The sequence below is a fragment of the Lissotriton helveticus genome, chromosome 1_1, assembly GCF_964261635.1.
Source record: "Lissotriton helveticus chromosome 1_1, aLisHel1.1, whole genome shotgun sequence".
NCBI lineage: Eukaryota > Metazoa > Chordata > Amphibia > Caudata > Salamandridae > Lissotriton > Lissotriton helveticus.
This window is the reverse complement of record NC_136057.1, coordinates 1,114,168,358-1,114,240,446: the sequence shown is the minus strand read 5'-3', so window position 1 is coordinate 1,114,240,446 and position 72,089 is coordinate 1,114,168,358. Positions and strand designations below refer to the sequence as shown.

At 46.2% G+C, this 72,089-nt stretch overlaps 1 protein-coding gene across 1 annotated transcript; it reads left to right on the top strand.

Annotated features, from left to right (window-relative positions):
• Positions 1-39,468: 39,468 nt before the first annotated feature.
• AVPR1A (arginine vasopressin receptor 1A) lies at positions 39,469-56,988 on the top strand. The gene is made up of 2 exons (XM_078656472.1): positions 39,469-40,542; positions 55,819-56,988. Exons 1-2 carry the CDS (start codon positions 39,582-39,584, stop codon positions 56,109-56,111), a joined length of 1,254 nt encoding a protein of 417 aa, XP_078512598.1. The 5' UTR covers positions 39,469-39,581; the 3' UTR covers positions 56,112-56,988.
• Positions 56,989-72,089: the final 15,101 nt, after the last annotated feature.

Here is a 72,089-nt window from a genome sequence, read left to right as displayed (position 1 = left end):
AACTGCAGGAATATAAGATGGCAATTCAAATAATAAACAGTACTCCTACCAGGAACTTGGAGCCCCAATATTAGCTGGCGGAAACTTTAGATGAATCGTCCTTTTCCTAAGGAAACAAGTGCAGACAACAAGTGTAGTTTGAGAACTAATATCCTTAGTAATCCACAAGTAACAAAACAATAAGACAGCCAACACACGTGTAGTAGTGAGAAAAATGTTCTCACTACTGTTTCAAGAGACAAAATATCCTCCTGACTCAAAAAATAGCAAAATGCTTAATTTTGAAGAAAATTTTTTGGAATGTACTCACCCAGCATTATGTGGGAAGTAACCTCACCTCACCCGGCACCCACTCGGGAAAATGAGGCCCCGCTCTGTTAAAAATAAGAGACATAGCTGTAGTGTGTGGCTTTACTTTGTGAACAAACTCCAAGGTAAAGTCTTGCTATGTGTAGAATGTATTTCCTGTATTAAACATAACTCAGTTGTCTCAAAAGAGAAGAATGGCTCACCCTTTATCAAAACAAGGCCAGGTATGAGTCGGTCAGATAAGAAGTAGTATGATCTTTAAGCTCTAAGCAAAAGCCTTATGATGGTCAAACTCAGATAACCTTAAGAACAAAGTGCAGAGGCAGTTTAAAGAATGGCAAAGCATAGGGGGAACGAGCAAACCTACCTATCCGTCGGTACCTCTGGCCGGCGTCCAAGAGGGAGTGGAGGTAACGGACAAGAAGGAAGCGCGCCCTTTTATACCTATGTTAATTGGCCAACCGCGCCAATTCGCGTATTTAACGAGCAATCCCGCCACACATCAGCGATATATCCAGATTTCTCTTCATTAAAGAACAGAAATGGATATTTTCGCTTAAAAGTGACAGCAGGGGTCTTAATGATGATATTGCATGGATAGCACTCTAAGTATTCCCACTTATGGATAAATCTGTGCAATATTCTACAGACATATATGTCAGTCTTTGAAACATTCTAATACGTAATATTGTACGATTTGATTTAAGAATAGACATAACTGTATATTTGTTCTTGACAATTTTTTGTAAGTAGGTCCGATCATGCATCGCTTGCACCTTGCCTTAAGGTATACAGTGCACTTTGCTCATCATTTTACTTACAAATGGTAGGTAGGAGAATTGTGTGGCTTTCTACCTTTCTTCCATTTGTTTCCATGTTTCCATAACCTTTTTTCCATGTTTCCATTTACTTGTGCGCTATTGATTCACCGCGCTAAATATAAGATATGTATCTAAAGCGCTATGCAAGACTTGTCTTCTGGAGGTGAATAAGTGCTGTTTTCCGCCCTCGCACGTTAATCTGCACAGCGCATGCGCGAGCCGAATACTCTATCCGCGCTTGGCTCTGCGCCTGCGCGTAGAAGTAGTTCACTGTCTGCTACTGCGCATGCATCGGAAACATCACAGGTTCCGAGCAGGCGCATCGTAGACATAACACGGGCTATTTCACGAGCTGATTGCTCGTTAAATACGCGAATTGGCGCGGTTGGCCAATTAACATAGGTATAAAAAGGCGCGCTTCCTTCCTGTCCGTTACCTCCACTCCCTCTTGGACGCCGGCCAGAGGTACCGACGGATAGGTAGGTTTGCTCGTTCCCCCTATGCTTTGCCATTCTTTAAACTGCCTCTGCACTTTGTTCTTAAGGTTATCTGAGTTTGACCATCATAAGGCTTTTGCTTAGAGCTTAAAGATCATACTACTTCTTATCTGACCGACTCATACCTGGCCTTGTTTTGATAAAGGGTGAGCCATCCTTCTCTTTTGAGACAACTGAGTTATGCTTAATACAGGAAATAAATTCTACACATAGCAAGACTTTACCTTGGAGTTTGTTCACAAAGTAAAGCCACACACCACAGCTATGTCTCCTATTTTTAACAGAGCGGGCCTCATTTTCCCGAGTGGGTGCCGGGTGAGGTGAGGTTACTTCCCACATAATGCTGGGTGAGTACATTTCAAAAAAAATTCCTCAAAATTAAGCATTGTGCTATTTTTTGAGTCAGGAGGATATTTTGTCTCTTGAAACAGTAGTGAGAACATTTTTCTCACTACTACACGTGTGTTGGCTGTCTTGTTGATTTGTTACTTGTGGATTACTAAGGATATTAGTTCTCAAACTACACTTGTTGTCTACACTTGTTTCCTTAGGAAAAGGACGATTCATCTAAAGTTTCCTCCAGCTAATATTGGGGCTCCAAGTTCCTGGTAGGAGTACTGTTTATTATTTGAATTGCCATCTTATATTCTTGCAGTTGCCTCTTTTTGACACCATGGTCCTGACGAAAGCTGGGTAATATCCTTGACAGCTGAAACATGTTGACCACACTGCACAGCGCCATATTATAGTTATATTTTCAAACTTTACAGCGCTTGTTTTAATCATGACACTAGAACAGTGCCCAATAAATATATTTTCTGTTCTGGGAGTTATTTTTAAATACTTTTTTCACGTATTTTTTCACTGAGCACTGCACACTCATCAGTACCACTCTGAAATACACTGTGGCTAGAAGGCTATCATGATTTTCCTGTCTCTACACCATCAATAGATGTGTTGGGTGAGATTTGGAATATACCATCCATATCCCACATGACGAATTATCCGCCACAATGGTGGGCTGATGGGAATTTTTTCAGCCTAGTGTAATTTCATTTCCACACAACTTTATTTCATGACAGCACACACTTTCTCTGACTAGGTGCCTCCTTTTGTATTTATTGGTATGTCTAGGGTTGTGAGGTACTATGGTCAATAAACTAACCCACTCAGACCCCCCTACAAGTTGGTATTTTGGTTTCTTAGAGTATATTCTAAAGTCATCTTTTAGTTGAGAGTTTCTATGAAAACCATACCTAAAACCTATTTTATCTTTTCTCTGTGACTCCGGAGGCCATGAGGACGTCAGTAATAGTGATTCCCATGAACACGTCACGAATACAGAAAAAAAAGCATTCAATGGCCACCAACACATCCAAACATAATATGTAAAAACATATTCTTAACATATTCCTACACTTATTACTATACACATACTTCTTTCAAAGCATGTTTAAACTCATATTTTTGTACTAAGTTTTCTTTCAAAACCATCTTTCAGACCTATTTTCAATGTCTGCAGTTATTCTGGATTTTTCAACAACAACTGAACAACTACTGAACAATTTTATACCAAATAAGCAAAAGGCACTTCCCTGAACCAACATCTACCTCCCTGCCAAATTTGGTGTAACTCTGTTCAGCGGTTCAGGCTGTAGGTGTGGGTAAAGGTTCCTATGGGAATTAACATTACAAACACTAACTGATTTCACACCCCATAAGCTGGGTCCCCACTTCACGGATTCACAAATCACCCCCAAACTTTCCATAACAATACAACCCACCTTGTCACCTGTTGGGGAAAATTTCAAACAATGCCAAAGTTATAGCCAAGTCAAAAAAATGTATTTTCCTATGGAAACTAGGTCCTAACTACAACTACTTACTGGTGACCGCTAGTAGGTAATTATATATACTGGTGGTTGCCAGTAGTTAGTTATAGTTAGGACCTAGTTTCCATCGGAAAAGCCAGGGCCAAAAAAAGCATTTTTTTAAAAAAATTCAGCAAGATTCGCGCTAGGTGCACAAATCCAGCTGAACTTCTTTTTAAAAACAATGCGCTGTCTTCTGCGCTTCTTTTTTCTTAAGGTCCTGGGGGCAATTCTTCATTATTATGCACCCGCAGCCCTAGGGACCGCCACCTCCTGGAGCATGGTTAACAATAGGCAGGGAGCACATGGCCCCTCTGCTGCCCCCGAGGCCACCACCTCCTGGGGCTTTTGTTTATTATGGGTGGGGCCCTTGCAGGTTCCCCCCCCCAAGCCCCAGGGACCCCCACCTCCCCTGGGCTTTTGTTAATTATGGGTGGGGGCCCTTGAGGGCCCCCCAAACCCGGGGACCACCACCTCCCTAGGGCTTCAATTTTTAACAAGAGTGGGGGGGCTCCTGCACCCCCGCAATGCCTCGGGAACCAAAACCTCCCCAGGGTTTTAAACACCCATCTTGGCCGGCTCCAGCAATACCCCGGTGTGCCCAACCCCAGGACATTGCAGTTTGCTATGGCAGGGGTTGCTCTCGCGTCCATGAAGCAAAGCAGAATTGCTTTTGGGCAAAGGGAGCTGCATGTCAGCAGCTCCCTTTGTCCAAAAGCAATGCCGGCTCCCGCCTGCAGGAGGCAAAGAGCCAGCAGGGACAGTGGGGGTATTGGGGCTCCCCTGTGGTCCCCAACATGAGGCTAGGCCCTGGGAGTGTGGTGCCAGGGCCAAAAGTGGCCCAGGTAATGGGACCACGTGGCCACTCTCTCATAAAATTAAAAAAATTAAAAAGAGGGAAAGCCTGGGGGGAAGGCCCTCCTTTTTTTTTAATGTCTCAGACCCTGGGGATGGTGTCCAGAGGGCCCAAAAATTATTAAGAAGCCGCCCCTTCTAAAAAAAAGAAAACAGGAAAGAGAAGCCTGCATCTCACTGGAGGCCCTGCCCCCTCTCTCCACCACTCTGCAAATGCACCTCCTGATGCATTCTGGGCTGGGGGATCAAGTTGCCTTGAATCCTAAGGGTCCTTATGGGCCAATTAGCCCACCAGGTACCTCCAGTTATGTTATGTTATGCTATGTTACCAGGTGTTTTGTAAAGCGCTCAGCTACTCAAGCAGAGTGTCCCGGCGCTATCAGACCAAGCAAAAAAAGCACAGAGCAAGGAATTCAAAGGAATCATTGGCCAAACAGCCATGTTTTGAGATCCTTTCTGAATGACAGCAGATTATCTGTCTTCCTCAAAGACAAAGGCAGTGCGTTCCAGGATTTGAGCGCCAGATGTCTAAAGGAGCGACCCCCGATGCGAGCGCGCCTAATTGCCGGAACTGTCGCCAGCGACAGTGATGCCGAACGTAATGCTCTAGGCGGATGATGGAAACCAATTCTATTCCTAAAATAGCGAGCGCCGGTACCATGAAGGGCTTTAAAAGCCATGGTAAGGGTTTTGAAGGAAATGCGCTTGCGGACAGGCAGCCAATGGAGAGATTTCAGGAGCACTGCAGCGTTAGATCTCTGGCTGAGGCCAAAAATCGCGCGGGAGGCAGAATTTTTTACCAAATTAAGGCACGAAAGAAGATATTCGGGGAGGCCCAGATATAACACATTTGCGTAATCAAGCCTCAAGGCAATCAGGGCGTGAACCGCCGTCCTCCTATGGGCCAGGGATAAAAATGGAAGAAATGTTCTCAAAAATGTTAAAAGACCAAAACACTGTCCAACCAGGCTCAGGATCTGTGGTTTAAAGGTAAGAGAATTCTCAACCTTCACTCCTAGATTTTTGGCGGCCGAGGTGGCAGCGGAGGGTGGAAACATGGCCGCCGGCCACCAACACTTCCAGCAGGGGGCCGGAGAGCAGCCGAAAAAGAGAACCTCCGATTTGTCTGAGTTACACTTTAGATGGTTGAGTTGGAACCATGAAAAGAGGGCCCCCAAACAGCTCTTAATGCTCTCACCATCGACATCACTGTGCTTTTCACAAGTGAAGAGAAGCTGGGTGTCATCAGCGTAAGAAGCAATCTGGGCGCCATAGGACTCAGCCAGCGCCGCCAAAGGGGACATGTAGATGTTAAAGAGAGTAGGGCTCAGGATAGATCCCTGAGGAACTCCCACTTCCAAAGGCGGCACTAAGGCTGAGTACGGAGGGGCCCAGACTGTCTGTTGGCGGTCAGCAAGGAAAGACTCAAACCATCTGAGCACCGACCCCCTCAAACCAATCTCTGAGAGTCTTAAAAGGACCACTGCGCCTCTACCGGCCTGGTCGCCCCCACGCTCCTCCTGCCTCCCGCTCCTGTGCCTACCTGCTCCTGTGCCTGCCGCCGCAGCCGCCGACGCCGCCTGCTCCCTCCTCCCTCCTCCAGCGCCCCAGCCGCCGCAGGGCCGCCCGCACTCGATTTTCCCGCCGCTGCCAGCCTGCGGCCCCGCCCCCCCGCCAGCCGATTGGCTAACCAGCTCCCGCCTCCCCGCAGACCCTCCCTACCGGCTCCCTTCTTAAGGGGACCCAGACTCCAACTAGGGAGCGACCACTGCGCCTCTACCGGCCTTGTCGCCCCCACGCTCCTCCTGCCTCCCGCTCCTGTGCCTACCTGCTCCTGTGCCTGCCGCCGCAGCCGCCGACGCCGCCTGCTCCCTCCTCCAGCGCCCCGGCCGCCGCAGGGCCGCCCGCACTCGATTTTCCCGCCGCTGCCAGCCCGTGGCCCCGCCCCCCGCCAGCCGATTGGCTAACCCGCTCCCGCCTCCTGCAGACCCTCCCTACCGGCTCCCTTCTTATGACGCCCCCAGAGCGACCGCGCAGCGGACGCGCGCAGCGGGAGCACCGAATGAGCGCCGAAGGTGCGCCAAAGGTAAGCCCGTCTGCGCCCGTCCGCGCCTGGACCGCGCCCAGTGCCAGGACCCCTGTCTCCCGCAGTCACCAGCCCTCCCGCCGGACCTACGCCGCCACCGACCTCTACGCACTCAACGCCGGCAGACTCCCGGGCTGCTACCGAGCCACCCCGAGACGCACTCACGGACCCTTCTGCTGCAACGCCTGCAAGTTCACCTGCAACCGGACCTGCACCACTCCAGCAGTGCCCAAGACCTCGACGAGCATCAGCAACAGCCAACTGAAGTGCATCCTGCTCAACACCCGCTCGGTCCACAGACACGCTGTCGAGCTCTGGAACCTGCTCGACACCACAGCCCCAGACGTCGCCTTCCTCACGGAAACCTGGATGAACTCCTCCTCAGCGCCCGACATCGCCATCGCCATCCCGGACGGCTACAAGATCATCCGGAGGGACCGCATCAACCAGACAGGAGGAGGCATCGCCATCATCCACAGGTCCTCCATCCGCATCACGACCAACACCGACGACACCCTCGCACCCGCCGAACACCTGCACTTCCAGATCCACATCAACCCCAGGACCACCCTCAGAGGCACCCTCATCTACAGACCCCCGGGACCACGCACACAATTCAGCGAGGACATCGCCGACTTCGCCAGCCCGCATGCCCTCCCCTCCGCTGACTACATCCTCCTCGGGGACCTCAACTTCCACCTGGAGAACAATAACGACCGCAACACCACCACCCTGCTGGACAACCTCGCCAACCTCGGACTCAAGCAACTGGTGACCACCCCCACCCACTACGCCGGACACACTCTCGACCCCGTCTTCTCCTCCAGCAAGGACATCGCCTTCAGCCACGCCACCGGACTCCACTGGACGGACCACAGCTGCGTCCACTTCAGCTTCAAAAGGACCACGATCCACCACCACCAGCAACAGGTTGCACGCAGAAGCTGGAGCAAGATCACAGCCGATCAACTCGCAACTTCCCTGAGCAAGAACCCACCCACCAGCGCAGCGATCCCCAGCCAAGCGGCCACCAACCTCACGAAGTGGATCAGCAACTGCGCAGACGACCTCGCCCCCCTGAGGACCCCGCCTAGCAGACCCGGCAGCAAGAAAGCCCCATGGTTCACCGACGAACTCAAGAACTCGAAGAAGAACTGCAGAGCCCTTGAGAAAGCCTGGCGCAGAGACCCAACACCGGACAACATGACTACCCTCAAGCTCGCCACCCGAAAACACCACCATCTGATCCACACCACCAAGAAAACTGCATTCAAGGAACGACTGGACAACAAAGCACACAGCAGCAAGGAACTCTTCAACATCGTCAAAGAGCTCGCCAACCCCAACGCCGGAAACAACGACATCACCCCTTCGCAAGACCTCTGCAACTCCCTCGCCTCCTACTTCCACGACAAGATCACGGACATACACAACAGCTTCAGCACTCAACCGACGCACGCCACGACCGAACCACCGCCCCCCACCACCACCCTCCGTGCCTGGACCCCGATCAGCACCGAAGACACCATCCGCACGATGAACACCATCCACTCCGGATCTCCGACCGACCCTTGCCCTCACCGCGTCTTCAACAAGGCCGACGCTGTCATCGCACCCCACCTGCGGGACATCATCAACACCTCCTTCGACACCGCTACCTTCCCGGAGAGCTGGAAGCACGCCGAACTCAGCGCCCTACTAAAGAAGCCATCAGCCGACCCCTCCGACCTCAAGAACTACCGACCCATCTCGCTGCTCCCGTTCCCCGCAAAAGTCATCGAGAAAACCGTCAACAAGCAGCTGGCCGCCTTCCTCGAGACGAACGGATCCCTCGACCTCTCGCAGTCTGGCTTCAGGGCCAACCACAGCACCGAGACCGCCCTGATCGCAGCCACCGATGACATCCGAGCTCTGCTCGACAACGGAGAAACAGCGGCCCTCATCCTCCTAGACCTCTCCGCGGCCTTCGACACCGTCTGCCACCGTACCCTAGTACAGCGCCTCAGCAACGTCGGAATCCGGGAGAAGGCGCTGCAGTGGACCATCTCCTTCCTCGCCGGAAGGACACAGAGAGTCCGCCTCCCCCCGTTCAGATCAGAAGCCATCTGAGGCGTTCCTCAAGGCTCCTTGCTCAGCCCAACCCTCTTCAACGTCTACATGAGTCCCCTCGCAGCCATCGCACAACAGCACAACCTCAACATCATCTCCTACGCCGACGACACCCAGCTGATCCTCTCCCTCACCAACGACCCCGCCACCGCCAGAGCCAACCTACACGAAGGGATGAAGGAGGTAGCCGAATGGATGAAGAACAGCCGCCTGAAACTGAACTCGGACAAGACGGAAGTCCTCATCCTGGGATCCTCACCCTCCGCCTGGGACGACTCCTGGTGGCCCCCCGCCCTGGGCAGCGCACCCAAACCAACAGACCACGCACGCAACCTGGGCTTCATCCTGGACTCATCCCTCTCCATGACCAGACAAGTCAACGCCGTCTCCTCGTTGTGCTTCAACATCCTACGCATGCTACGCAAGATCTTCCGGTGGATCCCCACCGAGACCAGGAAGACAGTCACCCAGGCCCTCGTCACCAGCCGACTGGACTACGGCAACTCCCTCTACGCCGGAATCACCGCCAAACTCCAGAAGAGACTCCAGCGGATCCAGAACGCCTCAGCAAGACTCATCCTGGACATCCCCCGTCGCAACCACATCTCCGGACACCTGCGAGACCTGCACTGGCTCCCGGTCAACAAGAGAATCACCTTCCGTCTCCTCACCCACGCACACAAAGCCCTGCACAACCAAGGACCAGGATACCTCAACAGCTGCCTCAATTTCTACGCTCCCAAACGCCAGCTTCGATCGACTGGCCACGCCCTCGCCGCCGTCCCCCGCATCCGAAGAATCACCACAGGGGGAAGGTCCTTCTCCTACCTCGCCGCCAAGACCTGGAACTCCCTCCCGACCCACCTCCGCCTGACCCAGGACCACGTCGCCTTCAGGAAGCAGCTCAAGACCTGGCTGTTCGAGCAGTAGCAGACCCCCCCTCCCCAAGCGCCTTGAGACCCTCCGGGTGAGTAGCGCGCTATACAAATGCTTTGATTGATTGATTGATTGTCAAAAGCCGCCGAGGGATCTAGCATCACCAGCATTGCTTTGCCTCCAACATCTAAGACCTCTTTGATGGCTTCCGAGACCACCAACAGTGCTGGTTCTGTGCTCATATTAGCACAAAACCCAGACTGGGTATGGTGGAGTATACCATGTGTCTCCAAAAAATCAGAGAGAGTGGACTGCACATGCTTTTCCATGACCTTAGCAAAGGCCGGGAGAAGGCAAATAGGACGATAGTTAGCATGGATGTTAGCGTCAAGTGTAGGCTTCTTTAAGAGAGGAAGAATAAGAGCCTGTTTCCAGACCCTCGGAACCACTCCAGTGTCAAGGGATTGATTTAAAATCGGGTTGATTAAGGGGTTGATAACATGTGCTATTTTGGCCAAAAACTTGGCGAGAGAACAGTCCAATGGAGAACCCGATTTTAATTTAGATAGAAAAACCAACGAAGCTTTTGGTGAGAGAAACGGAAAGTTAGACAATGTCCAGTAAGGCCCACACAGTGGAAATGAGGTCCTCTTGTGTCCTGAGGACCTCAGGACTGAAGTGGACTTCATCCCCCGAGCAGCAGTGTGCCAGAAGGCACATTTGCAGCGTGGTGTAAAAAGGGGGCATGGCCTTCAACCACTCTCAGCAATCCAGCTGTGTGGGGCTTACTAGAGATAACAGGAGGGATAGTTGGTGCCCAGGGACCTTCAGGAGGCAAGGGGACTTCATCCCCCAACCAAGAGCACACAAGGAGGCGTGTTTGCAGAGTGGTGGACAAAGGGCGCGTAGCCTGAGTCCACTTCTTAGCAATCCCACTGTGTGGGGCTTGCTGAAGGTAACAGGTAGGCTAGTTGGCCCTTAACGACACCCAGCAGCAAAGGGGACTTTAATCCCCATCGGAGAGCGTGCCAGGTAGAGCATTTGCAGACCGGTGGGCAAAGGGAGTGTGGCCTACTATGAGAACTTTCCAATGCTGCTGTGTTAGACTTACTGGAGGTAATAGGAGGGGTAGTTGGCCCCCAAGGTTGTCCTACCTGTTACCTCCAGTAAGTCCCAAACAGCGGGATTGCTAAGAGGTTTTTAGAGGCCGTGCCCCCCTTTCTCTACCACTCTGTAAATGCGCCTCCAGACACACTACAGGTTGGGGATGAAGTCCCCTTTTTTCCTAAGGGACTTTGGGGGCCAAGAAGCCCTCCTGGTACCTCCTGTAAGTCCTACAGGAAGTCCTACACAGCGGAATTCCTGAGCACTGGTCAAAGGCCCAGCCCCCTTTCTCCACCTCCCTGCAAACACGAAGTATTTGCAATGTAATCGGTTTAGCATTTGCGAGAGTTAGAGCTATTGGCACTATAAATGTAAAAGTTTTATACAAATGGTTTTTCGAGTGGAATAGGTTGTGTGTAGTGGAATTATGTAGTATGTTGTGCAGTGAAAGTATGTGGTATTTACTGGATATGAATTATGTAGAGTGAGAGTATGTGTTATTTGTTATGGCAGTAATTATGTGGTAGGGTAGTCTGTGTCGTGGAGTGGTAATCTCAGGTTTAGTCTTTCTCATTTCCATAAAAGCTAAACTATAAACTCAATGAGACAAAAAAAGAAGGAACCACTGAGGAGCACTTCTGGACCTAGTCGAGGTATGAGCAGCGCCACTGGAATTATGCAACTGTTTGGCTGCACTGACTTTCGCACAATTATACATTTTACGCATTTGCCACCTAATCCATCATCTGCTGCATATTCTGATGATTTGAATTAAAAAAAACTTGTTTCTAGGTAAAATGGCTCACACTTTACAAAAAAATGCAGCGACAAGTGTTACACCATGGAGAAGGCCCTTTGCGAATCTGGAATGGTCACCTGTTACTTATTGCTAAATGTGGGTATTGAATTGGTATTAATGGTGTGCAAACTACTCTTTCTTCTTTCTGCGCCTCTCTTGCCTCTTTTTGCATTTTTGTTGCTTCTTTCTGCACATTTCTTTCTTTTTCTGCACTTCTTTTGCCTCTTTCTGCTCATCTCTTCCACTTTCTGCACCCCGCTTGCCTCTTATTGTACCTCTGTTGCTTCTTTCTGCACTTCTCTTGCTTCTTTCTGCACTTCTCTTGCTCCTTTTTGTACTTCTCTCCCTTCTTTCTGCACCCCTCTTGCCTCTTTCTGCACCCTTCTTCCCTTTTTCTGCATCTCTCTTGCCTCTTTCTGCACCTCTCTTGCCTTTTTCTGCAGTTCTCTTGCCTCTCTCTGCACCTCATTTGCTTCTTTTTGCATTTCTCTTGCCTCTTTCTGCACCCCTCTTTTCTTTCTGCACCTCTGTTGGGTCTTTCTGCACTGCTCTTGCTTCTTTCTGCACCTCTCTTTCAAATTTCTGTATCCCGCTTGCCTCTTTCTATACCCTTTTTCCCTCTTTCTGTACCTCTCTTGCCTTTCTTTACAGCCCTGTTCCCTCTTTCTGCACCCCTTTTGCCTGTTTCTGCAACTTTGTTGCCTCTTTCTGCAGTTGTCTTGCCTCTTTCTGCACCCCTCTAGCTTTCTTACTGTACCTCTGTTGCTTCTTTCTGCACTTCTCTTGCTTCTTTCTGCACTTCTCTCGCTCCCTTCTTCCCTTTTTCTGTATCTCTCTTGCCTCTTTCTGCACCTCATTTGCCTCTTTCTGCACCTCTCTTGCTTCTTTCTGCACCCACTCTAGCCTCTTTCTGTACCATTCGTCCCTTTTTTCTATATCCCTCTTGCCTCATGCTGCAGTTCTGTAGACATTTTCTGTACCGTTATCCCCTTTTTCTGCACCTCTCTTGCCTCTTTCTGCACCTCATTTGCCTCTCTTTACACCTCTCTTGCTTCTTTCTGCACTTCTCTTGCCTCTTTATGCTCCCCTACTGCTTTTCTTCACACTTCTTCCCTTTTTCTGCACCTCTCTTGCCTCTTTCTGCACCTCTCCTGCGTCTTTCTGCAATTCTATTGCCTCTTTCTGCACCTGTCTTGTCTCTTTCTGCACCTCTGTTTCTTCTTTCTGCACCTCACTTGCTTCTTTCTGCACTTTTCTTGCTTCTTTTTGTACTTATCTTCCTTCTTTCTGCACCCCTGGTGCCTCTTTCTGCATCCTTCTTCCCTTTTTCTGTACCTCTCCTACCTCTTTCTGTACCTCATTTGCCTCTTTCTGCACCTCTCCTGCTTCTTTCTGCACTTCTCTTGCCTCTTTCTGCTCCCCTATTGCTTCTTTCTTCACACTTCTTTCCTTTTTCTGCATCTCTCTTGCCTCTTTCTGCAACTCTCTTGCCTTTTTCTGCAGTTCTCGTGCCTCTTTCTGTACCTCATTTGCTTCTTTTTGCATTTCTTTTGCCTCTTTCTGCACCCGTCTTTTCTCTTTCTGCACCTCTGTTGGGTCTTTCTGCACTGCTCTTGCTTCTTTCTGCACCTCTCTTTTAAATTTCTGTATCCCGCTTGCCTCTTTCTTTACCATTCTTCCCTCTTTCTGTACCTCTCTTGCCTTTCTTTACAACCCTGTTCCCTCTTTCAGCACCCCTTTTGCCTGTTTCTGCAACTCTTTGCCTCTTTCTGCAGTTGTCTTGCCTCCTTCTGCACCTCTGTTGCTTCTTTCTGCACTTCTCTTTCCACTTTCTGCACCCCTCTAGCTTTTTCTGCAGTTCTCTAGCCTCTTTCTGCACCTCATTTGCTTCTTTTTGCATTTCTCTTGCCTCTTTTTGCACCGCTCTTTTCCCTTTCTGCACCTCTGTTGGGTCTTTCTGCACCGCTCTTTCAAATTTCTGTATCCCGCTTGCCTCTTTCTTTACCCTTCTTCCCTCTTTCTGTACCTCTCTTGCCTTTCTTTACATCCCTGTTCCCTCTTTCTGCACCCCTTTTGCCTGTTTCTGCAACTCTTTTGCCTCTTTGTGCAGTTGTCTTGCCTCCTTCTGCACCTCTGTTGCTTCTTTCTGCACTTCTCTTTCCGCACCCCTCTATCCTTCTTTCTGCACCCGTGTTGCTTCTTTCTATACGTCTCTTGCTTCTTTCTGTACCTTTCTTGCTTCTTTCTGCACCCATCTTGCCTCTTTCTGAACTTGTGTAACCTCTTTCTACACTCCCCTTGGCTCTTTCTGAACCTCTCTTACTTCTTTCTGTACTTCTATTGCTTCTTTCTGTACCAATCTTTCCTCTTTCTGTAGTTCTCCTCCTTCTTTCTGTACCGCACTTGCCTCTTTCTGCACCTCTCTTGCCTCTTTCGGCACCTCTCTTTCCTCTTTCTGCACTTCTCTTGTTTTTTATTCACAACTCTTGTTTCTTTCTTCAACTCTCTTGTCTCCTTCATCACTTCTCTTGCTTCTTTCTACACCTCTGTTGCTTCTTTCAGCACTTCTCTTGCCTCTTTCTGAACTTCTCTTGCCTGTTTCTGCACCTGTCTTGCCTATTACTGCACCTCTATTGCTTCTTTCTGTACCTCACTTGCTTCGGTTCGCTTTCTTTGCCATCGTTGAACACACAGATGAAACCCAAGTGGGTTGAACTTGTGGCGCGAGACTGCCCTGCTTTGTTGAAGTCAATTGAAGCACAAGACTGGCATTCCCTGTAGATGGCAGCTCCTTCTTCCTGTGTCAGACACCATATGATATCGACATGGACCCGCTGCAGCGGTGGGCCTCTTTCGCGACCGGGTCAGCCGCCAATTCATACACCAAAAACAGGAACCCATTTGAAATGAGGCCACAAGAATTGAGTAAGCATCTTTCATTATGTATTGCAGTCATGCCAGCAGGCTCCCAGTCAGGAATGCAATTTCACAAAAAGAAAACGCCAAACATGTTTCGGGAGTATACCTTCTTCAGCAGCGTTATCCTAAAAGAAAAGAACCCCCAATGTTCACGCACTTTAAAAAAAGAGTCCCTGCCCAGGTGGGCATGGCAGTGGCCACGCCCTTCTGGGATCCGTAGTGCATGAAAAGTATTAGCCTAAGTGGGTGCGCTTTCTTTGACATGGGTGAACACACATGTTTTGCCAAACCAAAATGTGTTGGCAGCCATCTTGTGACTCGGTAGCCGAGTCACATGAAAACAGTACCAAAAAAAATGGGGAAAAACAAGAAAAGGGGGCATGGTAGAAACACCCTGACCCCCTAGGCCTCCTCAGGGGGTCCTAAAAGGACCCCAGGCCAAAACAAAGCATTTTTTGAAAATACTCAGTGATATTATTTGAGATGTCATCAGTGATGTCACTGAGCATGTCATGAGTGATGTAATATGTGACGTCATCAGCAGTGCACTGCGAGGGCGCAAGTTAAAGTTAGCCCTAGTAACTATAACGGCCACATTTCTCAGGTTTTATACAAGTGAAATGCCCAAATAACTATAACATCCCTGAAACCTATGTTATTTTCAGTGAATATATATATATATATATATATATATATATATATATATATATATATATATATATATATATATATATATATATATATATATATATATATATATTCTAGAGAAACGGGACACCGACACTGCTGAGGTTACTGCAATTTTATTTCATTCAAATATTGTACTGTTTGAAACGCGTTTCGACAGGATCCCTTGCCATGCTTACACAAAGAGCTCAAACACTCTCCTCCCTTCATAGGGAGTCTTGGGTCACATGATGACATAGACATAAACAGCATACTAAGAACGCATAATATGTATCAATGTATAAATGTAACAAAGTGTTACAGTTTCTTTTCAAGCTATTTAAATGCCACATTTTTTATATTTTATACTTTTGCTTTTTTTGTTACGTTTTTGTATAATCATTGACTTTATAACAGTTGCCTATGTCATAGCAAAGAAAGCCAATTGTACTAAGAATTTGTAGCGAAAACATTGTTTTACCACATATTGTACATTAAGAAGTTAATGTTTAATTGTCACATCTAGTCTTATTTAATGACCCTTGACCACTACTACCTGCTTAGTCTCTTTATACCAGTGTGTAAATCGACTGATCCAGCATCTACACTCCAAATTATGGGTCTGAGATAAATAGCAGGGAAGAACAAACACCATTTCATTTAGATAACATAGACACTCAGTACGATTACAAAACTGCTCTACAATATCAATGTTGCTTCACACAGTAAAGTGCAAGTGCATACCTGTCTACAAGACTGTGTCTCTTCTTACATACAAAAGTGGCAAGTGCTATTACTGTAAAGTACAAAGAACTAAGACCAATTGCTTAGGGATTTCTGGATTAATCCAATACTCGAGGGCCTTTGGCTTAAAGTGCTAATGCCTAAGCCTGGGCGTAGTTTGCATAGCAGCACTACACGTAGCTGCACGTAGTATACTTTGAACTACATGGAGTATTGTGTAGCGTAGCTGATGGCACTGTGTACTTGTCTGCACTGTGAAATAATTGAAAATGGCATCTTGCACAATGCCAGTTATGATAAAATAAGTATCTCTATCTTTATATGCTAAAGAGCATATAGTACTTTCACAAAACTGAAACATTAGCAAACAGTGAGGGAGGTGATGATTTTGGCATCCTCCCTAACCTAGGGAGAGTACCAAGCAGATGCCTTGAAAACAAAAATCACATCTTGTTGAACATTTCGGTGGTGGTCCCATCCCCTTAGGACCATTGGCAAAAAAACAATCCCAACCAAAGGCCCTGCAAAGCATTATGGGATGAGATTAGCAGTGGCAGTGAATATAATATAGTATCCAATATCAAAATAATTCTACTAAGAGCTGCAGTTCAACTGGTGGTTACTAGATGTCCCTCACGGGTCAAATGCAAATGCTTGATGAAAGGTTTTCAATGCTTTTGCATTTGACTTGTGAGTGACATCTAGTAACGACTAGTGGAACTGCAGCTTGATATAAGAATAATGTCAATGCTTTGCAAAAAACACACCACAGACTCACTGATTGTGCTAGGGAAACATAGGTTCAGGGAATTTACATCAAACGCAGAGACAAAGCCATCGGCATTTTCTCATGAACCCCTCCACAGTATAAATAGATCGTCAATATACCGGGACCAAATTAAGATGTTTCCCTCAAATTCAGTCACAAAGTCCACCTTGAGCACCTGCTCCTCCCAGCAGCCCATGTGTAGATTTGCATAGCTGGGGGCGAAGCAGGTGCCCAAGGCCATACCCCTTACTTGCCTATTTGTTTTTTATTTTTTTTAGAGTTTTATGTAGCGCAAAAGTGACACGAATCGGGTATCAGAGCGCTTTATATAGCACCAGTTGCATTACATGAGGACACATTCATTTTTGTTAGGCACAGGGAGATTAAGTTATTTGACCAGAATCACAGGATGTTCACCGTCATTGCCGGGACTCGAATCCAGTTCCCCAGATTCAAGGTGGACCACCCTATCCGTTAGGCCTACTCCTCTCCCCAGTGTCCTATAAGTGTCCCTTCCAAAGAACATGTCCTACCTATGTAGGCATAGTTAGAAATTGGCATTTAAAAAAACCTTAGAAATTCACTGGAAAAAACAGAGATTTCATGGACATTATAGTTAGGAATTAGCATTTAAAAAACCTTAGAAATTCACTGAATAAACTACAAGTTTCAGGAATTATATAGTTAGGAATTAAGCATTTAAAAAACCTTAGATATTAATTGAAAAAAACACAGGTTTCAGGGATGGTATAGTTAGTCTGATATTTTACTCATACAAAACCAGAGAAATTCGGCCGTTATAGTTACCTGACCTAACTATAACTCATGCCCCCTCAATGCACTGCTGATGATGTCACATATTACATCACTCATGACATGGTCAGTGATATCACTGATGACATCACTGATGACCTCACTGATGACAACATCCAGTGTCTGAGTCTTTCGAAAAAGTTTAAGAATGTTAAATATATATACACACCAAGATTTACTGAAGAATGAGTGGGTGTATGAGTGTCTGAATGGATGCTTTAGTGGGTGCACGACTGACTGTATAAGTGAGTGATTAAACGTGTCTTAGTGAATGCATGGGTAAATGACTAATCTGTGTGAATGTCTGTATCAGTCTGTTAGTTGTTGTGTAAGTGGCTGCATGGGTTGGTGAGTAGCTACATGAGTGTCTATATGGGTTAATGATTGGTTGTCTGATAACCTGTATGGGTGCCCAAGTGTCTGTGTGGGTGTGTGGGGATGTATGTGACTCCCTGTATGGATGTGTGAGTGGGTGATTCAGTGGGTGTATGGGTTCAACTGTGCATCTTTATGGGTGACTGAGTGTGCGTATGGCTGTGTTGGTGAGTGAATGGATGTCTCAGTGGTATATGTGTGAGTAACTACATATGTAAAAGGCAGTATATGTGAGTGCTGGAGTATATAAGTGACTATATGTGAGAGTGAGTGATTGTCAGAGTGGCTGTATTGTTGAGTGTGTGCTTGTGTAAGTGATTGTATAAGAGAGTAAGTATGTGTTTGTACCTGTATGAATAAGTGAGGTGGTGTGTGTATAACTGTATAGGTGAGTAAATGGCAGTGTGGTTCAGTCTTTCGGGGACTGACTAGGTGTGTGAGTATCTCTGTGGGTGAGTGGTGGTACATGAGTGTCTATATGGGTGTATGAGTGCTTATATCAGTGGCTGTATTGATGAGTGACTGCATGTATGAGTGACTGTATGGTTGAGTAAGTGGATGTGTGTAGACCTATGATTCAGTAAGTAGGTATGTACTAACTGGTATTGGTGTGTGTTTCATGTATGATAGTCTGTATTTTAGAGTGGGTGTATGAAAGGTTATATTAGGGTGTGAGGAGGTGCATCAGATATTAAGTGGATGATGTCATCAGTGATGTCATTTGAGATGTCATCAGTGCTGTCACTGACCATGTGATCAGTGATGTAATATGTGATGCCATCAGCAGTGCATTGTGGGGGCATGAGTTATAGTTAGCTTATCTAACTATAAGAGCCAAATTTCTCAGGGTTTTGTTCGATTGAAATGTCAGCCTAACTATAACATCCCTGATACCTGTGGTTTTTTCAGTGAATTTCTAAGGTTTTTAAAATGCTAATTCCAAACTATAATGTCCCTAAAACCTGTTTTTTTCAGTGATTTTCTAAGGTTTTTTTATGTTATTTACTAACTACAACGTCCCTGAAACCGGTGGTTTTTACAGTGAATTTTTAAGGTTTTTTTAAATGCTCCTTTATAACTATGCCTACATAGGTAGAACATGTACAGAAAGAGGAAGAACCACACAGAAAGAAGCAAGAGAAGTGTAGAAAGAGGGAAGAGAGGTGCAGAAAAATGAAGAAAGGTACAGAAAGAAGCAAGAATAATGCAATAAGAAGCAACAAAAGTCCTGAAAGAGGAGGAAGGGTGGAGACAAACGCAAGAGAAGTCCAGAAAGAAGCAACAGAGGTGCAAAATATGGCCTACTGTGACTGTACCTTTCCACAGACGCATACAAAGTAGCCTAATCAATATTCCTTTTCCTAAGATGTCTTAAACATAACTTTTCTATTCAAGGTTTACTATTCATTGACTGCTCAGAATGTTAGGCCTACCAAATGTAGAACAGCAATCCTAACCTTATCACTGTTGTAAGTCTCACCAAGTTTGTGAAGGTATGCATGTGTGTGTCTCTGCTTTTACCTAGTGACATGCTACATAAAAATAAACATACAAATACTTGAATACCTATGTTTCAAACAGCATACTCTGTAAATGTGAGTACAAAAAGGTGTATGCATTTCTTTCTGCTCACAATACAGGGTACATAGGTATTCAATAGTATATTTGAGGGGGCTTTCTAACACCTATATACATAAGACATGTCTGCCTGTGCAACCAAATGACAGAGCAGAACTGAGAAGATTTGACCACCTATAGGAGAAGTTACCTGTGTTTTAAACTACCATCCTCAGATGCAGAACACATGTAAGAATACACGTACAAGTAGATATATACCTCAGTCCTGAAGGCACGCAGACCTTCAAACTTGAGAGCTTGCACTTCCCATTTGAGTACAGAAAGAGGTGAGAGAAGTACAGAAAGAGGCAAGAGAAGTGCAGAAAGAAGCAAGAAATATACAGAAAGACACAAGAGAAGTGCACAAAGAGGCAACAGAAGTGCAGAAAGAACCAAGAGAGGTGCAGAAAGAAGCTAGAGAGGTGCAGAAAGAGAAAGAAATGTATAGAAAGAGACAAGAATGGTGCAGAAAAAAGTAAGAGAAGCACAGAAAGAGGCAATAGTAGTGTATAAAGAGAAAGAAAAATGCATAAACTAGCAAAAGAAAAGCAGAAAGAAGCAACAGAGGTGCAGAATGAGGCAAGGGAAATTCAGAAAGAGGCAAGAGAGTTGTAGAAACAGGCAAAAGAGGTACCGAAAGAAGCAAGAGCAGTGTAGATAGAACCAACAGAGAATGAGGCAAGAGGGGTGCAGAAGGAGGCAAAAGGGGAGCAGACATGTGCAAAAGAGGTCCAGAAAGAAGCAAAAGTAGTACCGAAAGAACCAACTGAGGTGCACAAACAGACAAGAGGGGTGCAGAACGAGGCAAGAGAAGTACAGTAACAGGCAAGAAAGGTGCAGACAAAGGGAACGGGGTGCAGAGGCAAGAGAGGTGCAGAAAGACAGAAATAGGGAAGAAGGGTTCAGAAAGAGGCAAGAGAGGTGCAGAAAAAAGCAAGAGAAGGGCAGAAAGAAACAGCTGATGTGCAGAAAGAGATAAGAGGGGTACAGAAAGAAGAAAGATAAGTGCAGAAAGAAGCAACAGAGGTACAGAAAGAGGGGAGAGGGGCGGAGAAAGAGGCAAAAGAAGTGCAGAAAGAAGCAACAGAGATGCGAAGGGGGAAGAAGGGTGGAGGAAGAGGCAAGAGGGATAAAGAAAGAAACAAAAGGAGTGCAGAAAGAAGGAACAGAGGTGCAGAAAGAGGCAGCAGGGGTGCAGAGCGAGGGAAGAAGGGTACAGAAACAAGCTAGAAAGGTACAGAAAGAAGAAGAAAGGTAAAGAAAGAGACAAGAAAGGTGCAGAAAGAAGCACGAGAAGCACAGAAAGAGGCAATAGCGGTGCATAAAGAGGAAGAAAGCTGCAGAAACTAGCAAGAGAAAAGAAGAAAGAAGCAACAGAGGTGCAGAAGGAGGCAAGGGAAGTACAGAAAGTGACAAGAGTGTTACAGAAACAGGCAAAAGAGGTGCGGAAAGAAGCAAGAGCAGTGCAGAAAGAACCAACAGAGGTGCAGAAGGAGGCAAGAGAGGTGCAAAAAGAGGCAAAAGGGGTGCAGGAATTTGCAAAAGAAGTGTAGAAAGAAGCAAGAGCCGTGCAGAAAGAACAAACAAAGGTGCACACACAGACATGAGGGGTGCAGAAAGAGGCTAGAGAAGTGCAGAAACAGGCAAGAAAAGTGCAACAGAGGTGCAGAAAGAGGGAAGCGGGGCAGAGAAATAGGCAAGAGAAGTGCAGAAATTAGCAACAGAGATGCAGAAAGGGGAAGAGGGGTGGAGAAAGAGACAAGAGGGGTGCAGAAAGAAATAAAAGAAGTGCAGAAATAAGGGACAGAGGTGCAGAAAGAGTAAGCAGGGGTGCAGGACGAGGGAAGAGGGATACAGAAAGAAGCAAGAGAGGTGCAGAAGAAGCAAGAGAAGTGCATAAAAAACAGAGGAGCAGAAAAATGGATGAGGGGTAGAAAAAAGAGAAAAGGGGTACAGAAAGAGGCTAAAGGGGTACAGAAAGAGGCAAAAGGGGTGCAGAAAGAAGCAAGAGAGGTACAGAAAGAAACATAATATGTGCAAAAGAAGGAACAGAGGTGCAGAAAGAGGCAAGAAAGGTGCAGAAAGAGGAAAGAGTGGAGTGAAAGAGGCAAGAGGGGTGCGGAAAGAAGCAAGAGAGGTACAGAAAGAAGTGACATAGGTGCAGAAAGAGGGAACGGGGTGGAAAAGAGACAAGAGAAGTGCTGAAAGTAGCAACAGAGATGCAGAAAGGGGTAGAAGGGGTAGAGAAAGAGGCAAGAGGGATGCAGAAAGAACCAAGAGAGGTGCAGAAAGAATAATAATAATAATAATACTGTGCTTTATAGAGCCAAACAGCTACCTCCTAGGAGGTGTCCCGGCGCTGTTGCAACAGGTGGCTTGCAGGATGGCCTGCGTACAGCAGAGAGTCCAGCAGATTAATCCAGATTGAAAAGTCAAGTTTTAATTGATTTCCTAAAAATAGTTTTAGAGCTGATTTTTCGCATGGCGTTGGGCAGAGTGTTCCAAAGCATGGCAGCCCTAACCATAAAGGATCTGCATCCAGTCAAGCTTTCCTAACTCGGGGGGTGCATAACAGGTTCTAGGAGCTAGACTTGAGTAAGCGAGGCTGTTTGTACGCACCAAGCCTCAGCTTCAGATAATTGGGGCACGATCCATGAAGTGCCCGAAAGGCTAAGGTAAGAGCCTTAAACTTTATTTTGTTGGTGACCGTCAGCCAGTGCAATTCTTTGAGATGCGGAGAGATATGTTGCTTGAATGGGACATGTTTGTGCAAGCTCGCAGCCGCATTCAACAAACAAAGAAAAGAAGTGCAGAGAGAGGCAAGAGGGGTGCAGGAAGAGGGAAGAGGAGTGTAGAAAGAAACTAGAGAGGTAACATAAGAAGCAAGAGGAGTGCAGAAAGAAACAACAGGTGGTGCAGAAAGAGAGAAGAGGGGTGTAGAAAGAGGCAAGAGAAGTGTAGAAAGAAGCAACAGAGAGAGAGAAAGGGGGAAGGGGTGAGGAAAGTGGTAAGAGGGAAGCAGAAAGAAGCAAAAGAGGTCTAGAAAGAGAGAAGAGGGGTGGAGAAAGAGGCAAGAGGGGTGCAGAAAGAAACAAAAGTACAGAAAAGGGAACAAAGGTGCAGAAAGAGGCAGGAGGGGTACAGAAAAAGAAAGAAAGGTGCAGAAAGAAGCAACAGATATGCAGTAAAAGGCAAGAGAGGTGCAGAAAGAAGCAAGAGTGGTTTGCGCACCATTAGTACTAATTCAACACCTACTTTTAGCAATAAGTAACACGTGACAATTCTAGGTTTGGAAAGGGCCTTCCACCACGTTGTAACACTTGTGGCTACAATTTTGGTAACGTTGGAGCCATTTGAGCTAGAAAGAGGGTTTTTTTTGTTCAAATCTGCAGATTGTGCAGTAGATGATGGATTGTGTGGCAAATGTGGAAATTTTATAATTGTGCGAAAGTCGGTGCATTCAACAGTTTCATAATTCCAGTGGGCCTGCTTATACCTCTGAGTATGTCCAGAAGTGCTTCTCAGTGATTCCTTCTTTTTGTTGTCTCATTGAGTTTATAGTTTAGCTTTTACGAAAATGAGGAAGACTATACCTGAGGTTACCACTCCACAACACAGACTACCATACCACATAATTGCTCTCTATAACACATAATCCCACTCTACAAGATTCCTATACACTAAATACCACATACTTTCTATCCACAAAATGTTACTGCACAACATACCATATAATTCCACTACACACAACCTACATCCACTCCAAAAAACATTAGTAAAAAACTTTTACATTTACAATGCCAATAGCTCTAACTCTTGCAAATGCGAGACCTATTACATTACAAATGCTTCTTTACCTGGTAGTCATGTTTGCAGAGCGGTGGAGAAAGGGCGCTGGGCCTCCAACCAGCGCTCAGGAATTCCACTGTATAGGACTTACATGACGTTCCAGGAGGGCCTCTTGGCCCCCAAAGTCCCTCAGGAGTGAAGTGGACTTCATCCCCCAACCCATAGTATGCCAGGAGGTGCATTTGCATAGTGGTGGAGAAAGAGGGGGTGTGGCCTCCGAAGACCTCTTAGCAAATCCACTGTGTGGGACTTACTGGAGTTAACAGGAGGGATAGTTGGCCCCTAAGGACAACCTTGGGGGTCAACTACCCCTCCTATTACCTCCAGTAAGTCCCACACAGCAGTACTGGTGCGTTCACATAGCAAGCTGCGCCCACTTTGACCACCAGTCTGCAAACACACTCCCTGGCACACACTTTGATGGGGATTAAAGTCCCATTTGCTAATGGTGGTCCTTAGGGGCCAACTAGTCTACCTGATACCTCCAGTAAACCCCACACAGTAAGATTGCTGAGAGGTGGACACAGGCCACACCCCCTTTCTCTACCACTCTACAAACGTGCCTCCTGGCGTGCTCTTGGTTGGAGGATGAATTGCCCTTGCCTCCTGAGGGTCCCTGGGGGCCAATAAGCCCTCCTGTTATCTCTTGTAGGCCCCACACAGCTGGATTGCTGAGAGTGGTCCGAGGCCAAGCCACGTTTTACACCACTCTGTAAACGTGCCTCCTTGTGCTCCGCTGCTCAGGGGAGAAAGCCCACTTTAGTCCTGAGGTCCTCAGGACACAAGAGAACCTCATCACCCCAGAAGCAATGCGCCAAGAGGAACGTTTGCAGAGTGGTGTAAAAAGGGGCGTGGTCTCAGATCACCTCTCAGCAATCCCACTGAGTGGGGCTTACTGGAGGTACCTGGTGGGCTAGTTGGCCCCCAGGGACCCTCAGGATTGAAGGGGACTCAATCACCCAATTTAGAATGCGCCAGGAGGCGCATTTGCAGAGTGGTGCAGGGAGGGAGCTGGGCCTCAGGCGGGATGCTTGTTTTTTTTTTTAATGTTGTTAGAAGGGGCCCCCCCTTTTCTTAAACTTTTACGGGCCTGAGGCATGTTAGTTTTTCTTAAAAAATAATACGGGAAGAGGGCCACGCTGCAACCCTCCGGAGGCCGATTTTGGCCCGGGGGACCCAATTCCCTGGGGCATAGACAATTTCTTAATATAAAAAATAAAATCAATATTTAAAGGAGGGGGCTGTGCGCCCGCCCTCCTGAGGCCTGTTTCGGCCCCAGGGACCCCATCCCCGGGGCTTTGCCTCTTTTTTATTTATTTAATGGGAAGGGGCTGCTTTGCCCTCCTTCCCTAATATAGCCGCGGGTAGGTGGTGGTACCCGGTGCCAGGGGTCTGTAACGGACCCCTGTATTTCAATAATTAGTGCCCCTGGGAGGTGGTGGTCCCTGGGGCTTGGGCACTTAAGATTTGTAGTAGCCCCAAGAAGGTGGCGGTCCCCGGGGCTTGGGGGCCCTGTGAGGCCCCCTTCCCATATTTAACTAAAGCCCCCTGGGAGGTGGCAGTCCCCGGGGCTTGGGGGGGCTTGCGAGGCCCAACACCCTAAATAAAATTGACCCAGGGAGGTGCCAGTCCCTGGGGCAGTTTTGGGGAGGGGCAGAAGCCCCCACACTTTCTATTTAAAATATAGCCCGGGGAGGTGGCCCACGAGGCATCCCACCCCATAATGCGGCCTCCGCATATATTAACAACATTTGCCCCGGGACCTGACCCACCCGGGTGCTTATTAAAACCAAGTGCGTGAGCCTGCGCTTCATTTTTTTTTTCAGCTGGATTTTTGCACCCAGCACGAATCTCGCCTAAAAAATGTATTACAAATGCTTTTATTGGCCCTGGGGGTCCCTGTGGGAACCCCTGAACAGGCCTAGAGTGTCAGGGTGTTTCCACCCTGCCCCCCTCTATGTTGTTTTTTCACCTTTTTTCTTATGACTCGGTTGTACAGAGTCACAAGATGGCTGCCAACACTTTTTAGTTTAGAGTATTGGCAGCCTCTGGTCCAAGATGGCGGATTGACACCGCTAAGCGGAGGAACGCTGTTTGGGTCCGGGCTAGTGATTCTGCTGCTTATGCCGTGATTTGCGACCACCGTTTGGGATTATGGTTTTTCACACAATTGACTCAATAATAATGAAAAAATAAGTTATACCGCAAGCTATACCGCAGGTTTCTGTGATAACACGGATTATACACGGGTGCCGAGAATGCTGAACTCTGCTTACCTGAAATACTGAAGGCGAAACTACGGCTGATTGCGGGCCGTTTTCCGCGTCTGACCACATCTGACCCCCCGGAGCTACACCATACACCGGAGTGGGTGTAGGCGGAGGCACATATGCTGGCGCCGAGATAGATGAACACTTGGGAAACTGTGGAGCACTGCTGAATGTTGAGACTACGGCTGATTAAGAGCCGAGTACGGAGCTTGCTGCGCTCCGCTCGATTACCGCATCTGACCCCTGAGACCACGAGGGGTTGGTCGGCGATTAGTTGGTTTGGCCTGCGGATCTATCGGCAGTTCTCCTCTACGTCGACGGAGATAGAGTGTTCAGTGATGGCACCGAAACCTCCAGCAAGGAATACTCGGACTACAGCAGGAACGGGGAAACAAACGCCAGCGCCGCTCTTAATGACTTCTAATTCCAGCAACCCAGTCTCTCTGGGGGGTCCTGCTAACAACCTATTGACTTCTACGCTGGATGTGAACAAACAATTCTCTGGTAGGGAAGAGAAACTGGGGGAAATTGTGGGTGGTGTAAAAGCTGATACAATGCTTTCAAATGTGGGTGCTCAGCCAGTGATGCTCGAGTCTATGTGCAACAATGCTATTGTAAATAATCAGGGCATTGCTACAGTTTCCAGCATTGCTACAGTTCTCACGGTTGAGGCTAATACTTTTTCTTCTGTTCTGACTAATCAATATACTGATACCAGCACAGCCCCCACACATCCTGACTCTCTCTGTATGGAAAAAGTACCAACTAATCAAGCGCTGCCTATTAACCTGTCTACTGATTTAAATGTTAATTCTGTTGAAATAGGAGTGCTTGGGGCTGAAGGCGGCGACAATGCCGAAAGCATTGAAACAGATGAGGAGTATCTTGACCTTTACGAACATGGGAACAACTCGCCTTCTGGATTGATTAAAGATAAAACTATTAATTTAAAAAAACTTAGAGGCAAAACTAAGAATAAAGCCAAAAAGACTATTAGCAAATCTAAACCAAACACTATGAGAGCCATTGCAGAAAACAGCCCTATCAGACAATGGGTGCAAGCTAAGGGTGGTGTTAAATCAATGGCAATGAGATTATCAGGTAACAGCCCAACTGATTTAGGTATGATAACCAATGATGTTAATGCCTCTGTAACAATGACTGACGCGCCCGGTTCGATGGGTTCTAGCCAACGACCAAATGTAACATCCACTGCAGGTCAGATTGCAGAAGTTGAGGCGGCTACAACGGAAAGACAGGAACTATCTGGCCCTGGCTCTGGCAACAAACCACTAGAAGAGTCTCCCTTTTCTCCACTAACAAGTCTGCAATTGCCTTCCTTAATACTGACAATACCTATGAGCGATACTCCTATACTCTCATCTAACAATAACACCTCAGCAGAGGATACAACAAGCATAGTAAGATCAACAAAAGGGGGCTACGCACCGGCTCCAGTGATAGAATCAACTAAAGAGAATAATTCTGAAGGACCGGCTCAACCGTCTATACTATCAGCAGATTGGACCCTTCAAGGGGAGGTGTCCGCTTCATTTCAGACGATATTACAGTTACTTAATGAACAGAAACAAGAAGCCAAGATTCATTATCAACAGATGCGAGAAGACAGCAATAAAACTCAGGCTTCTTTGCAAGAACTGTCATGTAAATTGGGAGCTGTATCCCAAGAGGTGGAGGAATTACAGCAGAGAGTGGTTCTAACAGAGGAAAAATCACACCGTTCAGAGATTGCTGTGAATAAACATACTTCTCAACTTCTTCAGATGCAAGCTAAACTCGAAGATTTAGAAAATAGACAACGGAGACAGAACCTACACGTTTTTGGCATAGCGGAGGGAGTCGAGGGAGCTGACCCTAGGGCATTTATTGTCCGACTGTTTCAGAAGGCTTTTCCTGATTTATCAGATTGGGACTCTCAGATCCAACGCGCCCATCGGCTTCCCTTATTGCAAAGGAATAAGAGTGGTAAATTTCCTCGCCCAATCCTGATCTGTCTTGGTAATTATCTGCTCCGACAAGCCATATCAATAAAAGCTCGGCCAAATACTCCAGTTACTATTGACTCAGTTATATTTTTTGTTCGATCTGATTTAAGTAAACTTTCTTTGGAACGACGCTGGAAACTGAAACAATTTATTGATCCAATTAAGGAGTTGGGTTACCAAGCTTTTTTGCAGGAACCAGCAAAACTGAAAGTATTCAGGAATGGTCGCTCTTACTTCTTTCTGGAAGAGAACGAGGTTGAATCTGCTATTGCTAAGTGGAGACTGGAAAAATGAAGTGGATATTGACTAATGCTATGCTCTTCCTATCGTCCTATTGTCTTGCTCTGCTGTTAACATTTCAATTTCTTCTTTGACTGGTCTAACTAGATGACTAGGTGGGAATAGATACATTAGTTACTGATGACTTTAATCACGGTTTTCTTTTGACTATTTTTGAATGCCCGGATCCTACAGGCGGCTAAATCCGCTTGTTGGCTGCCATTATAGCGGCAGCCGAATTAAGGGGGGGACCTGCAGGTAACTATGGGGTGGGGGGAGGTAGGGGTAGAGTGTGGGGTGGGCAAGGGGAAGATATGTTTTGGGGAAAAAAATGCATCAAAGGACACAAAAACTATAAAAAAAAACTAAGAGGAATTATAATGCTGTTATGATTTACTATAGAGGTCATATAGATAGCGATATACTAAATTTGAAATGCATCAAATAAAATGCTTAACCTGGAACGTGTCAGGTTTAAATAATAAAATAAAGCGGCGTCTTGTATATGAGGAGCTTAAGATGTATAACCCTCAAATTGTGGTTCTTACTGAAACTCATATTGCTTATAAAGATAAACACTTGCTTAAAGAACTAGGATATGATATTTTAGTTTGCACTGACTTTAATGCTTCAATACGGGGGGTAGCGATTTTAAAACATAAAGGATTAAAATGTGAGATACTTAAGACATTAACTGATAAAGCTGGTAGATGGGCAATAGCACAGATAAAGCTAGAAAACCGAAAATATACAATATGTGGAGTTTATGCATCAAATCAAGACGAGCCTATAATTTTTGATCAGATTAACATGGAATTACTTGTATGGGAGGGGGAATATATTGTGCTGGGTGATTTTAATTGTATAATGAACTATAACTTGGACATTACCAGGAAAAATTCCCTTCAGAGAATGAGGAAAACTAGAGCTGCAATTTTGGATTTAGCTGCTATTCATCTCCTAAAAGATGTATGGAGATGTTTAAATCCCAAAGTAGCTGGCTATACATTTTATTCTGCTGCGCATAAGGTATGCTCACGCATAGATATGATTTGGGCTTCAGACTTTATTCTTGGTAATTGTTCGATGGCTATATACCCAAGGGTAACCTCGGACCATAATCCGATCTCTTTAACATTTGAACTAGCAACTGAAGAGTCTTCCCCTCGTCTTTTCTCATTTCCACGATATTTGTTTTCTGACACGCTGTTTGTAACTAAACTTAAAGAGCATATAAAAGAATTTATTGATATCAACATACAATCTAGCTCACCCTGGATAGTATGGGATTCTTGCAAAGCTAGTATACGTGGATTCACCCAACAATACATTTGGCGACAAAATAAAGAACTTCGAAATTTAAATAAGGGAAGGCTTATTGAAATTCGTGATGTTGAACTTCAAATATCCGATGCAATTTCTAACGGGGTTTTGAACTTAGATGTACTAAACTTTAAACTAATTGAGCTTAAAGCTGCATTAAAAGATCTTCTCAGGGGTAAGAGTATTAGCAAATTAAAGAAATATCAATTAGATCAGTATGAAAATGGTGATAAAATTGGTAAACTACTGGCTTACAAAGTTGCTGAAGATCGATCTCAGAATATGGTTAAAGAAATTAAAGGGGATAACAATCAATTATTTTGTGACTCAAAATCGATAGTACAACAATTTGCTTCCTTCTATCAAGTTTTATATACACCAGAAACTGCTATCTCAGATGATAGCATTAATACTTATATAAACCTAAACAAAGCTAAAAATGTAAAGCCGGAACAATCTGTTCAATTAGCGGCCGAGATTACAGCAATAGAAATTAGGGATGCTATCAAGTCTTTAGCAATGGGTAAAGCTGTAGGTGAAGATTTTATTCCTCTGGAACTTTATAAACATTGTGCTGAGGAATTGATACCATTATTTACTGATGTGATTTGTGCTATAGGTAAAGGGCAACAAGCACCCAGATCCTGGAATTTAACACAAATTATTTTTTTTTTAAAAAGGCAAAGTACCCCAAGAGAGAGGATCATACAGGCCAATTTCGCTTATCAATAGTGATGCTAAAATCTTTGCCAAAATATTGGCTACTAGGCTTGCGCCACTCATGTCCCAGCTTGTTTCTCCCCAACAACATGGTTTTATTCCAAAGCGAGATACTACAGCGCATATTAATATGGCCATATCTGCCTTTGATGCTGCACGGACTAAACCCGCCCCACTCGGTATGATCTTATTAGATGCAGAAAAAGCATTTGACCGGGTGGGGTGGGGTTTTTTATGGGCAGCTTTACAGGCATTTGGCATCAATGGTCAATTTTTACGATGGATTCAATCGATATACGATAATCCCATGGGTAAGATCGCGTATATGGGGAAATGCTCTATTATGTTTCCAATTAAAAGGGGGACAAGACAGGGGTGCCCTTTATCACCCCTGCTTTTCGCTTTAGGGATGGAACCCTTTTTAATCGCACTTCAACGCCAGGCTTTAATTTGTCCTTTTTTTAATGGCTTAAATAAACTAGATATTACTGTATACGCGGACGACGTTGCAGTTTTTTCCTCAGATGTGTCTCAAACCATGAAAGGCATTATAATAGAAGCAGGTATATATGGATCTGTTTCTGGCTATAGACTTAATACTACTAAAACTCAAGTTGTTATGAATTATCAATCACCTGCCCCTATCCCTGGAACGTGTTGCGCTGCAACCTATCTAGGCGTCAAAATCTCTTCTGATATTAACTCTATCATAGCATTAAACTACGAACCTTTATTAAAAGAGACCGCTATGCAGTTTAAGAAATGGCATAAATTACCAATTAGTATGATTGGCCAAATAAATTTAATTAAAATGAAAATTTTGCCTAAGTTCTTATATTTGTTTCGAGCAATTCCCTTACGGGTTAACAATTCTTATTTTCTTAGATTAGAGGGTATTATTAGCAGCTTTGTATGGGGATATAAAAAAGCCCGACGTGCAGTATCATCATTTAAACTCCCTTTCAATCAAGGGGGATTGGCGCTTCCGGACTTCAAACTTTATTATTGGTCAGCGTTTCTGATTCGGCTACGTAGTTTGACAGTCATTGATAAATGTTTGTATTTTCATAGGTTTCTATTAGGACCGGATGCTAATATGTCTCTTTACAGGCTGAATGACCCTAACTACTTCAAAAGGGTTAAATTCAAGACAATACGTGATACTGTTAGCATTTGGCGATCTATTATGGTTAAATGTAATACTTCTCTTCTACATTATAAAACACCTTTATGGGGTAATCCTGGCTTTCCTTTAATTTTTCATGATCCAACTTGCCGATTACTTTTAGATTCTGGTATCAGATTCTTGGGAGACTTATATGACCATCAGGGATTTATGGCATTTGATAAAATGAAACACTGTTATAATTTATCCGAACTGGCAAGGTTTAAATGTTATCAGATTAAAGACTATTTGGTGAAGAAACTAGAACTTACTATGGTATTAGATTCCGAGATATGGGATTGTATTTATAGAGATGTAGACAAATCCATGATTTGCTTAGGATATAAGCTTTTTTCTGACTTCAGGATTAGCGATGTCATAAACTTAACAGAGAAATGGAATAGAAAACTGGCTTTGACTGTACCAACTGATCTAATTAGTACATCTCTTAAAAGCCTAAACTTATCTGTTCAATCTTCTAGTCTAAAACTGCAAATGTTTAAAACTGTTTGTCAATTATACCATACTTCTGAGAGAATCCTTAAATGGACAACGAATAATAATTATTGTGATCGCACGAAATGCCCTAAATGTGACCTGAGTGGCGCTGATATTCTCCACATGTTTTTTTCTTGCCCACGCCTTAGTGAGTATTGGGATGGAATAATTATGGTGATTGCTGATAGACTTGATCAACCCATTTCATTTTCATCTATTGATGTGTTGGTGGGCATCAGTAGGGGTAATCGCGCATTTAGAGATTTGTTGAATATTTTAATCACATGCGCAAGACTAACTATTGCTAGAGCCTGGATTAAAAAAAAAACACCAATAGTTCTGGAATGGTGGAGCCTAGGTAAGGAAACATATAATATGGAGACTGCTATTGCTGCTTCAAGGGGTCTACAGGCTGAACGAAAAATTGCTAGAATTTGGGGTTCATTTATGCCTCAATAACTGTATTTGTCATATTTCTTTTTTTTTTGGATCCTTCTCTTTGGTCTTTTTTTTCTAAAAACTCATGTATGTATGACCTCTTTATTGGCTATGGCCTATACAATGCTTAATGCTTGTTTACTGCAATTGTTGCAAAATTTTATTTCTGGCTTATTTTGTGTATCCATTTGATGCAAATAAAAAAAATTTAAAAAAAAAAATAAAAAAAAAGAGTGTTGGCAGCCAATCAGAATCAAGCTTGTGCTCGCGAGGGTTCGCGGATCCACTCCGGTCACCAGATACCAATATTTTTTATTTTTGAATTTCAAAGGAACTACTGAACGGATTTACACCATTTAAAAAAAAAAAGAGTGCTTTCTGAGCCAAAAGCTACCTTTTTGCCAAACTTGGTGTAATTCCGCTCAACAGTTCGGGCTGTAGCTTTGTCTAAAGTTTACTATGGAAATTAACATGGAGAAAACACGTTTTGGGATCCCCCTTTATTCTCGGCCCCCGCTTGACGGACCACCCTAAAATTTTGCAAAGATTCGGCAAATGGCGCCAAAGATATTGGCAAAAGAAAAAACGCTGTTTGAATAGAAATGAGGTCCTAACTATAACTACCTACTGGCAACTGCCAGTAGGTAATATATATACTACTGGTCCTGTAGAAGGCTGGGAGCCGAAAAGCGTAGACCGTACTCTACCATTCATGTTTGCACTTTGGTCTAAATAAAGCACTATTTTCTTGGATTACTTGCCGATTGTGGTGCTGTGATCCTTCACCGAGCTCCAGGTGTAGGGAGGAGTTTTGAAGGAAAACTGAAAAAAATAATATATACATATATATATACACACACACACACACACACACATACATATACTTATCTTGTGTAAATGAGAAGACAACAGCAAACAGACCTCTAGGAGGGATGGAGTGAACGGCGACTAGTAAGAGTCCTGAATCTGGACAACACCAAGTTGGGGTGGGGGGGGGCAGTGCATGTGAAATGGGGGCTAATGGGGTACTTAAGTAGGGGTACACTGGTGAATTCGTTATTGAAGGAGGATTCTTTAATAAACAGAAAGAGTAAAGAAAATTTAGCTCATGGGGAAAGGGCTTACAACAATCAGGAAGTATTAATTATACAGAATCCCAAACAGATGTAGAAGCAAAAAATGCAATTTAAGGAAATTGCGCACCTCGGGGAGATCCTGTGGCTTTTGAAACTCACGCATGCCTCTGAAAGGAAAGTAATAAAAAAAAGACGAGAATTGTGAGGAAATAGGACAAACTGGCAACTGAAAGAAGAAAATTGTGAGAAAAGATTGAAAATGAAATGAAAGAAGTAAAGGAAGGGAGATATGCTAAAGGTGTAATTAAGGAAAGATAAAAAGTGGGAGAAAGGATGGAATGAGAAAGAAATGCAGAAAGAGGGAGAAATTAACGGGAAAAGAAAGAAACAAATAAGAACAGAGTGCGTGAAGGGTGAGAAGTTTGAGGGAGAAAAGAAAGCGGTGGAAGGAAAGAAAGTAAGGCTTGAAGATAGATCAGCGAGGAGGAAAGCCTGAGTCCTGGTCCAGATGAGGGTTCCTCTCTAGGTCAGTTTGGCGGCTGTAAAATAAATGTTTCCTTCTGTCTAGGAGGGGGCATGGTGGTTGCAGGGGGCACCTTCTGGTTTCATGAAATGGAAGAAGTCGTAGTAGGACAGGCAGGAATTCGAAAAGCACTGACAGGTTGCACTCAGGCGACAGGACATGAGGCTTCTCCAAGAGCCATGCAGAAGTGAATGTAGCACCGAGATAGAAATGCAGGGATGAATGAGTGTGCAGGCATTAATGAATGCAAGACTTCACAGGGTGAATGACAATGGCATGGAATTAATGTGAATGTGTGAGTGAAGGTTGGATAAGTATATCAGTGAAAGACTACCAATCAATCAATCAATCAATCATGCCATTTGTATAGCGCACTACTCACCCGGGAGGGTCTCAAGGCGCTTGGGGGGAGGGGTATGCTACTGCTCGAACAGCCAGGTCTTGAGTTGTTTCCTGAAGGCGAGATGGTCCTGGGTCAGCCGAAGGTGGATGGGGAGGGAGTTCCAAGTCTTGGCAGCCAGGTAAGAGAAGGATCTTCCTCCGGCAGTGGCTCTTCGGATGCGTGGTACGGCTGCGAGGGCGAGGCTGGTGGACCGTAGCTGGCGGGTGGGCGTGTAGAAGGTCAGGCGGTCGTTGAGGTACTTGGGGCCCAGGACGTGGAGAGACTTGTGTGCGTGGGTGAGGAGCCGGAACGTGATCCTCTTGTCGACGGGGAGCCAGTGCAGGTTCCTCAGGTGGCTGGAGATGTGGCTGCGTCGGGGGACATCCAGGATGAGTCGGGCGGAGGCGTTCTGGATGCGCTGGAGTCTTTTCTGTAGCTTGGCTGTGGTTCCGGCGTAGAGGGCGTTTCCGTAGTCCAGTCGGCTGGTGACGAGTGCCTGGGTGACAGTCTTCCTGGTCTCGGTCGGGATCCAGCGGAAGATCTTGCGAAGCATACGCAGGGTGTTGAAGCACGATGAGGAGACGGCGTTGACTTGTCTGGTCATCGAGAGGGAGGGGTCCAGGATGAAGCCCAGGTTGCGTGCATGGTCGGTTGGCTTGGGTGCGGTGCCCAGGGCTGGGGGCCACCAGGAGTCGTCCCAGGCGGAGGACGAAGATCCCAGGATGAGGACTTCCGTCTTGTCCGAGTTCAGTTTCAGGCGGCTGTCTTTCATCCACTCGGCGACGTCTTTCATCCCTTCGTGTAGGCAGGTTCTGGCGGTGTCGGGGTCTCTGGTGAGGGAGAGGATCAGCTGGGTGTCGTCGGCGTAAGAGATGATGTTGAGGTTGTGCTGGCGTGCGATGGCTGCGAGAGGTTTCATGTAGATGTTGAAGAGGGTGGGGCTGAGTGAAGATCCTTGCGGGACGCCGCAGATGACTTTGGTGGCCTCGGAGCGAAACGGGGGGAGGCGGACTCTTTGTGTTCTTCCGGCGAGGAACGAGGTGATCCACTCCAGTGCCTTCTCTTGGATACCGATGTTGTACCAGAATAAATGAGTGCACTTGGTGAATGATTGCAGTAGTGAATGGCTGAATGAACCAGTAGCAGTTAAAGTGTGAGTACAGAAGCGAACGAGTGACGCAGTGAATTTTGAAGAGTGTATGGTGTGAATGAAGAGAATGCATATAGAGTAATAAATAGGTGTGGTGGAGTGAATGTATGCCCATGCAGGAGTGATTGAGAGCAGAAGTGAACGAGCAAGCACAGGAATGAATATGTAGGCGTATGGGAGTGAATGAGTGCAGCATAAAGTGAGAGGCTCAGTCAGCTAGTGCAATAGCGAGAGAATGTGTAAGTGCATGCAGCAGTGAATGAGTACACGAATGAAGTAGTGAGCAGGAGTGAGCGCAGCAGTGAATATGTGCTAGAATGAATGGATAAGTGACTGTCCATGAGTGAACATGCGTAGCAGAGAGCTGGTTTCACTAGGAGCGAGTGGATGATGGAAGCAGTGAATGACTGCAGCAGCGACGAAAAGTATACCAGTTAGGGAAACTGCGAGGTTGTGATAATACGGTAGATGAATACGCATATTTATATAGCGCTGTTGTCACTTCCTTAGGAGTGCACGTGTGTGATAAGAACTGGCACGATTTGTGTAAATGCGAGCTCAGCGCAAAAGGTCATTTATATTGTGATAAATCGAGGTGAACGGACTTGCAAGCACTGTCCCTCGGGAATGGTAGAGGTGAACGGGTCTGTTGAAGGAGCATCGTGAAGGCAGGGGGTCGGCGGGCAGTACCACAGCTCCGTAGGGGACGGCAGGCAAGGAACTCCACGCAGCACCTGTTCTGAACGCTCGGTGGGCGCGGTGGGCGCGGAGCCATGCCGGACATGTGACCTTTCTTTTTATGAGAGAACACATAAATACCCAATCCCAGCCAGGGCTATTAATATTCCTTGGACATTTACAAGATGCCGGTGTGTTTCCTACTGGCAGCGCCCAGCGGAGGGACAGTGGCAGGCAGGCTGCGAGAGGCGGCTCTCCGATGCCCAGGAAGGGAGCGTGTGCGCGTGATGGGTTGGCAGCGGCTATCCGAGGGAGGGACGGAGTGGGGGAGAGAATAGTGACCGAAGACGGGAGATAGTAAAACTGGCTGATTGGGACTGGCGGGAAGAAATGTGGAGGAAGATAGACGGACAGACGGAAGGAAGAAACAGAGGGGCTGCTTGCAGCTGAGAGAAACGGTGGGAAGGAAGCAGGCTGCAAGCAACTGTTTGAGAACAACTTGCATTGGATTGAGCGAGAGTAATATGCATAAAGAGGCACAGCGTGAAAAATTGGAAAGAAATATACGAATTATAAAAAGAAATGCGACGGGGGGTAGAGACTCAGTGAACAGAGAGAATGAAGTGTGGGGGACGAGGGAGGGGTTGAGGGAAGAGAGAGAGAATCTGGCTGCACGGAACTGTATGAGGGAGGATTATTCGGGGAAAGGGGTAATATACTCATGGGAGAGTACACAGGCTGCATGGAGCCGAGTGCCTGAATGTGGAGAAAAGGGAAGACTGAGGGGGAAGAGCTTGACAGACTCCATTGCATTGGAGGAGAAGGAAATGTGGGGAAAGGGAGGTAGTTCTGGAGACGAGAGGGGGTCGGCAGAATGCAACTTCGAGAGAGAGAAATGGGAACGAGTTTACAAACGAAGAAGTGAGAGACCGTGTGGGGGACATCAGATGGGAAAAGAAGACAATGGTGGGAGCAAAAGAAGGAGGAGACAAAGTAAAGAGGCGTGGGGACATGCCTCGCGTAGATGTAACACAAAATGTGTAGAAAGAGGAACAGAACGAAGAAAAGGAAGAACATTCGGAATTGCGAGAGAAGTTTGGAAACAGGGCATTTTGAGGGAAGGGGTGACGGTGAGTGGGATGGATCTATATGTGGAAGAAATGTGTCGAGGGGGGGGCAGATTGTAGGAAGAGAGACTATGTGGCATGGAGAATTGTTGGTATAGAGACAGACTGAAGTGAGTGATGCAGACTGGATGCCTTGGAGTGTCATTGAGGGAGGGGTCGTGAGACAGACGGGGAGAACAGAAAGACTGAGGCAGAGACTAACTGAGTTCGGCAGGCTGGAGACGAGCGACAGACCGGTGGTGAAAGAGAGGAGATAGTTAAAGGACGAGCAGAGACAGCGAGTATGACACCCCACATCTGCCTGCGTAAGAAATGAATGGGCTGTACACAGAGAGCAGGAGAGGGGGAAACAGAGCAGCGTCCAAGCCAGAGGAAGGCCATAGACGAAGTGACGGCAGGGGGACCCCATTGAGCCCAAGACCTATAAATATCCGCGTGATCTGGGAATGGGGCCCTATTCACATTTTTCAGGGAGACATCATTATTATTAGCCACTGCAGAGGGGTAGAGAAATGAGGAGAGAGAGACTAACAAATGGAGAGAGGGAGCAAAACAGGAGGGTCAGAAAGTCAGGTTCAGACCACATGGATTTTATGAAGGAGACAGAACTGGCTGTGTGAGGGACAAAAACTGTGGAAAGAAAGGGACAGTGCTGAGTCAGTAGCAGAGCCAGGGGACAGAGAAGAGACAGTGAATGGTGAGAGAGAGGCCCTGACCACTAAGAAACAGATGAGATAGGGTGGAGCAAGACAGTGAAGCGGTACTTTAAGTACTTTACGTGAGAGGAAAAAAGTAGGGGTCTCTAAAAGAGTTGTGTCCTATGTAATTAAGGGCTTGGCTTAAACATGTAAAATAAATGTCTATGATCCCCATAGTTTGCCACCCGACCGTTATATTAGTTCCTTTCTGAGCTTTCTGCTATTGTATCCCGGTATATAACACAACAACGGACAACTAAAACTAGCCAGGACTATTGGCTTTGCCACCTGTTATTAGGTGTTTAAGATTAATGAGTAACAAAAGTATTTATTTGCAAATAATATTGAAAACGGTTACATTCGGAAATAGTGAGACTGTGCATTAAACATTACAGGGGTCTGTGGAGGGATAACCATTTTCAGAATATCTGAACAGCTTTTATGTTCACTGTATTTACATATGCCATTTTCTCTCCATAGCTCATCCTTTGGTGTATCTTAAACCGCAACTCTTTCCTCTCCAGAACCTTCTTTTCAGTCTATCCTTAATGCACACTCTTGTATCTGTTTCATTTCACTACCCCCAAACACACAACAAACCCACTCACCTGTGACACCTTGTTGTTTTACTTTCACGATGTCAAGATTTTTACAACTGTATACCTCCTTCAGGCCTTTACACAGAATCGCAAATGCAGCTGGAGTACATGGCCACTGCCCTGTGCTGTCTGCAAAGAGGCCAATGATTGGATGACCATGTATTCAGAACAGCATTTCTGTCACGAAAAACTTGAAACACACACTGCCTACAACCCCAATTCCAGAATTCAGGATCCATTGCAAACAACTGGAGGCGACTCAATTCAAAGTATGCACCATACAAGAGTAAAAAGTGCAGAAACACAATACCCTGGAAATAGCTAACACTCTTAGGTCATGATAAATTAAATAAAACGTGAAATATAAACAGAAACTTAATCGATGACATGGATTACCTGAACACTTTTGGCATTCCTTGTTCAAAAATAAATCAGTGTGTGTTTTCCTTTAAAGGTAAGAACATGAATTAGAGCCCAATAGAGACCAATTTCAATGTCAGTTTTTAATTATTAGCAGGTCTGAGACCCAGTGGGACTCGGTCCACTTAATGTACCACAATTAGAGGTGGGTCGAGCCAGCAAATTAACAGGGAGAAGTGAGCAGGGCCAAGGATCTGGCTCGGCTCTAAGAGCTCATGCAGGAGCCGAGCCCTGAACAAGTTTGCCAGGTAAACATTCAACAAACGCCTTACAATACTATGATAACGTTGCTTCAAAATGTGTAAAACAAAGTGCCTCTGTGTACCATATGGTAGCATTTCACCTTAGTTCATCCGCTTATATCACTCTATTGAGGGGTATTTATTAAAAGCAATTGTTTTTACACATCAACTTAGAAAAGTTTTCCTAAGTCACTGTTTAATGCTTTGTCTTTGATTCTTGGTCCGGGCGCTGAAAAGTCGGTGGCAAGCAGAAGGCGCATGAAGGCTCCGCTCGTTCTGGGCTCGAGGGTCTCACAGGACCTCGAGCCGAACCAGAGCCAAGCCTCTGTCTCGAGCCTGGCTCGAGCGTTCAGTGGCGTGTTCATCTCCACCTGCACTGTAGTGGAGAGAGATGTTGAGGTATAAAGATGACAAGCTGGTGAATGAGAAGAAAGTGACGGGGGAAGGGGTAAAACGTACAGGGTTTTAGCGAGGGAAAATGAGGAGAAAAAATAATTGAGTGAAACGGGCTGAAGGAAATGAGAGAGAAAAATAAGGAAGGGGCGATGGGGAAGAATATGGGGAGGTGGGTTGAGTTATTGGGGAAAGATAGATGTGAGTTGTAAGGGGAAGATGTGGAGAGTTGGGAGAGAGGAGTAAAATGATGGAGCTATAGAGAGGCGGTAGAAGAGAGTGAGAGGGGTGGGAGCGAGGGGGAGATGGAGAAGAGAACCTATTATAAGGAGGTGGGAGGAGAGTGTGAAGCCAGAGGGGGCGAGTGAACGATAGTCTCCGAAGGGTGGAGAGTTAGAGGGGAGTGAGGACATGTACAGGGGAGCCTGAGGGAGGAGGAGACTATCGCGCTTCTAGTTGCGGTGCAGAGGGGCGCACGGGCACTTTGGGAAGACTTTCTCCTCCTTGGCAGCACCATGCGCTTCAGTGGCACTGGCAGCCCAGCCACCCCGTGGCCATCCTCGGACCCCCTGCTCACCCGCTGGAACTCAAGCCTGACGGGGGCCCCGGGCTCCCCCGGCCTGGCAGGCCCCACCCCGACCCCCACCAACTCCTCGGACCTGCTGGGCCGCGACGAGGCGCTGGCGCGGGTGGAGGTGGCCGTGCTGGCGCTCATCTTCGCGGCCGCCGTGCTGGGCAACGGCTGCGTGCTGCTGGCGCTGCAGCGCAGCCGGCGCAAGTCGTCCCGCATGCACCTCTTCATCCGCCACCTCAGCCTGGCCGACCTGGTGGTGGCGCTCTTCCAGGTGCTGCCCCAGCTCTGCTGGGAGGTGACCTACCGCTTCCGCGGCACGGACGCCCTCTGCCGGGTGGTGAAGCACCTGCAGGTCTTCGGCATGTTTGCCTCGGCCTACATGCTGGTGGCCATGACTGCCGACCGCTACATCGCCGTGTGCCACCCGCTGAAGACGCTGCAGCAGCCGGGCCGGCGCTCGCACGCCATGCTGGGGGGCGCCTGGGCGCTCAGCCTGCTGCTCAGCGCCCCGCAGTACGCCATCTTCTCCATGCGCGAGGTGCGCGGCGGCTCGCAGGTCTGGGACTGCTGGGCGCACTTCATCGAGCCCTGGGGGGCCAGGGCCTACGTCACCTGGATCGCCCTCAGCATCTTCGTGGTGCCCGTGCTCATCCTGGCCACCTGCTACGGCTTCATCTGCCACATCATCTGGACCAACATCCGGGGCAAGACGCGGCCGTCCAGCGGCGGGGGGGCGCAGCTGCTCTGCACCTCGGCCGTCAGCAGCGTCAAGACCATCTCCAGGGCCAAGATCCGCACCGTCAAGATGACCTTCGTCATCGTGTCCGCCTATGTCCTCTGCTGGGCGCCCTTCTTCACCGTGCAGACCTGGTCCGTCTGGGACAAGAACTTCATGTGGATCGGTAGGTGGGGGCGTCCGCGGGAGGGGACCTGCTTGGCAAAGTAGCTATTGGGGTTACTTAGGGGACATTCTGGCAAACTAGTGCAGTGTCAGACATGTAACACTCGTAGGAAAAGGTACTATCTGGGAAAACTAGCAATTTCACATTGGTAACTCGTGAAAGGGTGAGCTCTCTACAAAGTAGCTGTTTCACATTTGTATCTCACGTGAAAGCTGGACCTCGAGCAGGGGACAGCATCACGCACGCATTTACCACGACTTTCGGGGCAGTGAAAGGAGACTTATTTATTTATTTATTTATTTATTTAGCAAACTTATAAAGCGCAGCTGTCACCATTGCAGGCATCCTGGCACTGATAAGATCTGATGAGGCGGAAAGAGGAACACAGGGAGTGCGGGGTTTCAGACAGTTACCTTGGGGAATAGCCAGGTTTTAATCATTTTTCTAAAAGGCAGGAGTTCAGTGATGTGTCTAATCTCAACCGGGAGAGTATTCCAAAGTATGGCGGCTGCCACTTCAAAGGACCTCCCTCCAGCTCGGACCTTCCTGAATCTGGGGACCACTACCAGTCCAGAGTCTGAGGATCGAAGTCGTCTGGTTGGAGAATACCAGGCAAATTTTGATTGCAAAGGGGCAGGGCCAGATCCATGAAGAGCCCTGAAAACTATGCAGAGGGCCTTGAATTGTATCCTCTGTCTGATCGGCAGCCAGTGAAGTTTGCCCAGGGCAGACGGTCCATGAGATCTTCTCGGAAGCCCTAAGGCTAACTTGGCCGCCGCAGATTGGACCCTCTGGAGCCTGTCCAGCAAAAAACCAGGAGAGCCAAGCAGGAGGGCATTACAATAGTCCAACCTGCTGAGGATGGTACACCTAACCACTTGGACACGAGTATGGATAGGTAGGAGAGGCAAAACTTTCCTCAAGGATCGAAGAATGGCAAAGCAGCAGGCGGACGTCTTTTGCACGTGCGTCTCCATACTAAGCCTTTGGTCCAACATGACCCCAAGATTGCGGACTGAATTCACAGGTCTTACTTTGGACCCACTTTCCTGAGGCCAAAAGCTGTCTGGGACTGGCCGGGCGATCTTAGTTCCGGTGCTAAAGAGCACCTCCGTCTCCCCAGCATTAACTTGGAGGGAGTTGTCCTTTAGCCACCGAGACGTGACACGCAGGCAGTTGTGGAACATCTCCACAGATGTAGATTCCTCCCCTTCTAAGGAGAGGATCAACTGCGTGTCATCAGCATAGTTGACAATCCTGATGTTAAAGCTTTTAATCAGTGAGATCAACGGTCTAAGATACAGATTAAAAAGAATCGGGCTAATTGCCCTGGGGTACCCCATGTGATATTAATGAAAAGGCTGACTGAAAATGTAATTATATGTAATCTAGCACTGTTTCATGGGGTTTCTGCACCAGCTCAGTGTCCCGCCTGTAATCCACGTGAAAGGAGGCATTTTGCGCACACTAGGAGTTCCACTCCTGTTACTCTGGCGAGCCTGCCAGTCTTTAAATCTGGCATTGTTTAAGACCAGTAACCTGTGAGAAAGGGGACTCTCTCCGCAAACTAACCATTTCACACCTGGCAGTCCGGTGGGAAGGGGCATTCTCCACAACTCGCAGCTTCACGCCTGCATGAGAGGGAGGCTTTTAGCAACCCCCTCCCCGCCCTCCTGAGAGAGGACATAATATATAAATAAGCTGTTCCACACTTGTAACCCATGTTGGGGAGGCATTCTCTGAAAACTAGCAGTTTCCACCTGTTACTCATATGAGCATGGAGGGGCTTCTCTGCAAGCTAGCAGTGTTCCCCACCTGCAGCTTTTCTGGGAGTTTACGTTTGGTCAGATTAGTGCAGTTTCATCCATGTACTCCATGTGATATGGGGCTTCGCTGCAGAAAGGCACTGCTTCTTGGGAAACTGCCCTTACAACGCGGGCGAGCCGCGCGTGCCATTTCCCGCAAGCTCAACCACGCGTGCCTTCACCACGCATATGCGTGGTTAAGCCAGTGTGCGGTCTACATAGTGGCATGGGCGGGCCCAGGAACAGGAAGGATCAGTAGAGGATGCAGTGAGCTAAGTGGGGCTCGAGCTGGGTTTTGGGTGGGAGGGGGGGCAGTTTTTAAGTGTTGGGGTAGTTTTTAGGGCTCGGGGGTCGCAGTAGTTTTTAGGGCTCAGAGTGGGTCATGTAGTGTTATGGCCTGGGTGGGGGGGGGGTCAGGGGTAGTGTTTAGGGCACAGGGGTTTGGATAGTGTTTAGTGGCCGGGGTAGTGTTTAGGGCTCAAGGAGGTCAGGTAGTGTTTAGGGCTCAGGGAGGGCTGAGGTACTGTGTAAGGCTAAAGCGGGGTAGTTTTTATGGCTTAGGGCGGCTGGGGGTCAAATTATGATCTTTATCACACATTCCTTTACCAGTCATGCCTTTACCAGATAATTATGTGGTAAAGGCATGCATGTAAAGGAATGCATTGTTTAGACGCATTCGTTGTCGGGGACGCATAGTAGAGGCATGCGCGGTTGTGCCTCAGTCATACAACCCTCCTTCTCACCGTGTCCTATCACGTAGAGCCTTTAAGATCGGGCATTCTCTTCAGTTAGTTTAACATCCATGTCCCATCAATGAGGGCAGCTTGCACACGAGTAACACAACATTTGATTGAGGATATTTTTTGCAAACTATCGACGTTTGAGACTTGTTGTAACCCTTTCGAGAGAGGACATTCTCTTCAAACGAAAACTGTTTCATGCCTGTGTCAAATCAAGGAGGGACTGCCAGGTGGTTACATTCTTGGCAAACTAGAACAGTTTCGCCTGTGTCAAGATAAGGACAAAGTGGGCAGTTGCCCAGGGCCACCACCTTCTGTGGGGCACCAGCACACCGGTAAAGTGAAAGGGACGTCAAAATTCCTGCTATTATAACAATGCGCTTGAAAACACGCTTCTTTTCATATTTTGACTGCTGACCCCAATTCACAAAAAACTACCATTGATATACCGAGATTAAGATTACTAAAGGCAAGTCATGTCAAGTGACGCAAAGGAGTGCAAACTCTTGCAAGGGTATTTAATGTCCAGCATAACAAGTATTTTGCGATGTAAAGGCACAATTTTCTCATCACAATTAGTGCTTTGCACATCTTTGAATCACTTTGCACCGACGAGGCATTAAATGGATGTAACTTGGACAGATTAGTACAAGCACCTACATTTTTGAATGCTAAACCCGATCTACTAAGATAGCCAGACTGGACTTTACATTAGAAAAATAACACCTCCTTGAAGCAGAACACAACAAGGAGAAATGTTATAATTTCTCCAAACATTCCACACATTGAAGTGCGCTGCACTATGCAACACATGTACGATGTGTGGAATGTTTAAGAATTGTCTAGACATAGGATTTTGTACTGAAAAGGTATGATTCCAGTACAAATCCTGTGCTAGGCAACATGCACACACCTCTACGCCATGGTGCAAAGTTTTTGCCTCGAACTTGGCAGCCTATTTGTACACCAGTGCACAAATAGTGAGCAGTAACAGCCCATTTTGATTAAATATGGTTTTATAGCTATAGGGGCCTGAAATACTCTGAATTGTCACGCTTGTAGGAGTGCTATGGTCAGTAGTGGTGTTGGTTCTATAATTGGCTTCGCAGGCAGGGGCAATGGGTGGTGCAAGCTGCAGTGGCATCCTGACGAGAGCTCTGGCACTTACTTTTTTCCTTTTTTTTTTTTTTTTACAAATTAAGCACTGTGACCTCTCTCAGTACTTCAGTACTCTTTATCCACCTGAGCTCCCTGTATCTCTCGTCCAGTTACTTCATTTCTCACACAACCTCATCTTCATCTTTACCTTGTGTTTCTACTACTTAACCACCCTCTACCTCTCTCTCAGCCCTTTCTCCACCTCACCACTCCCCCTCACATTTCTGTCTCATTCCCCTTTCTATCTCACACCTCCCTCACTACCCCACGTCTTTCTTTCCCACTGCTATCTCTCACACTACCTTACCTCTCAATTTACCTCACCAACAGTTCACTGCCTTACGATTCCACATCCCCTTTCTCCCATTCTCCCTCGGTTACCTTTCCTTCAACTCTGTAGATACCCCACTCCTTTCTGGCTACCTCTATTTTTCTACTTGTACCCCTCTAACTCTATCATCAACTCCACTCTCTCTGAAATACATACGTCTTTCTGGACCTCCTTCTAGATTTCAACTCACTCCTTTCACCATAACTATTTCCCTCAATCTCTGTATTTATAGATCTGCCTGCCTCCCCATTTCTTTAACTCACAACTCTCTATCTCTATATACACGTCACCTCTTTTTCTCTGTGTATGCATGGCTCTCAGCTTCCTCTTTTCACTATAAACCTCATTTCTTTTTCCATCCTCCACCTCTCTCTCTGCCTTTCTCTCATCCCCTGACCCGTTTTTTTGTATTCCTCTTCTCATTTTGCTTTCTCCCCACATGCCTCTTTTTGATTTTCATGAAGTCTCTCTATCTCTGCCTCTCGCTACCTTTAACTCTCTCTAATTAACCTCTTTATCTATATTATCTCTCTTTTCCTCACCCCTTGGAGTTCTGTACGCCTCTATCTTTCTGTACCTCCCTACTACACTCTAAATCCTCAAATATTTCTGTCTTTCTCTGCCTACATTTTCCTTGTTCTACTTCTCTTTTTGTTTTACCTACCTTACCTATCTCTATTCATTTTATTTCTCCCCCACCTCACATATCTTTCCATGTCATCTCTAGCACTACTCGCTTCTCCCTCTACTTTACATCTCCTGTACCCAGTCCCATCCAAATTCTCGTGCTTAGCAGAGTCACAGGTAACGGTATACCCAGAGAAGTGTACACACATAAAGAGGAAAGGAGGGACAAGGCAGGGGAAGAGAAATTATGAGAAAGTTGTTAGATTTTAACTAATGGAATGGGGAAACCCATCAAAGCAAGTCTTTGATTTTCACGGTGGCAGCAAGAGCATTAGTGAAGGGAGATACATTTGTGACCACAAATATTCAGCAGGTAAAGGTGCAGTTTTAAGTTTTATACGCTTATGTCTTACTTTAATGTTTTGTACTAGTTCACAAAATTTTTAAAAAGTCACCCTTAGCATGTTTTCCTTCAATAGGAGTAACAAACTGGTTAAAAAATTAATTTCACATGAAATGTTGATGTAGCAAGTAAAAAAAATAGATGCAGACTAAAAAAGAAATGGGTTTATCAATGTTTGTTTAACTTTCTCTACTGCTCTTTGACAGGCGGTCACTAGGGGGCTGGAGCTTCCGGATGTGTTTGTGTGCCCCCGTTTCTGAAGGTTTTACATTTAATTCAATATTATTCGGCAATGAGAGGGCTTGAAAAAGGTGTAATAAATGTAGAGTTGTCACAAACAGTTGCTCCAAAAAATATATATTGACAAATGCCCCACAAATCCTTGAGATCTCATTGTCTCTGAGCACCCGTATGAATGGGATGTATGACGTTACAACGCACACTTTTACAAGGCATACCTTTCACAACACATTTTTTACAACGCAACATCCATTACAACGCATTCCATTACAACGCATGCCATTACAACGAAATTGTAAAAACTACATTTACAACGCATTCCATTACAACGCATAATACCTTCACAATGAATACCATTACAACGCATAACATTATATTGCATGTTTGGTAAGTATTGGATAGTGCAGGGGTAAAAATTACTATTCTAACTCCAGGGGGTGCAACAGTAGGGTAAGTGTTGGATAGTGTAGGGGTAAAAATTACTATTCTAACTCCAGGGGGTGCAACAGTAGGGTAAGTGTTGGATAGTGTAGGGGTAAACATTACTATTCTAACTCCAGGGGGTGCAACAGTAGGGTAAGTGTTGGATGGTAATGTTATGCATTGTAATGGTATGTGTTGTAATGACTGCGTTGTAATGACATGCGTTGTAGTGGTGTGAGTTGTAGTGTCATGCGTTGTAATGGTTGCATTGTAATTGCATGCGTTGTAATGGATGTTGCGTTGTAAAAGCTTTGTTGTAATGGTAGTGCGTTGTAAAAGTTGCGTTGTAAAGGTTGTTTCCCGTATGAATGTACACTATCTGAAAATTAAATTCTTTGTAAAATACTTATGCTAGAGGGCACATTCTCTGCAAACTATACATATAAGCATCACTAATAATACCCATCCGTGACTATCCAGGCAACCTGTTGTGGGCGGCTCATTGCTTTCACTCTTGATCACTTTTGGGCCTGTGAGAGGAGACATTCTGTGACAAATACCCTGGAATGCCATCAGTTGGTGCCTGTGAATGACCATTTATAATCTTCTCCATGTGTTATCATTTCAAAGCTGACCTGTCAGTGAGAGTCTGCTGTAGAACAACTTCCATGAAAACTGTTTGCAATGGCGATTCATACAATATGTATGCAATTTATAGATGATGTAAATAACAGATGTTATAATCACATTAATGGTTGTCCTCAGATCTTATCATTTTTATTACTACACCATTCCCTGGAAACGAATTACTTATTATTATTCTAAGGTGTCTCATGAATGACCCTATAGAAAGACTTTTTTCCTTGTGCATACCCATGGACCAACTACAAATGGCTTCTACTGGGTCCAGTGAGAGGCACCTGGATTTTTAGGCATCCATTCAAGCGTTGCCAAGAGCATTCCAGTTGATTCCGGCTGGAAATGGGTTCCCCATTTTTTGTGGTATTTAGTCCTTCACATGATGTGTTTGTTTACGGAGTAGAATTACCCTTGTGTTCTTCCCTTGGGCCACGGCCCAAAAACACATCAGCTTCAGACGGATCCAACAGAAAACATTTGGAACTGATCAAGTGGAGCTTCCAACAAGGCCCCCTGTAAACAGCATAATTAGTTGTAGTGTCATCATTTACCACCCCTTATCCCACGGTGGATTTAATTTAAGGGACCCGACATTTTTCCTTCAAACCATCCCCTCCTTATTTTTGCAACCTGGTCTGGAGGAGTGAGTACGCGAAACCATTTTAGCTTTCTTTCCCTGGTACACATGTTTTCACCCTATGGCCCGGCAGTCCTTTTCTTTCAAAGGCATTTGCGCGCCCTCCCGTGCCCTCTCTTTCTCTCTACATTGCTGTCTTCTCTCTCCTTTTCTTTTTCCATCTCCTCTACCTTCGTTGGTCTCCCTGTCCTTGCTTCTCTCGTCTTTCTTTTTGTCTCTCATCAATATCTCTCTTCCGCCTCCTAGAGTCTCTTTCTTTTCTATGACTTCTAGCACTCTTGTGTCTATATTGCCTCTGTCTCTTATGCTTTCACTCTTCTCACCTTCTCCTCTTCCTTTTACTATCTTGTCTCCATCTACTCTACCCCTCTTTCCTTTCTACCACACCTTCCTCTCATCATTTTCTCTCTCTCCATCGCCTCTCTCTCCTCTTTCCTTCTCAGTCCCCTCTCCCTCACCTCTTTGTCCTCACTCTCCCGCACCTTCTCCTTCCTTCTCCCTCCTCTCACCACCATGCGAGAGTGCCCATCTTCAGATGATCTATTGTTGCTTTATTGAACGTGTCTCGACAAAGGTTGCCTTTTATCAGTCTTGTTTTTAATGCCCTAATGTCATGGAGTCCCTTTTCAGCTCTGTTTGTGCCACCACTGAGTGAAATAGAGCATGGCTATCTGAGCCTAACCTAAAGATGTAACATCCAATTACAATCTAACCTGCTTGGCTGACAATCTGTGATCTTTGGCAAATTAATATATAGTCTTCCTGTATAATCTACCTCTACCACCTCCTCTTAACTGTCAAGATGGGAGTGCCTCGAAACAAGCAAGGTAGCACCTCGGTTCAACATGCTAATGGCTAGAGAAATAGGTTGTTTAAACTCAGAAACAGCTTGTTTTAATGAGTGATGTGCATGTTAACAAGTGCTATAGGTATGACTAATTTAGGGAAAGAGCAGTAAAAAGTGGAAAAGTGAATGAGTGAGTGAATGAGTAAGAACACCTGCTATTGAAAGCATGCACAAGAAGGTTGATTAATTAATGTTAGTGAATTTGTGAGTTATTGAATGAGTAAAGTATTTAAAGAGTAAACCCAAAGAACTAATGTATGAATGAGCAGGCAGAGAGTAAATGAGTACATTAATGAACGAGTGATCGAACGAAGGAAGTACGTTGATGAGTGAGTGAATAAGTACGGTAGTGAATGCATGAGTACACTAGTTATTACGTGAATTAGTGAGCGTCACCGGATAAGCAAGTACTTGAATGAGTGAGTGAATGAGTAGGTTAGAGATGTACACAGCATAAGATGCCCAAAAAGAAATGTTTTGGGAATGCATTTTCCAGGGGCTATTATTCTGCTGAGCAATTAAAGGCATATGACTAGGGACATTCCATATAACATATTTCAGTTATAAAGGGCATGAACTGGAGATTTTTGTGTGCGAACATGTCACTAATAACTGATGACAACTCGCAATATGAGCAGATTTTAAATACAAATGATAAAATTAAAAGAGTGGGCAAAACAAGCGATGTGACCATATAGGGTCGCCACTTTCTGGGTTTGCCCAAATTCTTACATTGCTCTTCGCATATGTAAGAGGTGGTGACCCCATAGGAAAGGGTTTGGAACACCCCACTATATGGGGGTGTTGAATGTTCACATGAAAAATGCAAATAATTTTCCACATAAAGGGGAAAAGTGTTTAACATTTTTGCTTACACTTACAACAAGCCTACAGAATTTCTAATTGTGGATAATTCTCACACCTAGGACAGACACACAGACGTATCAAAAAATGTCTAAAATTTAAAATGTCTATGGAAGACACCACAAGCTTTTCTGAGTCAGGTAAAAGTCATACATTTCAAGGACTTGCCGATTTCTTAATTCTTTCCTACAAAGAATACCTTTTCCCACATGTTTGCATATTTTCATATAATTTGTCATACAATTGGCCATTTCTTCTTAATACGATCATTTAAGGCAAATACTATATTAATTCATGACTTATTTAATTTTGTAGTTTTCTTAAGTGTGACCAGACCCCGAATGCACCAGACTCCATAGAAAGCGGAAATACTCTATAAAATAAAACACTGCCAAGGGCTATTGTCGCACATTAGGGGAAGGAGACCAAGTAAACCAGAAGACCTTGACATGGATTACTTTGAAAACAAAATGATCTGTCAGATGGTGTTCTGAGTTGCAGGCTGTCATTATCATTATATCAGTGTCTTCCCATTACACTTATCATTGAAGTAAAGTCACGTGTCACCATATACATTGATTCACCAAAATATCTGTGGTAGTGGAAGTGATGTCACAAACCCTTATCATGTGAGGAATGCCCCCCCCCCCCCAATGACCACTATTTGTGCTTAGAGGCTTAGGTCAGGGCAAGAGGTTGAAAATAGAGAATTAAAACTTGACTCTAGGGGACCTCTTTGTACATTGTTTCATTCTGCTGCCTTCTTGGCCCCTGAGACCAGAAGCAGCAACTGCAGTTTCACATGTATCAAAGGGCCTCCCAAGGGTGACACCTGCACCCAGAGTTGACACCCAGTAGTGTTAGAATTTCTTGGATGGCTGGGATCAGTTGAACCATCAAAGGTACCAGTACCTACTGGAAACTGGTAGAAGGAGGTGCGATGATTAAGGAGTCAGCACAACCAGCTCTGATATACATGTTCTCCAGTGACCTTAATATTCAGCCCTTTTCCGGCTTCTTCGTGAAATATGTGTTGGAGGCCTACCCTACAGCATGGGACTAGGCAGAAACACCCACGGATCAACATGGCCCTCATAAGATTAACTGTCAAATTTGTACCCTAAAGGTATTTTTTTTAAAATACCTAATATGCAAACAAGAACATGATGATGACTAGTATATATATAGGCATGGAAATTCGCACCAAGTCTGGCAGTTTGTTTGTCTTTGACTTTGCTATGCCTCTTATCGTTTCTTGTATTTTTAGCAGGAATACTTAATGCTTTCTTCAAAAAATACTTGCAACATTTGTCATTATGAAAACAGGAGACATCAAGAACTTAGAGAACAAGGGTATTACCTAACACTTCATGATCCTGCCTTATTGGGGGGGGGGGGGGAGTTAATGATGTCACCAGACATTCTGCAGCTAAATATTCACAACTTAGCTCTAGTGAATGTCTGATTTTATAACTTGCTATGGAGACCTCATGCAGGTACCGTGAGGATACGAGCTCGGAAATATATGGGCTCCCTATTTAAGTGCTGAGATTCTCAGCACCTATATAGGGGGCCCATATATCTGTGTTTTGTGAACTATGGTTTTCTGAAGGACAATGAGTTTGGCATGAAGCCGATTCCAGGCTGGCTTGCACTGCGCATCCTGTTTGCGCAGCTCTTCTTACTGGGCTTTCCTCACACTCATCTGCAAGACTGCTGCCAGTGTCCGAGTGCAGTTTATGGCCTCCATTTTGGAATGAAATCCTCAGAGGCCCGTGCGAAGTATTGCTCACATGTACATTTGGTCAGGGCAATGCGAGGAATGGCCAAAGGGCTGTAAAATAACAGGCGGAGGCTGTCATATCAGCTCTCGCTGTGAGCCTTCCAAAATGTTCCCAAGCAACGGCAGTATATCATGCAGGGACCGAGTCCAGCTCCATGTCAAGAGGCTTGTTCTTGTTGCTGTTATAAATAATCCTATTCGGTGAGGGTTGAGATTCACTTCGTTGGTCAACTTTACGCTAGCATGATTAAAAAAAAGATATCACACACATTCCTATGCATGCGCCTTTTATTCTTTTCATTTTGTCTGCTTTGTTAAGCTACAATAAGGCTCCAAAGCCATACCGGAGCACTGCATTTAATATACGGACTTTAAAATTAGAAATAGAAACAACCTGTCAAATTCAGACCAGCAAATAGCAAGGATGTTTGGCTAATGCAGAGCCACACTTAGTACAATCTCGCGCGTGCGCACACACACACACAGAGGAGTCATTGTATAAATATATGTCCACACAGTAAGTTCACTCACGCATTCAGCTTAAACGTGTTAATGAATTCATTTATATATGTATCTCAAAGGTACATACATACTGAAATTATACATCTATGCACATGTATCAATGAATATATGCGCATATAGTAAATGTGTACATCTACACACTCATAAATAGATACATGGTTGAATAAGCAAATACATACATACATATACTCACTATATATATGTTCACTATATATAGTCAATATATATATATTCACTGAAAAACCCCAAAAGGTAAGGTGAATGTATAGTTACGGCAAAATGTTAGTAAAAACATAACATTTTAGACTTTAAAAAAGCCAGAAATTCACCAGTTATGGGTAACTGAAGTAACTATACCTCGCACCCTCGTCATGAACAGTGTTGTCATCAATAGTGTCGTTTCAGATGTCATCTGTGATGTTATCGATGATGGTATAGAAATGTCACGTGTGATGTAAAATGTGAAGTCATAAGCAGTGAATGATGAGGGAGCAAGTTATAGGTGCTTCAGTTAGATATAACCAGCAGCGGCCCGTGGAGGGAGTTACGGTGGGGCAGGGAGGCGGGGAGGGGGAGGGGCAGGGTGGAGGGTGCCAAAAACCGGCATATGGATAATTACAGGTAAGTACACGATTTAATTAATAAAACGAAATTCGTAGCGCGCACAGCATCGCATTTTGCGATGCAGTGCGCGCTACAAAATTTGTTTTATTAATTAAATTGTGTACTTACCTGCAATTATCCATATGCCGGTTTTTAGCACACTCCACCCTGCCCCTCCCCCTCCCCACCTCCCTGCCCCACCGTAACTCCCTCCACGGGCCGCGGCTGGATATAACTGGTACATTTCTATGATTTTTTAAGTTAAAAAAGTTACGTTCTTACTGACATTTTCATCTGACTATAAAGTTCTTTGTTTTGTCTTCTGTGGCTGCATAAGTAACTGCAAACACACTTAATTATTTCACAGACACATACAATGGAAGCATGCATGCGTAAGTACATGTATATACAGTAAGAAAAATAATATACACATTCTTAAATACGTCTCTATACTTTTTCATAGTTCACAAGTACATACATACATATGATATTATTGAAGCACACATTTAAAAGATCTGTGAATTCATTCTGTACACTTCTAGGGAGAGATCAAGGATAATTTGAACTGAAAACACCCTCAACATATTCCATAGTGTCATACTTAATAGAGTTCTGGTTTGGCATATTATCAGGACACCAAACATGATATTTCTACCTGTTCCCAATCAAAAGTTAGAACCTATTACATTTAATAAGGTAAGCAAATGTTACCCTATGAGAGATGTATGCCTCACAGTAGTGAAAATGACTTTGGGTGTTTACACTGCACCTTGCCATGTGAGCTGATTAGGGTCCCCATATGTGTGGCATATGTATTAACAAGCATTGGAAATGCAATAGGTCTCGCAATAACGCGAGTCTGAACTATTAGCATTGTAAATGATAATGCCCTTTATTTTTGCATCTGGTTTTTGGAACATAAATAAAAGGCTTTGTCATTTACAAGGCCTATAGCTTAAATTTGCGTTAAAACGAGACCTATTGCATTGCAATGGTGGTGGTGCTGCTGAGTTTTCTCTGAATCTGCACCCACAATCTGCACTCTGAATCTGCACTCTGAATCTGCACTCTGAATCTGCACTCTGAATCTGCACTCTGAATCTGCACTCTGAATCTGCACCCACAATCTGCACCCACAATCTGCACCCACAATCTGCACCCACAATCTGCAACCACAATCTGCACCCACAATCTGCACCCACAATCTGCACCCTGAATCTGCACCCGAATCTGCACCCTGAATCTGCACCCTGAATCTGCACCCTGAATCGGCACCCTGAATCGGCACCCAGAATCGGCACCCTGAATCTGCACCCACAATCTGCACCCACAATCTGCACCCACAATCTGCACTCTGAATCTGCACCCACAATCTGCACTCCGAATCTGCACCCACAATCTGCACTCTGAATCTGCACCCACAATCTGCACCCACAATCTGCACCCACAATCTGCACCCACAATCTGCACACACAATCTGCACACACAATCTGCACCCACAATCTGCACTCTGAATCTGCACCCACAATCTGCACTCTGAATCTGCACCCACAATCTGCACTCTGAATCTGCACCCACAATCTGCACCCACAATCTGCACCACAATCTGCACCCACAATCTGCACCACAATGTGTGAGTGGCGTTGCGTGTGTGAGTGGCGTTGCGTGGATGAGTGGGGTTGCGTGGATGAGTGGCGTTGCGTGTGTGAGTGGCGTTGCGTGTGTGAGTGGCATTGCGTGTGTGAGTGGCGTTGCGTGTGTGAGTGGCGTTGCATGTGTGAGTGGCGTTGCGTGTGTGAGTGGCGTTGCATGTGTGAGTGGCGTTGCGTGTGTGAGTGGCGTTGCGTGTGTGAGTGGCGTTGCGTGTGTGAGTGGCATTGCATGTGTGAGTGGCGTTGCATGTGTGAGTGGCGTTGCATGTGTGAGTGGCATTGCATGTGTGAGTGGCGTTGCATGTGTGAGTGGCAACGTGAGTGGCGTTGCGTGTGTGAGTGGCGTTGCGTGTGTGAGTGGCGTTGCGTGTGTGAGTGGCGTTGCGTGTGTGAGTGGCGTTGCGTGTGTGAGTGGCATTGCGTGTGTGAGTGGCATTGCGTGTGTGAGTGGCGTTGCGTGTGTGAGTGGCATTGCGTGGATGAGTGGGGTTGCGTGGATGAGTGGGGTTGCGTGGATGAGTTGCGTTGCGTGTGTGAGTGGTGTTGCTTGGGTGAGTGGCGTTGCGTGGGTGAGTGTGGTGTTGCGTGGATGATAGTGGGCTTGCGTGGGTGTGAGTGGCGTTGCATGTGTGAGTGGCGTTGCGTGTGTGAGTGGCGTTGCATGTGTGAGTGGCATTGCGTGTGTGAGTGGCGTTGCGTGTGTGAGTGGCGTTGCGTGTGTGGCGTTGTGTGGGTGAGTGGCGTTGCGTGGGTGAGTGGCATTGCGTGTGTGAGTGGCGTTGCGTGTGTGAGTGGCGTTGCGTGGATGAGTGGGGTTGCGTGGATGAGTGGGGTTGCGTGGATGAGTTGCGTTGCGTGTGTGAGTGGTGTTGCTTGGGTGAGTGGCGTTGCGTGGGTGAGTGTGGTGTTGCGTGGATGATAGTGGGCTTGCGTGGGTGTGAGTGGCGTTGTGTGTCTGTAAGTGTTGCTGTGTGGGTGAAAGTGGCACAGAGCCTTTGATGTGGCCTGGCGCAGGAGAAATGCTGCTGCTGCTAATTAAATACAAGAGCGGCCGGGAAGCGGCCGGGAAACACAAGTACGGCCGGCCACATAATTAGGGGAGGAGAAGCCGCACAGCACACGCTGGGAGAAGCCCTTTGATGTGCTGTGCGGCCGCGATGCGCGCTCTGTGCTGGGGGAGGGGGGAGGGCCATTAGCCTGAACTCGCGGCAAGATCAAACGAAGGGTGGGAGGGACATTGAGGAACAGATGGCCATGAAAGTGTATGGGCCAAAAGCGCGTGCCTGTGGCCACGTGCACTCGAAGAAAACGCCACGAAAAAAAGGGGTGGTTTGACAATCAGTTCGAGCACTTGAATTCTCGCCATTTCCCATTCCTTCGGAATGGTAAAGGACGAGACCTAAAAAGGGAGGTTTAGGCATGGCAAAAAGTTTATTTCGTCAGGTCGAATTTGAATTTTAAAACTGCACCCAGACTGCAGTGGCAGGTCCGAGACATGTTTTCAAGGATTACTTAAGCAGAGGGTACAATAGGTGCTGCAGCCTCACTAGTAGCCTTTATTTTACAAGCCTTGGGTACATGTTGTACCACTGTATTAGGGACTAATAAATAAATAAAATGTGCCAATTAGCTGTAGGCCAATTTTATCCCGCCTAAAGGAGAGAGTGCAAGCACTTTAGCACTGGTTAGTCCTAACTCTAACAAAGACAAATTCAGATAACTTGAGTGGTGAAGGCAAAACGTTTGGGAATGACAATACAGAGAGGGTCATGTCCAACAAATATGCATGCAGATTGTCTAATGCACAAGTTGTACAAGCAAGTATCTTGTATCTGTTGAAATTCAAAAATGATGCTGTGCCATGTTCACATATATTCTATACATGCTCATTATTTCAATGAAGATTGTGTTTCCTGAGTACTCATTTTGTCTACCAGCCTTTTGCATTCTGCAGTGAGAAGTGGTAGAGACAGTGTCATTGTACTCTTCTGTCTCCTTTTAGACTCAGAGAACACCGCAGTCACCGTCACGTCCTTGCTGGCCAGTCTAAACAGCTGTTGCAACCCCTGGATATACATGTTCTTCAGTGGGCACCTTTTTCAAGACTTCATCCAAAGTTTCATTTGTTGGCGGAAGATGCAACATAACACCCAGAAGGAGGACTCGGACAGCAGCTGCCGGCGGCAGACTTCTTTTACGAGGATTAACAACCGTAGTCCAACCAACAGCATGGAAGCATGGAAGGAGTCCCCAAAGTCCATCCGCTCCACCAGGTTCCTTCCCATCCAGACTTGAGGCCACAACCCCACATGGGCACGCACCGAAGGGCAAGTGGACTGGACTACAAGACCTGAATGCAGGCGAGTGTGCAGAAGACCACACTCAATATACTGTGAAGGGAAAATGGCAGGACCATCTTTCGAAGAAATGACACTGAGAAACTATGGCCTCTGTAATAAGCCACCAGCTGAACACTCTTCAGAGTGACAGGGAGCTGCTGCATCAATGGGAAAGGTGCACACTAATATGTGAGTTTCTCTTATTAGATGGCCACTTTTGACTCTAGTCTGGTATTTGTGTCTTGAGAGACTGGGAACTCTTGTGGGCCCAGTGTTTGGGTCACATTACTGCTATTTCACAATATCTTAAGCTGTCAAAGTATGGGGGCAGTATGGGAACAAGAGACGGGGAACATCTGTTCAAGATGCTGCTTGAAAAGGACCAAAGACCCCACCAACCCTCAATGTGATAAAGCGCAGCCCGCAGCAGGGCAGAAAGAATTAAGAATATTCTGCAATCTATTTTTTTTAGAAGGCAGTTGTACAGCACGACGTTTTTTTGTAAACTCTTACCAAGTAATTGGGGAGGAAGAAATGGAATGTAGGGAACTTCTCCAAAGAATAATCATCAGCCTATTATTTGTAAACCGATGTCAGTGTTATTTATGGTTCCTTGAATATTAATATATGTATTGTTCACAGCTGTCCTCATCCTCTGCACACAAAGCATTTATATAGACATCACAATGCTGTCTTGATTGCTAGGTAGATGAAAAATGTGTCAAAATCTGTACTGTGGATCTTCCTCGGAGCACCGAACAAAAGCTCTTTCTCTGTATTTTCATGTACTCAACACATTTATTAAAAAATACTGCCTGTGAAGCATATACAAAGATGTGTAATGATCTAATTGTCTTCTTTTTGACAGTTTCTATCTAGCTGAATGAGACGGCTCTCCGTCCCGGATTGATTCAATGAGCACTAGTTAGAAAAAAAGCGCTGGAAATTGTTGGTTTGTGGCTGAAATGTGTAAATGATCAATAGGCTTACGCAACTTTAAATCACACTGAGTCAAACCATCCCACCTCCTCTGCATTCACAGATGCACTTAGCGACAAAAGATCCCAACACTTTTATACACACTGTGAACACTCAAATGTTGCGATACACACTCTTGTTAAAACATCCCCACTCCATGGCCGGGACCCTTAGTCTTAATGCCCTTACACAGTGACGCAGTCTTCGTCAAAATAGTCCAGTGTTGTGGTACCCGCAATGGCAAAGCATCCCGGCTCTCAGTCCTGACACTGCAGCTCTATAATATGCGCTCAGTCAAAACATCTGGCAGATTACGTCTCTGGGCTCCCACAATGCAAAGGGAGATAGGCAAGCTTTGTAACAAGTATTGAGGCAGTCCCTGGAAACGAAGAAACCAGATTCTACTGCAAACTCGCTGACATGCCAAAGCCTCATTTGTAGGCTTTGACTTTCTGGAGATTGTGGAGTCAACCATCAAAGCTTACTGTTGCAGGTTGGTGCATTCAAAACTTAGTTAGCGCAAGTATGATCCAGAATAGATTGTCCAAGCAATGTTATACTGTTTATTAAAAGGGATATGACTTATGTTGTTTATATTAAGCAATTATAATCAGTAACTTTAAGAGGGTCTATAGCATAAAGCTCACTAGGGGGTTCTAGGAGTCAGTATATTTTAACTGTCTATGCTGAAAGCTGGGATGAAGGAAATCAGGATTATAATTCTATATGAATTTAACCTAAAATGTATTGAACTCGTGCAATTGTTTCTAACTGTTCGTAGTCTGTTACACGAGTTCAGAGTCAAGGTGAAGAGGCGAGGATAGAGCATGCAGTGACACACAGTTCCTCAAGGATGGTGGTAGGCCAGGTTGTGGTGGTCAGCCGTTGGCGTTGTGAGCATTCGTGCTTGTGCTGGGTGGACAGCACCAGAGGATCGCAGTGTCAGCGATGCTGGCATTGATGGCTTTTGCAGGCATGCTGGAGAGATTTGTCTACTGTGGAGTTGGCAGTCACTGTGTTGAGGTTAGTGGCTCTCAGGAATACCTTTGGGTGGGGTCACCGGGGATAGTAGGGGTGCACAGAGGTGATAGTCAACAACGCAGGGTCCGCTTGCAGGGTCAAATGCAGCAAAAAGTCTGTGGGGATAAAGGGCTCACAGTGACGAGCCACCTCGCAAAGAGCATCTCACAGGATCATGTCAACCTCACGTTGGAGACACAGAGACTCACAGCAGTGCTAGGCCACCTCATGGGGTGCTGATCACAGGGTTGCATGTCTGCCTCACACCTGCAATACTTCGTCAAGCAAAATGCTCAAATACTCGGTGGACCTGTGAGTACCTGCTCCAGTTTTATTTGGGTTTGGTAATGCTAAGTATCTCTTGACAGCAAAGGCATATGACATCTAAGACTGCAGGTATCCAAGGCAGGTTCTAAGCGAACAAGACGACTTCTCAGGATGTCCCATATGCATAGATCCTCTAAGCAGACCTAAGGCTTTCATCATGTGACATGTACTCAGGGGGCATGACCGGCTTCCGTTTAGGACTAGGTGCACAGATTTACCCAGGAGAGCCTGTAGGAAGTTTCAGGTAAAACGGACCTGCATCCCACTACCTGACACAAATTCCACCAGCTATTAGTAGTGGCAAAGCCTAGGCATGGTGACAGAAGTCACCCACAGCAGTAGGAGCTCCTTTTCAGTGTTGAACCCCTAAACCCTAACAGAGCTCATCATTTTTCTAGAGAGCAATATCACAATCCTGTAAAGCACTGTCCAGAGAATCATGACAGGGATCTACTTTTTTAAAACTCGTTTTATTTGTACAATTAGTCCACATTGTCTGCAACAAAGCAAGGTGGGATCGCAGTCCCAAGAATATTCAGAGAGAATTAAGCAAGGGTTGGTACAGAGTTGCCAAAATCAGATTACAACAAAATTGGCGGCAGGGGGATGGGGGGCAGTCAGTCAAGCTATTTCAGGAATAATAAATAACTTTTGCATATCGACCGTTAACTGTGTAAATAGCCATGCTATGCATCAAAGAGGTCAGACAAGCCCCACAAGAGTTGACAATACATATTTTTGCAGTAAATTACAAAATATTCTAATATTTAAGAACAAAAACAACAAAAAAAGCTGGAGCCGTATCTTCAAATCACAACAATCTTCCCCATCCCACACAATTCAGCAGAATACAACATCGCGACAATAGTATACCAGGGCTAAGCAGGATCCAAACTCATTCTGAGGAGAAAAGTCCTACCCGAGTGACTGTCACCGGCCATGGGGCAAGTCTGTCATCCCCTGTGGCGTCCCAAGGTGCCTCACCAATCAGGGGCATCCTCACCCTCCCCATGCAGACACGCTCTAAAATCAGACGACATCGTATCCCAGCCGGTAACTAAGAAATATTTGCACAGTCCCATAGTATCCTCTGTCCGCAGTGCCACCACCCCCTGCTTGCACCCACACCAGGAAGGACTGTGTCCGCGCCTCTAGTGATGGAGTTTCCGGGGACTTCCACCGCCTGGTGATAAGACGTTTAGGGTTCAGAAGCCCATGTTGAGGAACCTGGAGGTTGCTCTATACTCCTTAGCCCTAGGGAACAAGCCCAGATTTCACGCCTCCCAAGACTGCAAGGTGGGGCGTGCCAGCCGGGCCAAACCGCCTATCTTGACATGGATCTCATGCACCAGAAAACCTACTACACTGGTGAAAAGGGCGAGCAGACTGTCACGTGGGCACTCCTCCCAAGACTTTTGGTCCTACAAGATCCCTATGCTGTGATAAACGCTTACCCAAAACATCACAACTTCGTGGCACACGCCCAACACATGAACCATCGTTGCAATGTGTGAACCTCTCCCAGTGGCTCGTGTAGACTCGCAGTGCAGTGACACATGCACACTCGGTCACAGTCACTCATTTAAGTTCTCAGCATAAGAAGCACAGTTGCACACTGACAGTAGACGGTTTGTTGTCTCTGAAGGGTGACACACCACAGGCTCCCAACCTGCTGAGTGTGGTCTCCCCCCTCTATGCTCTTTACACAAACATACATTGGTTCCTATGGAGCAAAGCATCAACATGGCCTCTTTCGGACTCCAAGACTTGGGCTCACACAGTTCCATGGTGTGCAATAGTCCTGTGCACGTTTCTCGTCGAAACCAGATGTCATTCATTAAAACCTACGACGAGTGTTGCCAACTTTCATTAATACTCTGCACACCGCCGGCATTGCAGTCAAGCCCTTCGGTATTTGCACCAGATACCCCCTGGCTCCAGAGTATTAAAAACAGATGTCTCTAAATGATTAATAACCAAAAACAAACGCGTGCATCGCTATTGAGTAGCATTGTCTGAATACTTATGTAGTTCTTTTTGACTTAAAACTCACATTTGCGCCTTTTATAGGCAGATATACGCAAATGTGAAACGCCACTGCCAGAAATATTTAAAAAGACCAACAATGCTGGCTTCAATTTCTCCAATTCTATACAATGAACTAAGGCACAGGAAGCGTTTATTTATACAATCACTATATGAAACATAAAACCTACAAAATGTTAAATTGTGAATGCATGTGATAAACACAACAAAATGTCCTAGAATTGGTTGTAAATCAGCCTGAACACAAAGACGAGCATTCACCTAATAATTGTCTATTTTTCAGTGAATCACTAGGCACTGCAGAAATATTTGGTTATTAGAATTAATTTTGCGCCATGGAAAAATACTAGTTTTAAAATAAAATTTAGTGGAATATAAAATAAAAATTTGATGCTGTGTAATTACTAGTATGGGTGATGTTAATCCCAGGGACCAGATTTATCAGAATTTGAAGTAGCGCATTGCAGCAAAATAACTTGTTGCGCTGTGCTGCGTTAACCCCTTCGCTGCGGGGGTAATTGCCCCATGGTGCGGTGGGGTCGGAGGGGAGCGCAGCGCCACGGTGCTCGTGAGGAGCCCAGCGCGTCATGAGTCACAGTGGAGCTGTGCTAATGACGAGTTGGGCTCATCACAACCCCACCCACTGAATAATTCTCCCGCACAGGCGGGGAATCAATCGCGCGTGGGCGGGCGGCAACCGTTATGACGAGCCTAGCTCGTCATGAGCACAGCTCCACTGTGACTCATGACGAGCCCACCGAAGGTGTTAATCTATGAAAATATGACGAATTCCTGCTCTCTCCTACAGCTGGCGTGCTTGTGGCTGCCTAGCACCAACGCAGGCACCCTCGTGCCATGGTGCAAGGATGCCTGTGTTGCACATAGGATTTTTTTGTGCAGGAAGGGACACCATACTGCACAAAAAAGATCCTTATAGGTGTATTCCTCTTTCTATGTGTGCTCCAGAGTACAGCACACTTAGGAAGAGGAAACAAGAAGGAGAAATGAAGATATTTCCCCTCATTGCACCTCTATCAGAAAGGCATGCAATTTTGACACATTCCCAGGTTTACCAGACTTGGTAAATGTGGAAATGCACCAAAATGCAGGCGTAGAAACACCCACGCTCCACCTGTGTAACACCTTCTCTGCACAGAGTAACACAAAGCAGCGACTTTCACTGCCTTGCTTTACTCCAGATTTACTAAGCCACAGAGCCACGCAAGGCCGCTTGGTAAATCTGATTCAAGGATTGCGTTGATGCAAAGGCAGCACAGTCCTATGATACATCTGGCCTCAGATTCTCATATGCTGCAGGTAAGGCCCCGAAAGTCCTTGAATATGACAGTCAATCTATTTTATTAGGATCTTGGCATGTGCACAGCTTGGTGATGTGTGTGTACTATACATATCTCCCTACTTATATAGGACTGCTGGCAACCCTAACCCAAGAGTGGGTTTATTATTCATGATTCCGCCTCAGGTGGTGGGGTTGTGCCTGTGGCAAGATGTCCCCTGCATTGTTCCCTACTCTGCAGTGCACATCACCACGATATGTGCTGGCAAAAGACGTTGGATGTGTTGGGATGCCCTTAGCCTATTGAGAGAGTGCAACTAGTCTGAAGGAACTAGTAGAAGCCAGGAAGACACCTGGATTTTGTTTAATTCGTTAGGCGATATAGGGTCGGTATTCCATCCACAACGTTCACTGTATCCTATGGTTGGGAGATACTTAGCCTATTGAGAGAGTGCAACTAGTTTGAAGAAACTAGTAGAAGCCAGGAGGACACCTGGATTTTGTTTGATTCGTTAGGCGATATAGGGTCGGTATTCCATCCACAACGTTCATAGTACATGAATTTCTGGGCTGCCCCACTCTGATAGTTGCTATTGCATGTGTGAGGTTGGTTGGAAGCCTGTGTTTTCTGCAGCAGGCTCACACACACTAGCCATAGTAGTTAACTAGGGATGGAAACTAGAGGCACAGGGCCTCGGGACTAGCCAGCCTCCAATACAACATATTAACACAAATGGGGCTGTCCCTAGTTGGGATTCCTACGGAATTTCTAGAAATGCATGTCCAATTGGGGCATCTCACAAAAAGTGAAGGACTGGCCTCACACACCACCTGGTGTCATGCTTCATCATAGGTCGTCCTCGCCCTCTAAAAACTCTGTTTGATAGAGGGTGGGCATACACCTGGAGACAGGGATGCACTTATAAAACTAAGTGGTGGCCCATGGATTTGTTAAAAGTGATCTAAAAACCATTACAGTTGTCAATTAACAAATTTAATTAAAGGAACAACTGTATGGTATTAAAAGAAGTGGGCAGTGATTTGGGAACTCATTATCCCGTCACCGTACTAGGTATGGTCAACATATTTCTGCTTCAGGGTCCCCGGAGGGTACATAGCATTCGTCAGGACCAACTGATGTTTAATGGGCTCCGCCTTTTAACACAAGATGTATAAAGGAACAACCACTAAAAGACCGGGGTTGTAGGGATCAATCACCCCGCTAGTGTAGTACTAATTCGAGAGTATCTGTAGGGACAAAAACATACAACCGAAAGTGTAAGTATCATGGTTGCAAGTTTGCTTTACATACGTCACCACATTAGAAGCACGCATGGTGGTATCTAAGTGAAGCACGTGTCATTCATATGTGTCAACACTTATAATGAGAGAAAAACATGTCTCTTGCTGCTTACCCTAGGACACTATCCTAGGACCAACAAGAGGTCGAGGGTGGAAGAGCCTACTGTGACATTCTGAAAAAAGAGAGACATAGAATCATAGCCTGGTTCTGATAAATCAGGGCCATGATAGGGAGAAAAACGCATCCATACAGACACATATTTAAAAAGAAAAAAGAAAAGAATAAAGTGCAATCCTCGTTGGAAGTGTAGAATTGCACCAAAAATGTAAGAGTACACTCTTTCATCCATCCAAAACACACACACTCTTACAGTCATCTTCAGCGCTTCCAGTGTTTCTCCTATAGTAGTCCCCTTCACCTCCCCGCCGGTGAATAGTGTTTAGAGGGGAGCGGGTTTTTATACTGTTGTTCATTGTCTAATTGCCTGGTAATTGTTAGGCAATTGGTAGCACCTGAGCGAGATCCGGTGTATAGCTGGGGAGGTGCCTGGTTGTCTGTCTGGGGGCGTTGTCTCGTGAGCCGCCTCCTCCCTGAGAGGGAGTGTCTGCGGTCTACGGGGAGAGAGAGCACACATGTGTGAATGTTCCTAGCGATGCTCCTCTCCGTGCCAGTGTAGGTGTGTGGTTTTTCTCTCGCGCATGAGTCCTAAGTTTCTATAGTATGAGGACGCAAGCGTGTAGCGGCTTGATAGTATACCACATGTGCATGGGCATAGGTTTAAACCCGTAACTGGATTTAGGAAGAAGTTTTAGGGGGCACCAAATGAGTCCTTTGATTGCCGCATTCTATGGCAAATAATCCAAAAGAAAGGGTATTAACCTATGATGTTTTTAAAGTACAAAAACAAAAACAGAGGGATCGGCATGCACCACTTAATATCCGCCTAAGTGTATATCCCATGCTGTATCCACGTTAAAGTTGATCTTAATGTCACGGTCCCTCGTGCATTTGACAGACTTTACTACTACCAGTGAGGTGACTATATCAATTTAGACATGCGTATATGGCATGTATATTTGCCGCGTATGTTGTTAAGGTAAGGTGTGTGTTTGGTTCAGGTGTTTAATTCATTGTAGGACATGGCTATACCTTCACTTGAGGTTATCATTATTTGAGTATAGTTCTGTATTTGGGTCATTGTGCTAGCTGTAGCCATGGGATTTCTTTGTTAAGACCCATCTTCCATGTGCGTAACCGGTGTACCCAGCGTTGTTCCCTGATATGCAGTTGTCTGTGGTGCCTGTTTTCTGTTTCCTCATCACCTCCAGGGCCACCCAGCGGAGCTCTGATTCAGTGTGGTTTGCATCTAAGAAATGTTTTGTCAATCTGGTGTTAGATTGTTTTACAGCGGATTGTGCTGCAGTGTTCACTAATCCGTGTATTAACTTTCCTTGTCGTCATACCAATGTACGTCAGGTTGCACGGGCAATTCAGAAGGAAGATCATAGTCTCAGTGTTGCAGTTACGAAAGTTCTTAAGTTTCCATGGGTTGTTTGTGCCGATATCCACTTCTTTCGTGGGGAGCGTGGCTTGGGCGTCCGGCAAGATGGTTGCATGCTAGTGTAGCTCAGACGGCTTCCTTCATCAATCCTGGCATTATCCTGTCCCCTACAGTGCCATCCAGCGTTGGGAGATAGCTGGTTGAGGGAGTGAGATCGTGGGCTCCCTGCCGAGCCCTCTATTGTACAGGGGCTCCCAGCCGGAATAAAAGAGCGGAGCGGACAGCTGTGGACCGCGTGGTAATGGCAGTTGGAGGACTCGGCGGCTGATCCCCGAGTCAATGGGGCAGAGCGGCGCGTCCTGCATCAGGAGAGCGGAGGCACGGATCCTGGCTCCGACGGAGATGCCCGCCGTGGTCTATGCGCATTGCAGGTGAAGCGCATTTGCGGGTGTGGCGGCCTGCGAAAACTACTGCTGCGGCCTCCTGGGAGCCAGCAGTGAGGGCTGCGGAGGCGGGATCTACATGAGCGCCCGGCTTCAGAGGACCCGGTAGGCTGCGCTGCTCGCGACTAGCGCTACCGCTTGAGAGGTGCAAGGAGAGCTGGAGGTTGACCCTAACACACACGCCAGACTGCCGCATTAAATAGGGATCTTGACTGCACACCTGTTTCCTACTGATGACAAATGGACACAGTGCATAGGGCTAACGAGCAGTGCCCGATAATTGGTGGAGTGTTGTGGCGAAGGAACAGGCCCTGAACTTAAATCTGCACAGGCACTAAAACTCCCCTCAGGCCCCTACTGCTGGCCACCCCGCGCCCCTCGACATTCAGATACTGCGCGGTGGAGAGTACGGGACGTTCTCAGAGGTGGACTGTGGGCATGGTTGCCGCGGGAGCGGGGTAGTGGCCCACAGGCTAGAGGCCGGGGGGAGCTGAGTGCCATTTAGGAGAGTAAAGCACAGCGAGCAAGGGGCAGTTGACACCTGAGCGGCGGTAGCAGCAGGTGGGTAGCCATATCGCGTGGAGACATGCTTCCTCTGCAAGGGCGGAAAAAATGGGGATGCCGGAAAAAAAACAACCGCGGCTCACCTTTGAGCTGCGCAAAGGCGGGAAATCATCGCAGAACGTGGCCTCAGATTCCGAGCTGGAGTCAACGGTGCAAGGCCCCACGGCGCTAGAGAAATCGTTGGCAGGCATCCACGCCAGCCTCCAGGCAATCAATGGGAAAATTGAGGCTCTTAATTGACGGATGGACCTATTCTCCTCCAAGCTGGATAAACAAGCGGCGAGAACTTGACTCAAAAAACACCGATATGTCGAAACTCCTCACGATCATCCAAGCTAAGAACGAAGACATTGAAGAGCGATTGAGGCGCAACAATGTGTGCATTTTAGGCCTGCCAGAGTCCACCAATGTGGGGTGTCTTGAAGATTACGTGGAGACTCTACTAAAGGAGGTGTGTGGAGCTGAATCTCTGTTCCCATGTTTGCAGTGAAGCGGGCGCATAAGTCACTGGTGGCTCACCACCTGCCAGGCCCCTGCGTGCCCGATCATCGCCAGATTGTTGAATTTTAGAGATCGCGATACAGTTCTGAGGGTCACATGCCAACAGGGTACAGTAAAATATAAAGGTAATGTGGTCAATTTCTACTCCGACTTTATGGCTACAGTTCAGGCGGTGCGTAAGGAGTTTCAGGGCATGAAAAGATTGCTCATTAAGGAACAGATCCCTTACGCCATGCTATATCCAGCACGGCTGCGCATCGGAGAGGCAGCCAAAGCCAAGATTTTTACCAACCCGAAACAGGCAATGGACCACACCAAATCACTGCGCCGTAGGAACGGCCCTCAAGCTCACATGTCAGATGTGGATGACTGAACAGTAAGGGGCACCGGGTTTTGTTCTACTATTGTTAACATGTTATGCCCACAAGCTATACGGTTACCATATGGGCCAGGAGTATGAGCCTGTATTTTGCATTTGCTAAGTGATGTATGTGCACTCTAACCTGCTGGAGCCTGCAGTTTGGCGCCTGTTGCGCATGGATATTGTTGCTTCAATGTTCTGATTAATTATCAATGGCGTACGGATGGGGCTTGAAATTCTGTGCTATGCTACGAGGAGGAACTGATAATTTACCGATGCACTGTTGTTATTTTTTTAAATATGCCTACTATTAAGTCACTGAGCTTTTCCAGATATATGGTCAGCTGCTGGTAGAGTGAGTGGAATGGCACTAAGGTAGTGGGTCATGTTCACACTAGGGCAGCCCCCTCCCTACATGATCAGGGAGTGATTTCACCGCTACGATCCCCCATGGGTATTCCCCACCTGAAATCTTGTTTTTGTGCTTTGTTGTTGGGGAGGGGTATTGTGTGGGTTGCACCTTTGGCACGTTGGGGAAGCTGAAGTGGGAGTGGGGTGGAGGGCAATGTTCTGAAGACCTAGGCCGGAAATACCTGAAATGTATACATGATGGACATTGTAGCCGAAGAGATTGTTCACCTATGTGCTTGATACTGACATGCTATGTACCCAGTTCTGACTATAATTATCAATGACGGGAGACAGAATTAATTGCATAACTTGGAATGTGCGTGGATTAAACACGCCCCAAAAAACTAGACAGGTGTTGGCACAGCTTGACAGGCACAACGTGAAAATTGCTCTTCTGCAAGAAACTCACCTAAGTAAACACACTGAAACCACCATTGCGTGAAGATGGGCAGCCTACAGGTTAGCCTCTTTGTACTCTACTTATGCCAGGGGTGTACTTATTCTAATTAAAAGAGTGGTGGCGTTCTCGGCGGTGCGCACCAGTATAGATGCGGAGGGGCGCTGGGCGATGGTGCAGGGCAAGCTGGGGAGAGCGCTAGTCACGATCGTAAATATATATGGCTCGGTGGTGGATGATCCCTCGCCTATCTCACAGGCGCTTAATGTGCTGCAAGCTTGGCCGACAGCGTCAATTCTGCTGGGATGGGACCTCAATACTCACTTACATCCACAAGTAGACAAATCCAACCCGGAGGGAGCACGCACGATTAAAGTAGCAGGGTGCATACATGACATGAGGGTGGAATTGGGCCTGGTAGATGCCTGGCGCCTGCGCAACGAGGGAAAGCGGGAAGGAACACATATCACCCCGGCATTTGGTAGCTGGTCATGACTAGACTATGGTTGCTAAATGAAGAGGCTAACATGTGGGTAGAGGGGATACACACACTCCCGCGAACCCTGTCTGATCATAACCCTGTGCTTCTGGAACTGACTATACCCACTAATCCACACAGACCTTTCACATGGCGCTTCAGAGCGGACGCACTTATGCTGATACCATTAGGTCTGCGATAGTTCAATTTTTCGAACTAAACGTGGGCTCAGTCGACAGTCAAGCAGTTTTATGGGATGCCTTTAAGGTGACTATCAGGGGGGATTGTATTGGCACATCGGCGGGTATCCTACGGGACCTGAGAAGGCAATTGCAGACTATCGAACAGCAGTTGGAGGACCTTGAAACTCAATACAACCACGCACCATCCACGGACATCCTTGCCCAAATACATGAACATGTGAACGAATACAAGTCACTAGCAGACACGGGAATAAAGTATTTGTCCAAGTGACATGTGGCTAGAGCATATGGGGAGGGTGGGAGACCGGATAAGATTTTAGCCAACAGATTGCGCGATAGAACGGATAGCCCCCCGATAGACCACATCATAGATGCAGACGGGGAAATGCACTACTCACAACAGGCGATAGTGGAGCAGTTCTGATCCTTTTACGCTTCCACATATACCTCGGGTGGGGGGGGGCCTTAGACAATTACCTTGAGGATACGGAATGCGCATGGTTATCGGACATATATAGAAAATATCTAGGCATGCCTATCGATAAAGAGGATGTTAAAGAAGCTATTTTATCGATGCCTAATACCAAGGCGCTGGGGCCGGACGGCCTAACAGCAGAATTTTACAAAGCATATGCTGACCTGCAGGTGCCGCACCTGCTAGAGGTGCATGCTGAAGCTCACGAAACTGGAGTTCTCCCTCCATCCTTGCGTCAGTCCCTCATTTATCACCCGCGCGATGCGAGTCCTACCGCCCCCTATCTTTGATTAATTTAGACGCAAAAATATTAGCGAAAATACTAGCCACCAAATTACTCCCTCTAATGCCCATGCTTGTCCTACCAGACCAGGCTGGGTTTATCCCAGACCGATCTACCTCCCTCAACTTGAGAAAGATTTTTGCGATGTTTCACGTACTCAATCCTGACCTGCCAGCAGTTTCGGTGCTCCTAGACGCTGCAAAATCGTTTGATTCCATAGAAAGGGGATATATGATGCACATACTGCGCAGGATGGGGTTTCCTCCAGTTTTCCTCCAGTGGATCCAGGTCCTGTATACCGACGCTTCAGCGAGGGTTACAGTGGGGGTACTCACTTCAGAGCCTTTCCCCATATAGCGTGGCACAAGACAGGGTTGTCCAATGTCCCCCTTGCTCTTTGCCATTGCTCTAGAACCGCTTGCGTGTAAAATCAGGCAGGGACACAGGGCGGCCGCACTTAATTTTCAGAACCGCCTGGTTGGTATCTCATTATACGCTGACGATATGGTCCTATATATCCGTGAGCGCAGAGATTCCTATCTCAGGTATTGCAGGAGTATGTTCAATTTGGTCTCTTCGCCGGCCTCCAAATTAATTGGGAAAAATCAGTCATCATTCCCTTAATGAGCGTCACCCCAGGTGGAATACCCGCTGATGTGGTCTACGGATCCAGTGAAATACCTGGGTGTGTGGATACACCGTGATCCTGAGGTAGTAGCACAAGAAAACTATGGCCGTGCTTACGCTACATTGGTGCGGCAGATAAACAGCTGGACCCGTTTACAACTCTCCTTGGCGGACCGCATAGCCATAATCAAAATGGTGGTCCTGCCAAAGTTTCTATACTTGTTCAGCAATGTCCCTACACCACTAACTAAACACTTTTTTAAAACAGTTCAAACACAATTGGTGCAGTTGCTATGGGGGAACAAACAGCCGAGAATTAGCTGGCGCACACTGACGCTGCCCTTTGAGAGAGGGGGGTTTGGGGCCCCAGATTTTTATGCATACTATGTGTGCGCGCAGGCACAATTTGCTTATTTCTGGTTTAAACTGCATGATTTGACACCGCACGTGGCTGTGGAGGAGGGGGACACCCACCCGGTACTATTAAGTGGTATCATTACACACACTAACAGACGGACGCCCAGGATAGAGATCAATACACTAGATATGACCATTACAGCGTGGCAAGAGATTGGTAGGCAAACGCAGAAACTACCGCTATACGCACCTGCGTTGCCTATAGAGGGGCACACCGCCCTGTCAGTAGCTCAGGAGCGTGGCCCCATCACAGCCTTAAAGGAGGTGGGCATGGTTACTATTGTGGATCTATACCTAAACGGGCAGCATGTCACTAGCAACGATCTCACATTCATACAAAACCCCACTCCGCTATTTCTCTACACCTGTTGCAGACTACACAGGGCCATACAAGATCATTACACCACTTTCCCTGACAAACCGGCGACACTGCCAACATTACAGCTGCTGATAGTTGCACCGACGAAAAAAAAAGCTAAACCCCAAACTTTATAGGTCAATTCAGGATGAAACCATTTACAAGAATAACCGCAGTTTAGAACGCTGGAATGCTGAGTTGACCACCCCCATTATGGAGCAAGATTGGGGGCACATTTGCGGGTTAACGGGACAAATGACAATAATTTGATAATTATACATTTGAAGTTTATACACCAAGTGTATCACACCCCCAAAAAACTACACAGAATTTGGATATTTGGATATTTGGAGGTGTATTTATAGAGCGCTGCGTTCGCTCCGGAAGGTGCATCATGGCGCTACAAGACCTTGATACCAGATCACAGAGTAGAATGGGGTTACACGAGTCGGATTGCTGCAAGCGCTGTGGAAGGGTCAGTGCAGAATTTATTCATCTTGCGTGGCAATTTGACCAGGTGTTCAAATATTGGGAAAGGGTCCTGGCTCTTATGTATGTCATGACAGGGGTGGAAGTGCACTGCGAACCGCTGGAATGCCTCTTAGGATAAGTACCTCACATACGCGCAGCAGTAGGGAAATTTGTGAGAGTGGCACTGCTGTTGGCAAAGAGGCGGGTGTTGTTCACTTGGGATAGTCGCTGGAGCCCCAAAGCAGACTTGTGGCTAAAGGATATGGTTATTACCGAGAACAGCTTGAACATTACACCGAGGAGCTTACTGTCTCATCTAGGCCTAGGGACATCTGGGCTCCTCTGCGGGAATATTTATTGTCTCGTCAGGAACTGGACTCTGAATGAGTAGCAACTGGTGGGATATGCAAGTCAGGACAGAAGTGAACTGAATTTAATATGAAGGTTCATGTATCATCTACAGATAGACGCACGTCCACTAGGAAGTGCCTAGTATGCATTGATGGGGAAATACGGCTTATGGTGTTTTTGATTTGAAATGTACTGTTATTTGGTTTATTGTGAGTGTTCCACACTGAACTACGTCATTACAAGCGTGATGTATGATTTTGAAATGCTCAATAAATAAAAAATAAATAAATATTCCACTTCTTTTGTGGTGGTGGTCAGTCTGCAGCACGCACAGCTGCCACATAGAAAATGGCCTTTTGGTTTTGGTTGGCTCCAGAGGGTGTTCTGATCCCTGTGATCTTCGGATCTTGTGATTTCGGAGTGTACAAGGTCGTCCCTGAGGTTCCTGCTTCTTTTAAAAGCGAAGAGGGGAGGTTCCCACTGTCTTTGTCCACTGTTTAGTATTGCCCATTTTTTCTTTGGAATGCCCTGAACTTTATTTAATGCAGAGGTGTATGTAGTCACGCATACCATGCGCTCACATTTTTCTTTTGGTTTGGTGTCTAGCAGAGCTTCTTGGTTGTTATTCCTAGCCCTTTTCTTGGCTCGCTTGATAATTCCGCCTGTTCTTGGAATGTTTCTAGCTCAGAGCAATTTCTCCGTACCCTGAGGAATTGTCCCACTGGTAAATTCTGGCATAGAGCCCTCGGATGGTAGCTTTCGTAAAGTAATAGGCTGTTCCTATCTGTTGGTTTAATGTGCACTTTAGTGGAGATCCCCTCGGTCATCAGGGTGATGTCCAGATCGAGGAATATAGCATGATTCTTCTCGATAGTGTAGGTGAAGTTAAGATGGTTGTCGCTGCTGTTGACCCACTCCACAAAAACCGTGGCTTCCTCTGGTGTACTGTGCCACACGATGAAGATATCATCTATGTATCGCTTCCATGTTTTCATGTGATGGGTGAATGGGTTGTTGGCATTGAAGATGTACTCTTCCTCTAACTGATGGACATATACGCACACCATGCTGGGTGCAAATGTGCTGCCCATAGACGTGCCCTTGATCTGGTGGTATAGTATG

Excerpts from the sequence above, each read along its gene's own strand:
- AVPR1A (XM_078656472.1), top strand. The coding sequence starts at position 39,582 with ATGCGCTTCAGTGGCACTGGCAGCCCAGCCACCCCGTGGCCATCCTCG. Across the intron at positions 40,543-55,818 it reads CAAGAACTTCATGTGGATCG|ACTCAGAGAACACCGCAGTC; the intron begins GTAGGTGGGGGC and ends GTCTCCTTTTAG.